General features: G+C 41.3%; 1 protein-coding gene and 1 long non-coding RNA gene across 2 annotated transcripts; one reads left to right on the top strand and one right to left on the bottom strand.

The window, feature by feature from the left end:
- The first annotated feature begins 16,032 nt into the window (after window positions 1-16,032).
- Window positions 16,033-32,250, top strand: LOC138851597 (uncharacterized). Its single transcript, XM_070080859.1, has 3 exons — window positions 16,033-16,332; window positions 26,063-26,167; window positions 30,359-32,250. The coding sequence occupies exons 1-3, from the start codon at window positions 16,216-16,218 to the stop codon at window positions 30,755-30,757; spliced, it is 621 nt and encodes a 206-aa protein (XP_069936960.1). The 5' UTR covers window positions 16,033-16,215; the 3' UTR covers window positions 30,758-32,250.
- Window positions 32,251-37,373: 5,123 nt separating this feature from the next.
- On the bottom strand, window positions 37,374-68,565 carry LOC138851598 (uncharacterized). The gene is made up of 3 exons (XR_011391293.1): window positions 68,457-68,565; window positions 56,780-57,012; window positions 37,374-39,485 (listed from the first exon to the last, which is right to left on the bottom strand). It is a non-coding gene; the product is annotated as an uncharacterized lncRNA (long non-coding RNA).
- Between the last annotated feature and the right edge of the window lie 3,524 nt (window positions 68,566-72,089).

Genomic DNA, 72,089 nt, shown 5'->3' with positions numbered 1-72,089 from the left:
TGGCCAAATTACCAACTTTTGTGTACTAAATTTATAGGGCAATTTCAATAGTTGAGTGGGCAGTTTCTTGTGCTCAGTCAATAGAATGGAAGGTATACAGTGGACCCCCGCCTTATGATATTAATCCATTCCTGAGAGCTCATCGTAAGGCGAATTAATTTTCCCCATAAGAAATAATGGAAATCAAATTAATCCATGCAAAACACCCAAAAGTATGAAAAAAAATTTTAACCACATGAAATATTAATTTTAATACACACAAACTTAAGAAGACATGCACAATTAATACTCTACTAAGAATAGAATACATGACACTTACCTTTATTGAAGATCTGGTGATGGGAGGAGGGGAGAATGTGGAAGTTGTTATTGTTTAGAAGGGGAATCCCCTCCCATTAGGACTTGAGGTATCAAGTCCTTTTCTAGGGTTACTTCCCTTCTTTTAATGCCACTAGGACCAGCTTGAGAGTCACTGGACCTCTGTAGCACAACAAATCTGTCCATAGAGGTCTGTACCTCCTGTTCCTTTAAGATTTGCCTAAAATGGGCCACAACATTGTCATTGTAATAGTCACCAGCACGGCTTGCAATAGCTGTGTTAGGGTGCTTTTCATCCATAAAGGTTTGCAGTTCAACCCACTTTGCACACATTTCCTTAATCTTTGAAGTAGGCACAATGGATTTCACAACTGGCATAGGCTTCTCAGGGTTAGCCCCAAACCCTTCAAAATCTTTCTTAATTTTCATAGTAATTTTCACCCTTTTTACCACAGGGTTGGCACCAGAAGCTTTCTTGGGGCCCATGGTGACTTATTTTGCAGTTACAAGCACAAATTCTTACGAGCCAGTGTTTTCAATGTATTAATACGCCAAAATTCTAGTGGCTTCAAATCAAGTGGGAGAAAGCTGGTAGGCCTACATGTGAGAAAATGGGACTGTGTGATGGGTGTATGCAGTATGAAAAAAATCGGGGACTCAGTGGTGCATTGTGGGAATGCCATTTTAGTAGTCTTTGTCCACCATGCCTTGCGGTAAGAAGTACTACCTTACTCCTTGCCGAATTGGAGGTCTTCTGTTCCCAAGTGATAGTTCTAACACCAATGGAAGTGCCAGTGAAAGTGAATTCCATGATTTTCAGGAGGGTGTGACCGAAAACAGTGCCCAGGATAATGTAATTAGTGGTGAAAACCCAGACGACCCACAACCTTCCACCTCTGGTGCTATGCCATATCATTCACGTTCACTTATACCAGGGCAAAAGAGGGAACTATTTCCCTGTGTACAGGACTCAGATGTGAGCAGTGAAAATGATAGTGATAGTGATTTCCAAGCTATTGAAAGCACTTTAAGTTGCAACAGTGAAGGGGAATATTCTCCACTATGCTGCACAACGCAGCATACGTTCTGGTAGTGTGCTATATGCCATTTCAAGGGGAAGTAGTAAATCTCGGAATACATCCTGTAACCCTACACATACTGATAGTGAAGATGACAATATTGTTACACTGAGGATGGATAATGTGCGTGGGGCAGCAGGTGGTGGTGTTGGCAGTGTCATGTGGCACCAGCAGCGGGCCATGCTGCTACCTATGCTAACTCAGCACAGCCACAACAAAGGCCGCCCTCAATCACCCCCACGATCCCTCAACCTGCACAACCACAACCACCTGTCAGTATCCAGTACCCACCAGCAGACTGCATCTGGGATTGGCAGCAAGGTGCCAGTTTTGTTCCCAGTCCCCATCACTTGGATGAAACATAAAGTGGAATACAGTTGTTGTGTACACTTGGGAACAATGCCACTGAACTGGAATACTTTCAGTTATTCTTCGATGAACCCTGCTGTCCATTATTGTCAAGCAAAGTAACACATACTTCAAATACACCATGGCAAACACAGTTGTTTCACAAAGATCACGCCTACACAAGTGGAAGGACACAACTTTGGCAGAGATGTATCTGTTCTTTGCCACAATAATGCTTATGCCACGTGTGTATAAGCACACTGTCACCACATACTGGTTGACAGACGCCTGATTTCAACCCCAGGTTTAAGTGATCGATTTCTGACCTCATAGGTCCAGCATTGAATTGGAGCTGATTTCTGCTATGTTCTGTACTGTTACGTATGCTACACTTCTCAGACAAAACAAGGCCTGACAGAAATGACAGGTTATATAAGATCAGGAATGTGTTTATGTACCTGAAACAAAAGTGCTGTATGTATTTTCATCCCTTCAGAAAGCTTGTTATTGATGAGTCTTTGATTTTGTTCAAAGGCAGACTGTCATTCAAGCAGTATATACCAAGCAAGAGGAAACGCTTTACTATAAAGTTATTTGTACTGTGTGATTGCAAAAGTGGTCTGGTTTTGGATATAATTGTGTATACTGGCAGTAATACATTGCAAGATACCAGGAAGTTATTGGGTATCTCTGGTGATGTTGTTAGAACAGTGATGGAATCATATCTTAGTAAGGGGCATATATTATATACTGATAACTGGTACACAAGCCCATTATTCAGTGATTTCTTGTGAGTGAACATGATCGACGTATGTGGCACAGTGCGTGGAAATTGTAAGCATATGCCTAGGTTTGGCACAGGCACTCACAGAGGTAAGGTGCAGGCATTTGCTGCCAATAACATCATAGCATTTCGGTGGTATGACAAACGTGATGTCACATTGTTGACATCAGTTCACTGAAACGAAATGGCAAACAATGGCAGGCAGAATAGAGAGACCAATGAACCCATTCTAAAACCTGCAGCTGTGATGGACTACAACCTCAATATGCGCTTAGTGGACAGTGCAGATTGGGTTTGCTGATTGTGTTTGCAAGACTTATAAGTGGTACATAGAACTCTTTTTCCATCTTAATGTTTCCATGCTGAATGCTTATAATATATATAAGTTGAAGACCAACAACAAACCGAAATATGGTGAATTTTGCTTGTCAGTCATCAGACAAATAATATTCAAGTACCTAGCAGCAAATAGGTACCTGGGTGTTAGTCGACTGGTGTGGGTCGCATCCTGGGGGACAAGATTAAGGACCCCAATGGAAATAAGTTAGACAGTCCTCGATGACGCACTGACTTTCTTGGGTTATCCTGGGTGGCTAACCCTCCGGGGTTAAAAATCCGAACGAAATCTTATCTTATCTCTCGTCTGAGGCCTGGTGATCACTGTCCCATACAACTGCCTCCTACTACTTCCACGAAAACTGCTCAGAAGAGGTGTTATGTCTGTGCACATACCACAAAATGCCCACAAAAACGCAGAGACACTCGTTTTATGTGAGGAGTGTAAAATACCACTGTGCGTATACCCATGTTTCAAAGAATTGCACAAGCTGCAGCAGCTCTAGGAAAGTGTCCAGTGACTGTATATTTGTATATATATTATAGAACAATAGTTACAGTGGACTCTCAGTTAACGACATTAATCCATTCCAGAGAGCTCGTCTTTAACCAATTCTATCGTTATCCGAATTAATTTTCCCCATAAGAAATAATGGAAATCCAATTAATCCATTACAGACACCCAAAAGTATTAAACAAAATAATTTTTTACATGAAATATACATTTCCCTACACAGAAAACAATGAGACATGCACAATAAACAATACTAAAATAACACTTACCTTTTTTGAAGACTTATTGATGAGTGATGAGATGGGAGGAGGGGAGAGGATGGAGGTATACTATTGTTTGGAAGGGGAATCCCCTTCCATAAAGACTTCAGGTACCAAGTCCTTTTCTGGGGTTACTTCCCTTCTTTGTTTTTTAATGCCACTAGGACCAGCTTGAGAGTCACTGCACACCTGTGGCACTAAATATCTGTCCAGAGAGCTCTGTTTCTGGCATCTCTTTAAAATTTCCCTAAAATGGGACACAACATTGTCATTGTAGATGTTGCCAGCACGGCCTGCAACAGCTGTGTCAGGGTGATGTTCATCCATAAATGTTTGCACATAAGAAAGCAGGAACACTGCAGCAGGCCTGTTGGCCCATACTAGGCAGGTCCTTCACAAACCATCCCACTAACAGAATCGTATTTGCCCAACCCAATTTTCAATGCTTCCCAAGCAATAAGCTTTGATAATTCTATTCACTCATGTGCAAGTCCCACTCAAATCAAATCATGTGTGTGGGGAAGTACCCTGGCTGGTATGTGGGGAAGTACCCTGGCTGGTATGTGGGGAAGTACCCTGGCTGGTGTGTGGGGAAGTACCCTGGCTGGTATGTGGGGAAGTACCCTGGCTGGTATGTGGGGAAGTACCCTGGCTGGTATGTGGGGAAGTACCCTGGCTGGTATGTGGGGAAGTACCCTGGCTGGTATGTGGGGAAGTACCCTGGCTGGTGTGTGGGGAAGTACCCTGGCTGGTATGTGGGGAAGTACCCTGGCTGGTGTGTGGGGAAGTACCCTGGCTGGTGTGTGGGGAAGTACCCTGGCTGGTATGTACCACCATGGGGACACCCTACCACCACCACTTTCGTATCTTTCTACCAACTTTTTCTTGAATTCTATAGTGTTTCTCACCATCTTTACCACAGGGTTGGCACTAGAAGCTTTCTTTGAGCCTATGGTGGCTTATTTAGCAGTTACAAGCACTAAAAACAATGGAATAATACAAAATGTATCGCATGTACACGTGGAATCGTCCTCACTGGCTTGTAAACAATGGCACACTGGCTGTACATGGAGTGGCCGGGCCGCTCAGGCCACACAGACACGTTCGGGACGAATGACTTTAACCGAGTTCTTTGTCATTAACTGAGCCAATATTTTGAAGCAAAAACGTGTCGTCAACCGATTTTTACTTTATCCGATGATGTCGTTAACTGAGGGCCCACTGTATTTCTGAGATACCTGCATTTCTTAAATGTTTCAAAGCAGCTGAGGGTGCACATTTTTCAGGTGGAGCTTTAATCTGATTCATATACCCAGAAAAATGAGCTATTTCTTCAACAAATGTGTCCTGAACATCTGCTGAAAGGTGTTGTTGCAACTTTAATGCAGCTTCTCTCAATTCTGCATCTGGCATAGTAGTAATTTTGAACAGAAATCCAAACTTGTCATTGAGATTCTGGTAGATTTCTTTTCTTTTCACCAATTCTGTAATCAGTGAATCCAGAATGACGAAGTATGTAGCTGTCTTACATTTCTGCCTTGGTAGCAACACAATTTCATTGTCTGGCTCTTCAAAATTGCGTTTCCTCTTCCTTGACTGCTGATGATCTGCCCGGTAACTATAGTCTTTCACCAGCAGTTTAGCTTTCTCTTCAAACATTTCAAAAGCTTCATCATTGCGAAGTGAGCTTACAAATTCCACTAAGCCTGCATAGAGGTTAGCACAAGTAGCCATTTCAATTTCAATTTTCTGAAGTGTCTTGTTCGTGGCATTTAACCGTTCCAGTATACAGTCCCAAAGCACAGAGAGTAAGGCCAATTCAGAATCTTCCAATTTTGATGCTAAGCTGGCTGCTTCGCTTCTTGTAGTTGCTGTCTGGTCTTCATCCTCTGCTATTTGGATCAAAGCAGAACGTATTTCAGTAAAGCTGTCTTTCAAAGCATGTGTTGCATCATGCTGCGTTGACCACCTTGCTGTTGATAATGATTTGATGACATCTCCATGAATGGTTGACTTGAGTATACTCCACCGATGCGTTGAAGCAGAGAAAGAATTAAAGAGAGCTTGTAAAAGTCCAAAAAATGAAACTGCAGCGACACAACACTCCACAGCACATGACCCAACAAGATTAAGAGAATGTGCTGAGCAGGGCACATATTCAGCAAGTGGGTTGATTTGCTTGATACGGGCTTGCAATCCATTATATTTACCCGACATGTTACTTGCATTGTCGTAGCTCTGGCCACGGCAATCCATAATAGAGAGATCATGTTCAAGCAGAGTATCCAGTACTACATTCATCATTGTTTCTCCATCATGGCTTGAAAGAGGAATGAATTTTATAAAGCGCTCTACAGGCTTACCACTGGCGTCGACAAAGCGAACAATGAATGTCAATTGATCTGTATGTGAAATATCTGGTGTTGAATCTACACTTATTGCAAAGTATTTTGCAGTTTTCACAGCTGCTATGATGTTATTGAGGACCTTCTTAGTCATCAGTTCAATAAATTCATTGCATATAGTAGATGACATGTAAGATACAGTGCCTCTTCCTGCATTCCCAAAGCGTGACACATGATTTGCTAAGAATGGATCGAATTGTGCTAACAGTTCTATGATCCCTAGGAAATTGCCATTGTTTTCCGAACCAAAAACCTCATTTTCTCCACGGAAAGCAAGTCCTCTTAGAGCTAAGAATTTTACAACAGCAACAACTCTTTCTAAATTATTATTATAATCAAAAAGAAGCGCTAAGCCACAAGGACTATACAGCGCTGCAGGGCAGGAAGGAAGCGAGGGCATCAGGTGGCAAAAGGGAGATGGATGAGCAACAGGTTACGGATAACAGCGGGGCAGTGGATGGTGAAAGGGTAAAGGGCAGCAAGAGACTGAACCAGAAAGGGCTGAGGGGAGTGCGAAAAGTATCATCAGAGTTTGTGGAGTAAATCAGTCGTTGTCAAGAAGTCAATGAGAGAGTCAGGATTAAAGGAGGGTCCATCAGCAAGAAGGGAAGGTAAAGAGAGAGTAGGAGAACGAAGACGACGTTGGAGGTAAATTCTGCGTGCTCGTTGATAGAGAGGGCAGTCTAACAGAATGTGGCTAATCGATACTGGAACTTGACACTGCTCACAGAGAGGAACAGGGTGCCTCTCCATGAGATACCCATGAGTAAGACGAGTGTGGCCAATGCGAAGGCGGGAGAGAGTGGTCTCCCAACCTCGGCACTGATGACAAGAAGACGGCCAGTAACCTATGCTCGGTTTAATAGAATGAAGTTTGTTACCGAGCAGAGTTGACCAACGTTGTTGCCAACGGGTGCGAAGGTGGGTAGCTATTGCAGCAAAATAGTCCAGAAATGGAACACCTCGATAGGAAATTGGTAGGTCATATACTGCTGACCGCGCAGCAGTGTCTGCCTGTTCATTGCCCTGTACGTCGACATGACCAGGGACCCAACAAAAAACAATATCTTTATGTTTGGTAGAGATACGGCGTAGCCAAAGTTGGATACGGAGAACTAGGGGATGAGATGTATCAAATTTTCGTATAGCCTGTAGAGCACTAAGGGAGTCTGAGACTACTACAAATGATGACACAGGCATAGATGCGATACGAATAAGTGCTGCAAGAATGGCATACAGTTCAGCAGTAAAAATGCTAGCTGAAGATAGTAAATGCCCTCGTACGACGCTGTCCGGAAACACTGCTGCGAATCCGACGCCGTCTGAAGACTTAGAGCCATCTGTGTACACAGCGGTGGCATGAGAATGAGAGTGGAAGTGATCAAGAAAAAGAGAGCGGGAAGCCACCGTAGGCAGTTGAGCTTTCGAGCAAGGGAGTGAGAAAGAACAGACCCGAACAGCTGGAACTTCCCAGGGGGGTAGGGAAAAGTGAGATGCTACATGAACATATAAAGGTGGTAACTGAAGGGAAGACAAGAGTGAAAGTAGGCGAAGAGAAAAGGGACGGAGCAAACAGGGGCGGCGAACGAATAAAGAATGTCTACTAATATCGGTGACCATTCTATAAATGGAAGGATTGTGTAGATCGTGAGAGCGTACATAGTAACGAAGGCAATGGGCATCACGGCGATCAGACAAGGATGGAACATTTGCTTCTGTATAGAGGCTCTCAACAGGGGAAGAGCGAAAAGCACCAAGGCACAAACGTAAGCCTTGGTGATGGATAGAGTTAAGGCTAGAGAGAGTAGCAGGAGAGGCCGCGGAATAAATCTGGTCACCATAATCGAGTTTCGATAAAACGAGGGCTGAATGTAGGCGAAGCAGAGTTCGACGATCAGCTCCCCAGGAAAGATGAGCAAGGGTTTTAAGAAGGTTTAGCCGGCTGTGACAAGTTGCCTTCAGAGAGGTAATGTGAGGTTTCCAGGTTAACCGACGGTCAAAGAGAAGGCCTAGAAACCTGACTGTATCACGTTCGGGGATACGGGAGCCATAGAGATACAAAGGATGATCGGAGATAACAGAGCGTCTAGTGAAAGTAATTTGGTGAGTTTTGGTACTTGAAAATTTAAACCCATGTGTGGTGGCCCAAGTGGAAACACGGTCGACCGCATGCTGGAGAGAAACTGCAATAAGGTGACAGTCAGCGCCTGCACAAGCAATAGCGAAGTCATCAACATAGAGTGATGACCAAATATTGGGTGGAAGAACAGAGGCCAAATCATTTATAGCAAGGAGAAAAAGTGTTGTGCTTAGAACACATCCCTGAGGGACACCTTCAGCTTGGACGAAGTCCGGGGAAAGAACATTATTGACTCGAACACGGAAATGTCTGTCAGTTAAAAAGTTCTTAAGGAAGGATGGTAGATTGCCTCGGAGGCCTAAGGAATGGGCCTGGGCCAAAATATTATACCTCCAAGTTGTGTCATATGCCTTCTCAAGGTCAAAAAATATGGCAATAACTGAGTGATTATTCGCAAAGGCATTACGAACATACGTATCCAAGCGTAGTAAGGGGTCTATGGTAGAACGACCCTTACGAAAGCCATATTGACTAGCGGAGAGACTGTTGTGAGTCTCTAAATACCACATTAAACGTCGATTTACGAGGCGTTCCATCACTTTGCAAACTGCACTTGTAAGAGCGATGGGGCGATAGTGGGAGGCATCATGTCCTGTAGTACCCGGTTTGCGGAAAGGGAGAACAATGGCAGATTTCCACAGCTGGGGAAGAACTCCTTGTGCCCAAATAAGATTGAAGAGGTGTAAGAGGACTACAAGGGCTGACCGATGTAAATGTTGTAACATACGAATATGAATGTCATCAGGCCCAGCTGCCGATGATCGGCAAGCTGAGAGCGTTGCCTCCAGTTCTTGAAGTGTAAAAGGCACATTATACTGTTCTTCTCCGAGAGAAGAAAAGTCCAAGGGTACTAACTCTCTGGCAGACTTTGAGGAAAGAAACGAGGGGCATAGATGGAGCCCTCGGGAAATACGGACCAGATGTGTGCCAAGTTCAATGGCAACGTCGAGAGGGTTTGCTATATCAACACCAGTGACCCGTAGAACAGGAGCCGGGTCAGGAGAGTATTTACCACTCAATTTCCTCACTTTTTTCCAGACTGCACTCATAGAAGAAGCAGAGGTGATGGTGGAAACATAGTCTCGCCAACAAGTGCGTTTAGCTTCACGGATGACACGGCGAGCGATCGCACGCTTCTGCTTAAAATCAACAAGTCTCTCAGCGGTTCTATTGTACCGGTACCTGCCCCATGCAGCACGTTTCAAACGTACTGCACGAGCACAAGCAGGAGACCACCAAGGCACGCACTTCTGAGAATGCCTGCCTGAGGTTTGGGGTATAGAATGAGAAGCTGCGGTATAAACTGATGTCGAGAAGATGTGTAGGAGCTCATCAATGGAGGATGAAGAAGGAACCTCACTAAAAGCAGTGAGGTGTGAGTAAAGATCCCAATTTGCCCGATCAAATTGCCAGCGAGGGCTACGGGAAGGTGGTGAATAGGAAGGAGAAGTAAGAATGATCGGAAAATGATCGCTGTCATGTAAGTCTGGTAGAACAGACCAGGTGAAGTCTAGTGCAGTGGAGGAAGAGCAGACTGATAGATCGATGCAAGAGAGAGTATGAGTACGAGGATCAAAATGGGTGGGAGTACCCGTATTTAAAACATGGAGGGGGTGAGAGGCAAGAAAAGCCTCCAACTGAATGCCACGTGAGTCACAATGAGACCCCCCCCAGAGGAAATGGTGGGCATTAAAATCACCAAGTAACAGAAGTGGTGGTGGTAAGGATGAAACAAGAAAGGCAAAGTCTGGGATAGAAAATGCTCGAGAAGGAGAGAGATATAAAGAACATATTGTAAACCACTTATTCAAGTGGATACGGGCTGCAGTGTAATGCAGCGAGGTATGGACAAATAGTTGACAGTACGGAATATCATTGCGTAGAAGAAGGGCACTTTCATTAAAGGTCCCATCTGAGAAAGGATCCGAAGAATACAATAAATTATAGCCTGAGATAGGTTGGAAAACAGCCGAGTGTAATTTTGGTTCTTGTAAGCAAGCACCAACAGGGGAAAACCTGGAAAGCAACATCTGAAGCTCACCCCGATTACCCCTGAGGCCGCGGATATTCCACTGTAAATAGGCCATGATTGGCGATGAAGAAAATATCAGGAATCTGTAGGTAAAGGCACCTACGGACTAGAGGGGTTAGAAAAGTCAACGTGTGGTGGCATTGGAAGATGTTCAAGTAGCGAAGGAACGGAGCGTTGCGAAGAATGGGGTTGTGAAGATGGAGGAGAGGGAAGAGAAGGAACAGGAAGTGAATCAGTGTCCATTGAAGGTTTAGTCTCTGCAATATATTCTGAAATGGCTTCAAGTGTTTCTGAATTCAAAGATGTATGGGAAACCATATTGGAGATAGGAGGAGGAGGGTGAGTAAAGATTGGGACAGTAATGGACTGTACCAAAGTAGAGGGGGAGGGAAAAGTGTAAGGGACTGGAGATGAAGTGTGGGGGGGGACAGAAGAGGTAGAAACCTGGGAGGTGACAGAAGAGGGAGAAACTTGGGAGGGGACGGGGGTGGAAGGCATAGTACGAGGAGGAGGGTGAATCTCCACACTTGTAATAGAGCCAGAGAGAGGGGAAGAACTAGGTACAGAGACTGGAAAGGTAAAGTGTGGAGGTGGAAGAAGGGAAGGAAGGGGCAAAGAAGATTTGAGCAATGTGGATTTTTTGGACTTCTGAGTAGAGGGGCGATTGGTATTAGGTGTCGTACGAGGTCTTGTCGATACTGGGGCTTGTGAGGAAGGACGCGAAGATGTGAGAACAGACTGAGTTGTAGTCGGGACGTCAGAGCCAAGGACAGCAAAAGGATTAGATGCCGTAGTGGCTATGGGAGGGGTAACAACAGAGGAGGCTGCAGAAGATGGGACCCCAGAAGTGGGGGGACGTTTGGAAACACGAGAATAAGAAACACGGGGTAGTCTCCCTTGGAGGCGGAGATGAGTAACTGCCATAGCATAAGGGAGACCTTCTGCCTCTTTGAGGCAACGGATTTCACGTTCATTTAAGTAGACCTGGCAACGGCGGGAGTACGAAGGGTGAGCTTCATTACAATTAAGGCAAGATGGAGGTTGACTGCAAGATGTATTAGAATGGTCGTCGGCACCACAGACTGGGCATTCGGCCATAGATCTGCAATATTTCGCTGGGTGACCAAAACGCCAGCAATTTCTACATTGTTGCGGTGTAGGTATCACCTTTCGAACTTGTAACCGATGTCCCGCGACATATACAGAGGACGGGAGTTCTCGGCTGTCAAAAGTTAAACGAGCCACATTGCAAGGGTAACGTCTCCGCCCCCGGGCAGGAAGGACATAAGTGTCTACTTTGAGGATTGGGAGATCCTGGAGTTCCAGCTGTTCAAAAATGTCATTGCCACATGACTGGAAATTCTGTTGGACTATGGTATGGGGCAGAATGACAGTACCACTACAAGAATTGAGAGAAAGATGTTTTTCAATAGTGATAGGAGTAGTATCGATATTCGAAAGGAGAGAAAGATCATGAGCTTGGGTAGCATTCTGGACAGTGACGATGCGCGTACCGCTCTTGAGAGCGTGAAATGAAATATCTCTGCCAACATGACGCAGGAGCGCTTTGGCAATACTATGGTCAGAAAGGTAGGCAGAAGAAGAAGTTGGTCTTAAAGTAAAGAATTTAGTCCATTGTGTGGTCCGAAACTGAGCGTGGAGAGGGAGTGCTTGACGTGTCGGTCGTTTCCGAGTAGAATGGGAAGGTAACGACGGAGCATCATCAGGAGATTGACGTTGGCGTTTAGGAGTAGGACCGGAGTTGGTCCGGCAGGAAATGGGTGGGCGATTCGAAAATTGCCGTACCGTAGAGGGAGAAGCCGGAAGCATAGTCAAAGGAGAGCGGAGTTCAGACAAATCGAAGGAGTCAGTCGAAGCCCCGGTACCTGAAGCGGGTGAGGAAACAGCACCAGCAAGAGGTACAGGGGCATCAGGAGTGTCCGAAGAGTGGTCTAAACACAAGGCAGGGTCAGAATGGGGTGCGGTATCAAGAAGGGGCCCGGGGGTAGTGGTTTCATGGACTAGGGCTGCCATGGTTAGGTTACTCCTTTGCTTTTTGTTTTTAAGAAAAAAAAAGAAAGAAGAAAAGAAAATAAAAATAAAAAAAAGAATAAAAAAAGGGGGGAGCGGGGAGGAATAGTTCCCAGGAGGAATGAAAGGGCCGGAAATCCCCCTCCGCGCCCAAGAGGACTCGACACCGCTAGTAGCGCAGATGCAGCATGGAACCCGTGCCATACCCTACCCTTCATGCCAGTAAACCAGCAATCTGGGATAGCAACCTCACATCTGCCGAGCTACCTCGGTAGACAAAAGAGAGGGCAATGTTCAGAGTTTGACTGAAGTTTTCTGCAATGAAAGCATTACGTAGAGAATCTGGGATTACATTTGGCCATGAGGCAGGATCTTTTAAGACAAATCCTGTGGATGAAATGTCCGTTGAGACATTGAGAAGAGACACAAAAGAAGTAGATGCTAGCTGAGAAATAATGGAGGGAGGGCTTCCTGTATGATCTGACGTATCTGCAGATTCAACTGTACTGGTAACATCAGAAACTGTTTTCGTGAGCATGTCTGTGATCTTTCTGCAGCTTCCTACATCTTTCTTTTTCTGTTCTTATTCTTGAATTTTCTTCTTTCTTTTCTGTGACCCACTCGCGTAAGAACGTCCAACATCACGTTCACGAGATGCCATAATAAGGATGTATCACTGTCTGTAATCATGCAAATACAAATTTTTCATTATCAATTATTATTAATTTTTTAATTATTATTAATTTTTTTTTTTTGTCAATTGGGGGGATATGGCCCTTGTAGCCCCCTTTCCTCTGGCTGTGCATCTAAAAATTCAAAACATTACCAGAAAGGAGTCATATACAGAACTTTTACCATAGATTAGGTTAGTGATTTGGGCTACGAATATTTTACTAATTCATCCTCCTTGATCTCCAATTTACTTAAACAGAAATCATACTGAGTCCAAGAACAATGCACAATGGTATTTATATTACCATTTTCATAACTAAACTAATCATTATGTTTTGCATGATATATGGCCTACCACCATAGATAAGGACATGAGAATTAAAGAATGCAGGGACAATTTTCAGTTTCACCCAACCAACGATTTTCTGATGTGGCTTATGTGTTTCTGGGGAAATATGTAGTAAATTAATTGATGTTCTACATCACTTCCGTCGCAACTTGAAAACTAAGCATTTGCGACGGAAGTGATGTAGAACATCAATCAATTGAGATCTGTTATTGAAATGATAAAGACTTGAAGACAGGACAAAGTGCTTTTAAAACCTACAAACGGAAGTCAGTTTGCATTTTTAGGTTTTTCTTTATAGTATTTTTACCAAAAATGCATCTTTACTGGTCCATGCGTCTTTACTGGTAAGTAACCCTATCAGGTACCTCCCTTAACATTTAGAGGCGAAAACAAACATTTATCCATACACATCAATGTCTATCAACAACACTTCAGTTAATTTGTCACAGTACAAGTCTAGATAACGTGTAATTACTACAGAAAATTGGAGAGGAATCTCCCATACTCACCCATTAGCGGGAAAACACAGCTGTTCTGATGTAAACAAAGGCGTGTTGAGTGTTGCCATCTATGGTTAGGTTTATTTATTTTTATTTTATTTTATTTCATTATTTATTTTTGTTTTGATTAATTTTTAAAAATCAATTTTACTCTCCAAACACTTGAACTTTTTAGGTAGGGACCCCTTTGCACTTGCACCATGTGTGCAGTCTTGGATGAGCCCCTGAACCCCTTGGACAGTGGGGCCCCCAAATGCGCGAGGCCCTAGGCAAATGCCTCGTTTGCCTATGCGGTAATCCGGCCCTGGATACAATGGTACCATATGGTACAATATGGCACAATGGTACATAATACAATGGTACCATATGATTGAATGGTACCATATGGTACAATGGCACCATTTGGTACAATGGTACCATATGATACAATGGTACCATATGGTGCAATGGTACCTTATGGTACCATATGGTGTAATGGTACCATATGGTGCAATGGTACCATATGGTACATTGTACCATACAGTACAATGATACAATATGGTTCATTGTACCATATGGTACTGTTGTATTCACAATAAACACACTAATATTTTCATTATTATTTTGTTTACAATAGTTGTTTACAACAAAAATATGCAAAAATGTTGTATATTAGTAATGTTCTATTATATATTTACAAGTGTACAGGAACCTGACGTGTTCCCTGAGGTGGATGACAAAGCACTTTGTCTCGGAAACTGGAGAGTCAGTAGCTAGCTTGTGTCACCACTCACTCAGTCTTGGCTGGTGTCTCATGCCACCAACACCTATTGACCATATGGTACACGGTATCATATGTTACAGGGTACCATATGGTACATTGTACTATATGGTATAGGGTACCATGCAGTACAGGATAGCATATGGTACAGGTTACCATATGGTACAGGTTACCATATGGTACAGGGTACCATATGGTACAGGTTACCATATGGTACAGGTTACCATATGGTACAGGGTACCATATGGTACAGAGTACCATATGGTACAGGGTACCATATGGTACAGAGTACCATATGGTACGGAGTACCATACAGTACAGGACACCATATGGTACAGATACAGGGATAACTATGGAAATAAGTCACCCTGACTTTTTTGGGTTATCCTAGGATTTTATACGTATGCTGCTATGTATAAGATAAGATAAGATAAGATAAGATTTCGTTCGGATTTTTAACCCCGGAGGGTTAGCCACCCAGGATAACCCAAGAAAGTCAGTGCGTCATCGAGGACTGTCTAACTTATTTCCATTGGGGTCCTTAATCTTGTCCCCCAGGATGCGACCCACACCAGTCGACTAACACCCAGGTACCTATTTTGCTGCTAGGTGAACAGGACAACAGGTGTAAGGAAACGTGTCGAATGTTTCCACCTGCCGGGAATCGAACCCGGGCCCTCCGTGTGTGAAGCGGGAGCTTTAGCCACCAGACCTGTACACCTGAATAAACTTACTCAAGTGCATGTGGCATCATAAGTAAGTTTATTTAGTTATACACAAATAAAGTTACATAGAATATCATACTTAGCAGCATATGTTTGGAGAACCTAGGATAACCCAAAAAAGTCAGACAGACTTATTTCTATTAGGGTCCCTGTACCCTGTACCATACGGTATAATGTACCATATGGTACAATGTACTATATGGTACATTGTACCATATAGTACCATATGATACCATTGTACCATGATACCATTGTACCATATACCACTGTATGACATGGTACCATTGTACCATATGGTACCATTGTACCATATGGTTCAAAACCATAGAATTCGTCTTCAGCTCCACTTCCATCAGTCTTAGAGCTGTAAGTTGTGAAGAGGAGAGTCAGAATTCGCCTGGAGAGTGAGTGGGGAGTGAGAGCTTCCTTGCCGCCAGGCACTATGAACAAAGCTACTTTGCAGGCATTCCCACAATGCCATGCAGGTGTCCAGATTTTTTCTATGGTGTGCACACTGACCACCCAGACTCATTCTCTTAGATGTAGTCCTACCAGCCTTCTCATGCTAAATTTGATGGCGCTAGAATTTTGGCGTAGATCTACGGTTTGTACCCTGAACGTAAAGCCGTAGATCTACGGGACGGACCCTGAAAGGGTTAATATGTAGGATACATCTAATATTTAACATTTAAAATTTCAGTTTCTGTATACAATACAGAGGTAATAAATTAATCATGTTTTGGCAAAGGCAGTTTGCACTATATTCATAATATTATTGTAACTACATTATTTTATTTTTTGTCTTTGCAGACTTCATCTGTGGCTCAGTGGCATTTGTATTCCTGTTGCTGATCATACTCTTTGTTATTTATCTGATCAAATTCCGTAACGTGCCGTCCCAACCACGGGTGTTATCATGTAATGGTAATGGTCATATAAATGGCAAGAGAAGTGCACATGGCATGAACATTGGGCAGTCAGATGGACAGTCTGACATTGAAGGTCAAGAAATGGAAGTATATATTCCAATGTTGACTCAGATACCTCCAGACTTTAAGTCTCCACCACTTGATACCAAGGTAAGCTTCATATTTAGCCTTTTAACATTTAAACTATACTAGTATGCAGCTGACTACTGTGTATCTGATGTACTAGCACGTGCAGTTCTTTTTGCCTTCAACTCTTCCACCTGCCAATATTTTTGACCTCGGCACAATTCTTTGAGTTTTCTTCGATCTGTTCATACATTTGATAAAAATAAAAATCCAGGAGAGTCCACACAGTGTGACATGATTAACTACTCAGGTGATGTATAATGTATGAAATATATGAATAGATTGAAGAAGACCCAAAGAGTTGTACTGAGGTCAAAATTATTGGCAGGTGGCAGATTGGAAGGTACAAAAAATTGTGTATTAGTACATCAGACACAGACAGCATTCGCATACTAGTACATTAGATACAATTTAAGGGTTAAGACAGGGAGGCCAGGGCAGACAGGCATTGCAGACAGGGCAGGACAGGCCAGAGCAGGCAGGGCAGGACAGGCCAGAGCAGGCAGGGCAGGACAGGCCAGAGCAGGCAGGGCAGGACAGGCCAGAGCAGGCAGGCACCTTTATGAGAGTCAATTATAACTCAAGAGACCACTGTAATTGGCTATATAGTATTTATATACAGATTTTAATGTTGAAGAATTGAGACACTTATGCAACATATGGGAATCTTTATTGAAGAAACGTTTCGCCACACAGTGGCTTCATCAGTCCAATACAAAGCAGGAAGGTATAAGGAGAGGAGGAGTTTGAGGTAATCAGTCCCTCAGCCTGGAATCGATGTGTTCAGTCCATCACTCTTGTAGGAAGTACAGCATAGGGCCAGAGAGGTGGCTTATATACTGCAGTCAGGCGAGTCGAAGCAGGAGGAGGCGGGATCACAGTGGGACCATCCACTAGTGTAAGTAGGTATAGAGAATCTTTTCCCGATGGTAATGACACCAAAAGTATGAAATTTGGTCGAAAACTCAAGGAATTATGCTCCCACGAAGTTAGCGGTCTCGGCGACATATACGCATCGGCGATTTCGCCGAATTTGAGCCCTGTTTTTGGCCAATTCCATTGTTCCAGTTGACCAAACTCATAGCTATTTCTTTAGAACTTCATTTTTTCTATAAGTTGAGTACAAGAAACCACCCATTTACCGATTTGAACTACCCAATAAAGTGGTCAGAAATTGGCAATTTGGCCAATTTCACGTAAATTAAAAAAGATGCCAATTTCAAAATAGGGTCCAGAATAAACAATGTAGACATTCTTGGCACTAAAATAACATATCCTCTGTTCATTAGTCACGTCTCTAGGCCCCTCTTATATTACTATTGCTTTCTATTTTGATTTTTTATTCATACAAAAAATACAAAATTTACTGTTATGCAGACTACTGCATTATTGTAAAAATGGTATAAATAATATCAGTGCACTAGTGAAAGAATATTAGACTCCCCAGTTGACATGTATTGGACGTGTGGTGTGATTTGCTTACTCCTGAACATTGGTAAAAATCGAACATTTCCACTACTTTGAGTTCAATTTCAAGGTCGTTTTCATTGTGAAACTAATCAAAATCATATCTATTTCAGTAATATGTTTTCCATTTTATCGCCTGAGACCATGAAAATGAGAATACAACGATAAATACTATACGAAAATATACCTCAAAGTCGGTGTTTTAATCCAAAAAAGCAGTCAGAGTTTTTCTTTTCTCATTACGCACTGCGTGCTGCAGGATTTTTTTTATGTGGTGCACAATGACCACACAGACGCATTCTCTCACATGTGGGCCTACCAGCTTCCTCCCGATTGATTTGAAGCCGCTAAAATTTATTGAGTATATATACGTCATGGCTCGTAAGACGTATAATACGTCCAGTCAAAGAAAAAGTTTAAAAAATTTTAATAGACCTTTTCAGACCATGTCAGAGGTGTTAAATGAATTCGGAAAAAGAATAGGTCCGTATATATACGTGCCCCCAAAAAATTTGATTTAGGTATTTCAGGACTGAATTATTTGACTGTTTCGGTCGTCTTACGAGCCACCGTTTTTGACGTATATATACTCATAAATTATAGCTGCTTCAAATCAACCAGGAGAAAACTGGTAGGCCCACATGTGAGAGAATGCGTCTGTGTGGTCAGTGTGCACCATATAAAAAAATCCTGCAGCATGCAGTGCATAATGAGAAAAAAAAAAAACTCCGACCGTTTTTTTTAATTAAAATGCTGGCTCTGTGGTCTATTTTCGTATGGTATTTATGGTTGTATTCTCATTTTCTTTGTCTCATTTGATAGAATGGAAAACATATTATAGAAATAGAGGTGATTTTGATTGGTTTTACTATGAAAAGAACCTTGAAATGGAGCTCAAAGTTGGGGAAATGTTTGATTTTTGCCGATGTTCAAAAGTAAACAAATGATGTCATTTTCCAATAAATGTCCAACTAGCCATTCTAATATGCAGTCATGAATGGGTTGACATTATTTATACAATTATTACAGTATTGCAGTAGTCTGCATAACAGTAAATCTTCTATTTTTTGTTTGAATAAAAATTCAAAATAGAAAGCAAGAGTAATATCAGAGGGGCCTGGAGACATGACTGATGAACAAAGAAAATGTTATTTTAGCGCCAGGAATGTCTGCATTGTTCATTCTGAACCTTATTTTGAAATTGTCATTTTTTAATTTGTGAAATTGGCCAAATTGCAAATTTCTGACCACGTTATTGGGTAGTTGAAATCGGTAAATGGGCAGTTTCTTGTACTCAATCGATAGAAAAAATGGAGTTCTAAAGAAAGAGCTATGAGTTTGGTCGACTGGAACAATGGAATTAGCCGAAAATAGGGCTCAAAGTGGGCGAAATCGCCGATTTGTAAATATCGCCAAGGTTGCTAACTTCGCGAGAGCGTAATTCCGTCAGTTTTCCATCAAATTTCATGTTTTTGGTGTCATTACAATCGGGAAAAGATTCTCTATCATTTCATAAGAAAAAACTCCTGTTTTATTGATTGAGCACAAGAAATCATGTAGTCAACTGTTTCAACTACCCAGTAAAGTGATAGGAAATTGGTGATTTGGCCAATTTAACACAAAGTTCAAAATATTTCAATTTCAAAATAGGGTCCAGGATAAATACTGCAGGCATTCCTGGCGTTAAACTAACATTTCCTCTCTTCATTAGTTACGTTTTGAGGCTTTACAAATGAATTCCATTTTTATTTTTTATTCACATAATGAATTTTTATTCACACCAAAAAATAGAAGATTTACTGTTATGCAATATTGTGAAAATTGTATAAATTTCAGCACATTCACGAGTATACATTAGACCCACCAGCTGACACGTACGTATTAGACGCATGATGTCATTTGTTTACTCTTGAACATTGGAAAAAATTAAACATTTCCACTACTTTGAGCTCAAGGTACTTTCTGTATTAAAACCAATCAAAATCATCTCAATTTCTGTAATATATCTTCCATTCTATCAAATGAGACCAAGAAATCGCGAATACAACTGAAAAAAACATACAATAAAACACCGCAAAGTCACTCTTTTAATCCAAAATTACAGTCACAGTTTTTTTTCTCATTATGCACTGCGTGCTTCAGGATTTGTTTCATGTGGTGTACCCTTACTACATAGATGTATTCTGTTATACAGTATCTAGGCCCAAATTTACCACTCAGTTTATCTGAGTGAGCTGAGCTCATGGTGTAGAACTACAGTTTGGACCCTGGCTTCAAAGCCGTAGAACTATGGGATGGACCCTCAGAGGGTTAAACTAAACACAAGGTCAGAGGTTTACTTTTCCCATAATGCACTGCATGGGTCAGGATTTTTTTTTTCTTACTACTCTTGCTCGCTGCACCAACCCTTTCACTTATGTCTTGGCCAAAATATACCACTCGCAGCATATTTGAGGGTATTGTGCTTAAAATGTAGATCTATGTGAGTGACACTGGTTAATTGTGTATATCTACATGGGAGATAGTGAAAGATTAAACAAAACTGTAAGGAACTTAAAAGAAATAATAACACAATACAGTGGACCCCCGGTTTACGATATTACAGTGGTCCCTCGCTTTTCGTAGTTCTCGGCAATCGTAAATTTCGCCAATCATAGGGGTATTTTCATATAAACATGGACTCGCTTTTCATAGGTTGACTCGCGAATAGTAGTTCGTCCAGGATGCTTACGCACGGTGTGAGCCGGGGAGGCCTCCCTACCCAGCCAGTCTGGCATTGTTTACCAGTGAGTGAAGGTCCCCTCAAGTGCTCCTACGAAATATTTCATAATATTCCACTCATTTTAGTGCTTGCAAGTACTAAATAAGCTACCATGGCTCCAAAGAAAGCTCCTAGTGCCAAGCCTGTGGTAAAGAAGGTGAGAAATATGTACAGTGACAAAGTTTTGGGCCATTTTAGGGAAGTGTTAAAGAGACGCCAGAAACAGAGCTCCCTCCACAGTTACTTTGTGAGACAGGACTAGAGTGACTCTCAAGGTGGTCCTAGTGGCATTAAGAAACAGAGAAGAGAAGCAATTGATACCTGAGGTGTTGCTGGAAGGGGATTCCCCTTCCAAACTGTAAACAATCCAATCTCTCTCCTCCTACAGTCTCCCATACACTAAGAAGAATCTCCAATAAAGGTAAGTGTTATGCTGTTAATGTTTCATTCATCATTTCCCATTGTATTGTTTATGTACTACATGTATATTTCATGTAAAAAATTTTTTTGTTTTAATACTTCTGAGTGTCAGAAACAGATTAATTGTATTTACATTATTTCTTATGGGGAAAATTGATTCGCAAATCGTAAATTTCGTTTATAGTAACAGCTCCAGGAACGGATTAATTACGAAAAACGAGGGACCACTGTATTTCATTCCAGAAGTATGTTCAGGTGCCAGTACTGACCGAATTTGTTCCCATAAGGAATATTGTGAATTAGATTAGTCCATTTCAGACCCCCAAACATACACATACAAATGCACTTACATAAATACACTTACATAATTGGTCGCATTGGGAGCTGATCGTAAACTGGGGGTCCACTGTACTTACATCACTATAGAATTCCATATTTAGTACATTAATACCTTAGAGGGCACAGGGATGTGCAGTTACAGCTTAATATATGATACACTACAGTGGTGAGTCCTAACATATTGCATAGTTTTTAAAGAATGAAAAGTCACAGTAAAGTACCATAGCTGGATCAATTAAAAAAAAGAATGCACTTAGGACAATGTTTTGGTCCATCCTAGACTGTTGTCAGGTCACAACTGGGGTGAGAAAAGTAGAGTAGACCTGAAGACAATACTGTAAGGAAGGAGCAGGGTAAAAAGGGGTGGTGGCAGTGGCATCATCGATAGTAGTAGTAATGGTGGTGCACATACTAGTACTAGTATTATTACTAGTACTAGTGCTGCTGCTACTACTACCACTACTACTACTACAAGTGCTAGTATTACTACTAGCATTAATGCTATACTACAGTCACTACTACTACTACATCATCTGTGTGGGTATACTATTACTACATCATCTGTGTGGGTATACTATTACATCATCATCTGTGTGGGTATACTGTTACCACTACTACATCATCATTGTGGGTATACTACTACTACATCATGTGTGGGTATAATACTACTACATCATGTGTGGGTATAATACTACTACATCTGTGTGGGTATACTACTACTACATCATCTGTGTGGGTATACTACTACTACATCATCTGTGTGGGTATACTATTACATCATCTGTGTGGGTATACTACTACTGCATCTATGTGGGTATACTATTACCACTACTACATCATGTGTGGGTATAATACTACATCTCTGTGGGTATACTACTACTCCATCATTTGTGTGGGTATACTATTACTGCATCATCTATATGGGTATACAATTACCACTACTACATCATCTGTGTGGGTATACTACTACTACATCATCTGTGTATAGGTATATGTAATGTGTGATATGTACTGTGCTGTATATTATGAAATAAAGTTTATTGATTGACCACTACTACCACCACCACCATCATCGTCATTGCCTTCATCATCCTCCCTTCATCTATCCCTTATAGTATTTGGGATGGGGGGGGGGGAGGTGTTAATAGAAGATCACTGACTGAAAGAATGCAAATTACAGTTGACAGTGCAAATCAGTTTCAGTTAGGTAAACCACAGGTGTCTTTAGTAAAGGTGGAACAGTCAGAGAAGAGAGCAGGCAAAAGCAAGCATGTCTTAATACAGTATTAAATAGTCACATGGGAAATGCTCCACTCTAAAGAGACTGACTACAGGTGGAGATCTGTTCTTTTATTAAACCATAGTCTTTGATTGTGAAACTGTATCTTAAGATTTTAAGGAAGGATCATGAGGCTTGGGATTGTATTAGTTTAGACAGCCATAATCTTATTTATATTTTGTTAGTAACGTACACATTTGCTATAGTAGATTGTTTCAAGACAGACTCTATTGTGAGCGTATGGGAGTATTTCAAGTCAAGAGCTTTTAGGCAGGCTTAATTATGGGCTTTTGTGTTGGGAACCTATGCAAGATTATTCATAAAGTTTAATCCATGAAACTTAATACTTAATAGAGATGGTAAAGAGTGAAGTTCTTTATGCATCCCTTAATGCTGTGTTGTGTCTTAGGCCTTTTCAAAATAAAGGAAAATGGTGATGGACAGCTCAAGGTATAGCATCTTCTGAATAGATTGAATGCTTAAGCTACTACTACACACCTTTGGGGGGTATCTCAAACACCTAATATGATTTCAGCATTGTGGCCCCAGGAAACATCACAGATGAATATTATCTCTGTTGCCCTGACAGTGAGGGAACAGGAGTTGAACATGGCAGTGGACCTGAATCATCTTTTTTTTTTTAAAGTCACAGAAAACCATATGTGGGCCAGGCAGATTTTGACAAATCTTGGCAATTCAAACAAGAGGCATGTTGTGATGTAAATGGTTTAGAAAACTGACAAGTTGAAAAATGAGACACTTGTGCAACATTTGAGAATCTTCATTGAGAAATGTTTTGCCAGGCAGTGGCTTCTTCAGTCCAATACAGAGAGGAACGGTGGAAGATGAGGAGAATGAGGTATGTTGTAGCTCTGTGGATGACTGGGTTAGGCATTTGTGTGATTGATTTGGGTCTCAACCCTTAACCTTTTCAGGGTTTTGGCCGTACTAGCACGGCTTACGCAACAGGGTTTTTGACATACTAGTACGCCTAAATTCTAGCGCTCTCAAATCTAATGAGAGAAAGCTGGTAGGCCTACATATGAAAGAATGGGTCTATGTGGTCAGTGTGCGCGGTATAAAAAAATCCTGCGGCACAGTGCGTAATGAGAAAAAAAGAAAAACTTTGACCGTGTTTTTGGATTAAAACAGCGACTTTGCACTGTATTTTCATATGGTATTTATTGTTGTATTCTAGTTTTCCTGGTCTCATTTTATAGAATGGAAGACATATTACAGAAATTGAGATGATTTTGACTGGTTTTACAATGAAAAGTACCTTGAAATTGAGCTCAAAGTAGCAGAAATGATTTTTACCAAAGTTCAAAAGTAAACAAATCATGCTATGCGCCCAATACACGTCAGCTGGTGAGTCATAAGAAAGGAGGAACACTGCAGGAGGCCTGCTGGCCCATACTAGGCAGGTCCTTTACAATTCATCCCACTAACAAAACATTTGCCCAACCCAATTTTCAATGCCACCCAAGAAATAAGCTCTGATGTGAAAGTCCCACTCAAATCCAACCCCTCCCACTCATGTACTTATCCAACCTAGATTTGAAACTACCCAAAGTCCCAGCCTCAATAACCCAACTAGGTAGACTGTTCCACTCATCAACTACCCTATTTCCAAACCAATACTTTCCTATGTCCTTTCTAAATCTAAACTTATCTAATTTAAATCCATTACTGCGGGTTCTCTCTTGGAGAGACATCCTCAAGACCTTATTAATATCCCCTTTATTAATACCTATCTTCCACTTATACACTTCGATCAGGTCTCCCCTCATTCTTCGTCTAACAAGTGAATGTAACTTAAGAGTCTTCAATCTTTCTTCATAAGGAAGATTTCTAATGCTATGTATTAATTTAGTCATCCTACGCTGAATGTTTTCTAACGAATTTATGTCCATAATATTCTAATATTCTTTCACAAGTGTGCTGATATTATTTATACCATTTCTACACTAATGCAGTAGTCTGCATAACAGTAAATCTTCTATTTTTTTGTGAGAATAAAAATTCAAAGTGGAAAGCAAAAGAATGTAAGAGGGGCATGGGGATGTGACTAATGAATAGAGGAAATGTTATTTTAGTGCCAGGAATGTCTTTCTTGTTTATTCTGGACCCTATTCGGAAATTGGCATCTTTTGAAATTTGTGTGAAATTGGCAAAATTGCTAAATTCTGACCACTGTATTGGATAGTTGAAATTGGTAAATGGGTGGTTTCTTGTACTCATTTGATAGAAAAAAAATGGAGTTCTAGCGAAATAGTTATGATTTTTGTCGACTAGTACACTGGAATTGGCCGAAAATAGGGCTCAAAGTGGGCAAAATCGCCGATGCGTAAACATCGTCGAGACTGCTAACTTTGTGAGAGTATAATTCCATAAGTTTTTCATCAAATTTCAAACTTTTGGTGTCATTACGATCGGGAAAAGATTCTCTATCTTTTCATAAGAAAAAATAATTTTTTTTTTTTTTGAAATTTGGGCGACCCTGAGAACAAGTCTCTGAGAGGGCCTGTCGACCCTGAAAGGGTTAAAAACCACCTGATTCAAATGGGGATGACAAGGTTGCTTATGTACATCTGACTCTTGGATGTTTAAGGGTTCCTCTCTGGCATTGCTCTTGTGGTATTCCTCTTTTGTATTTTCTTGCCATCTTAGGCTCTAATATTATGGGTTTCAGGTAAGTTCTTGGTAACATTTCTCAGTCAAGAAAAAAGTTAAATTACATTATTCCCTTTGAGGGGATAACGTAATGTCCTGATGATGGAAGCTGTCAGGGGATATGTCCCTCCTTGATGGGATAACAGGCATTTCTAAGTAGGTGAAGGTTTATCTGTGCATTGGTTGTTCACATTATGATTTAGTTTTATCAGATTATTCCTGCAATTAATTTGGTGGCTATTTGAGGGCTCAGGTCAAAATTTTGGTTTCCTAGGCAGACATATTATGTAGTTTTGCATCATTGGTATTGAGTGTTGGTGGTGCCTACTGTATACTGATGCAAGATAGCAGGTTCCTATATCTGCTTATGAAATTTCATTGCTGGAAGATACCTTGTTGATACTGCAGGGCTACCCTGGGTTCTTATGCTGGCATTCCTGTTATCCTGTGCCTTGCAGGCATTATTGTATCTGGCAAACTCTGGTATGTTTTCAACCTATTCACCGTACCAATGAACATGAGTGTAAGAGTACTCTGCATTACTAGCCAGGAATTATTAAAATGAGAAGATTATATACATATATATTGTACCTACCTATTTTTCCAAGGAAGGATCGCCTAGACAATCTCTTCTGCTCCCAGCCTACAGGCACTCTCGGATCAAAACTGTCATGCGCGACTGCTTGCCCTGCTGCTCTAGATGATAATCACAAAAGTATTCCTTAACCTTATCAGAATTATTGGCTGTCTATTGCTTTTAGGGATAAAGATAACTAGCAATACTGTTTGAGTATTGTACTTGATTTTACTTTCAGGGAGGCTACCCAGACAGTCGGGTGAATGGATTAAACAATCCACGGTGCAATGGATATATCAGAAGCCGAGATCAACTACAACCAGATCTCCGTGCTGAAGCTCAGGTATGAATTAGAGCAGTTATTTATAATTTTCTCATGGTACCTTCAGTATTCCAGCTATAGTGTTCTTCCTGCACTTACTTTCTTCAGTTTGAAATCAGTTGTGATTTCGTCAACATGTTGATAGTACCAAGAAATCTTCCTTATCTATTTTCCTATATCTTTTTATAATCTCATATGTGGGTATCATATCGCTGCTTCCTTCTGTTCATGCAAGACATATGCAGGGGCTTTTAATCTTACTTTATAATTCATACTTCTCATAATTCATACTACTCATTTTGTAGCTGTTTTTAAGCATGAAACTTTAGCTCCTAAGTTTATGTATGGCATTTTTCTTTATATCTCTTTGGTTCATTTTTTATTTGTGCCCCCTGGTCCTGGTCTTAACCCTATTTTTTTTTTTTTTTTAGCAAGTCTGATTTTAACTACATTGTCAATTTCTCTTGAATATCACATGTTGCCACAAGTCTGATTTTAACTACATTGTCAATTTCTCTTGAATATCACATGTTGCCACCTAGTATTCATTTCTTCAGTGTCGTAAGATTTACCACTTTCAACCTGTCCTCATAGCTCAGGTCTATTTTATCTTGTGGGCTAGTCTTTGGAACATCTCTGGAATTTTCCCAGGCTTTATTATGCATTTGACCTGCAAGTTGCAACTAGTGCTGCATATCCCAGTACAGGTAGATTTCTTTCATTTTATGCAGGTTTTACCTCTATTATGCAGGATTCTCTCATTTTATGCAGGTTTACTTTATGCAAATTCATCTTCATGAAACATCCAGTTTCTATTCATAACTCCATATGTATAATGTACCTTGACCGTATGCAATTAGTGAAGTTCACAAGATATATTGAAGACTCTTTTAATGCACAATTAAATGTTGATGGCCTGATTGAGCTTAGTGCAGCTGCCATGGGCCTAGAATGCATTTACTGCATAAAGCAAGAGACACCTGGCCTGATACTGTGCAAGTTATTCTAAAAAAAAAAAAAATCCTTGTTGTGATTCCTGGTGGTTCATCACTAGTGTCATCTTGTTTATGAGAGCTCATAGATTTGCTGTTGTATCCACCAATAGGTTCTCTTCTTTGTCACCTGTAGCAGCCTTCCTCTCAGTTGGTGTTGTACTATGGGTGTCCATTCTCTTTTTCCTGTCTTGGTCACAATGCAGTTTCACTGAATTAGCAATTAAAGTATTTGAACATTTTTTGTAGCTTACCCATGCCTTTCTACAGCTTATTTTGCAGTCCACTTCCCATGTGGGTTCTTTTCATGTAGGAATCCATATGAAAAAAATCCATCTCTCCAGGCATATCCTTGAAATGAATTTAAAACATTATGAACCAAAGAACTCATTTGTAAGGATCAATGTGTCACACCTCAGCCTAACATCTCTCACTATGACTCCTTTCTGTTTGGAATTTTTTTTTTATGGAGGGCAGTATCCTCCCTGTTATGCCAGTTTGCTGTTTAGTTTTGTAAATTCATCACTTGTAAGACACTATATTAGATCCTTCTGACAATCCAGGAATACTCATTCTACTTACCCTTTCCTTTCCTGCCTTACTTTCTTCATCCTGAAATAGAATTATTAGGTCTGTGAGGCAAGATTTCTCTTTTCTGAACCAGTGTTCTTGGTCTGTTATGATGCCTATGCTTCTCTAGGTGGTCTAGCATTTTTTTCCTTCTAATATTCTCCATTATTTTACATGGTATACAGTCAGATCTCTAAATTAGGAAGAAGAAAGGAGGTAGGTATATTCCTTAGAGGTCCCCACAAATCCAGTCTATCTTCCACTAAATTGTTGCTATGATAGATTGTTCAGATTTTTTTTTTTTTAAGGGGACAGATCTTCTTACTCATTGCTCTGTCATCATTTATATTGATATTCAAAATAGTGTCAGGAAAGAAGAATTTGGGCATGGGAAATCCAGTGAGCACATTCAAAATTTTAAACAAAATTCTGTCTGTTTTCAGTATTGGGATTGTGTACCAAGCCAAAACAAAATGAATAACACAAAATATTTGAATAAATCTAAATTATTTACCAGTTATTCTTTAGTCAAAATGTTGAAGAATTAAATTCTGAAAATTTGGGAGTCTGAAAGTACATTCCATGGATACTAGGACTGTAGTTCACAGCTTCCATCTCCTATCTCAAATGTGATACAGTAGTGGTTTGCTTAGGGCATTAACCCTGAGCAGAAGGCACATGCAAAGATGAAGTGAACGAGGATTTCTAGAGGACATTCCCTTGTTGAACACCTCTAGTGATACAACTTTACAAGTTGTGCTCTGCTTGCTCATTTCATATATAGGACTACAGTAACTGTTGGGACCTCTGCCACCCATTTAAAGGATCTGTGGGTTTACACTGGGTATAATCCATTCACAACAGTAGTGACTACTGTTTTGTCCATGTTGGTCTCCTGTATATATGGTTGGGCATTTGTCACCTATCTCGCCACTGTGAGGAAGAAGGTGATAACTTGCAGGCTAGACAGTAGAGAGAAACTAATTTCAAGGAAACTAGTCTGTCCTCAGTTTTAATTTTATGTCTCTACATATGCTTCATGAATTACAATATACTCCTTCCAAGGGAAGAGTATATTTTATTTCATGCTGGTCATCACAGTATAGTACCTCTGTGCTCTTTTCAATAGGTTGTTGCCATCTGTGTGTGCATATATATGAAAAATCTCTCTCACAGGATTGGGTCTTATATCACTGCTCTTGATGGTAATCCATGAACTCCCAGACTACTTCATCCTCCTGGGTGCTATCAGTGCCCACCACCCTTTGTGGGAGAAGAATTGCTATGTATTAAACAGGAGTGTTCTTTTAAGAGCCCTTTCTGAAAATTAGCATCTTTAGTGATGGGTCTCCAACCTATTATAATGTTTATACAGCACCTTAAGAGACAGACTTTCTCTTTAAGTCCCATTTCTATGTACAGTATTATGGGGTATCTATTTTTTATCTAAAGTGAATAAATTATTAGTTTACTTTTCTATTCTCTCTATATTCTATATGCAACAGAAACACTTGTCTTGTTTCTTGATAAACCTTACTTAACCTGGTGCATGAAGATGGTCCAGAAATGTTTAGCCTTTCAGTTACAAACAAGGTTTGGCAAGTTTCCCTGTAGAAAAAAAAAAAAACAAGCATAGTGAGCAACATTGGAGCCAAGCAAAGGAGGTAAACAGTGAGAAGTGACAGAGGAAGACAGATTATATGCTTGACTTGCATTTTCAAGTTATTTAGCCATGTTTTAGTAGTACAGTGGACCCCCGCTTTACGATCAGCTCCCAATGCGGCCAATTATGTAAATGTATTTATGTAGGTGCGTTTGTACGTGTATGTTTGGGGGTCTGAAATGGACTAATCTAATTCACAATATTCCTTATGGGACCAAATTCGTTCAGTAATGGCACCTGAACATGCTTCTGGAATGAAATAATATCGTAAGCCAGGGGTCCACTGTATGTCTTATTATTTGTTATATTTACCTAATATTTAATAAAAGTAATATATTAAGTACCCTGTACTATAATATAGTACTGGTTATTTAAATGATTAAAAGGGCTATACACATGCACAAATGAGTGGTACCAGCTGAGTAATGCAAACATTCAGGACTCTGGGAGAGAAATGAGAACACCAGCTAGACTATATAATTTCATCTCTTGGTCTAGATGTGGTACAGTATAGAATGTTCAAAAAGTTTTTTGCCAGTCAGAATAAAAGCATGAGTTCCATGCTCAAGAAGCACCTGTTATCACAGCCTATGCAGTTGAAGGGTTACCTTTAGTGTTTAGAAACCAATTGGGGGAGTTCTGATTTGTATCATTATTTATTATTCAGAACTTTATTGTATACTGGAAAAATGCTTACTATTTTAAATTAACAGATTTTTATGGTGTAAATGGTTCCTTCTTAGAGCATAGCAAATTTGTCAAATTTATGAAATATTTAAAGCTCACTCATTAAAAATGAAAATATTGTAAAGTATATTTTGTTTTAGGGCAGATTTAAAATTTTACCATCATGCTATAAGTAAAATTCGGGCCACTCTGCCTTGGTGGGAATCGGCCAATGTGTTAATAATAAAAAAATAATGTGCAATTAAAATTACTGTACATTTGCTAATGCTGCAGGTTATTTATTGTTAACTTTGTTCTCAGAGTGGGTCAGAAGAAGAAATTGAACGACTTGTAATTGGTGCTAGCAGCAGCAGTGGTTCCATGAGCAAGAGTATTGTTACCCAGGACCATCACCAAGAATCAGGAAATCCAATAGAAGTGGAAAATCAATCTACCCATTCCCTTGCAGGCACACCACCCCCATCCCCAGTACACCAACACAATCATAGTGGAACCTCTCAGGAAGGCATCACCAACCTTACCAGCCTCACAACTCTGAGCACCACTGACAGTGATGGAGGAGGTGAGCAGGACAGAACGATGGCAGGAGATGCAGGGCATCATCATATAAACACCTCACACCAGCATAACCACCACCATCACAGTAAAGGTGCAACAAGAGCATCATCCCCGCGACCCCCACTGACGACGGTGCAGTAGCTGCAATGGTTACTGGGCTTTATTCCCAGGTACCTTCCCTCGCAGGCCCCTATCACCGAGACACTCCTCTGGTCTGATGCGGGTATTCATACGTATACAAGGCCTGGCCCAGCTGCTGCGGTGGTATGTGGCATCTGTGCCCATCCAGCCCACTGGACTTGATGCGTGTGCCTTGACCCAAGTGTACAAATGTTGTCAGTGTGGGTACTCGAGACCATCAAATGAGCGGGGCTGGGTCAGGCACCCCACTGTAGCCACTAACAGCTAGTCGTTGTTTGGTGTTTACATTATAAGCATTGTGGATATGGCTCTCAGTCACACAGTTTTGGCTCAGTGTTCCCTGACAAATAAGTCACGGTACAGTATACTCACCGAGGCTGATTAAAAGGAGTACAAAATGAACATATTTCCTGTCATTTTTATCTGTAAATGTGACTTGAGAGCTGTGTCCAGGGTGCTCCCTCATTTCTCTGACAGCAAGGTATCAGGGATTATCCTGGCAAATAACGGCATGCCTGCCCCTCCAACCACCCCTCATCACCACAACCACCACTACAGCCCCAAAGATCCTTCTCACGTCTTCACAACCTCAGTGTTTCGCCATATTTGTATCAGGGATGGTAATCTCTTCTCACCTCTTTTGATAAGACTGTAATACAACCTTGATTCTGATATATTTAATTTGTCTGCTGTTTTATATAACATACAGTAGTACAAGAGTAATGGGTTATTAATACTTTATGTATAAATCAATTTTAGGCAGCAGTCATATTATATAATGTTTCTGTGTTTTTTTACTGTTGAATCATTACAGTCTGAAATCAGGGAGATTCATACCAAGAGCATCTACAAAGTGCAGGAAGAACACATGCAGCGCATACATCATTGCAGTAGCTACCTGAGCAACTTTACAGGTTATTTAGTCCTCTCATAGTGGGTGAAGGATCTGACTTACATTGTTCTGCAAACTTAACTGAAAACTATGTGTAGCTTACAACATACTCAGATGTAGAATGTTTCTCTAATGATACAATAATTCTCAGAGTACTGTACTCAGTTAATAAATTACTGTGATATATTTAATAAATATGTGGAAGTTAATTCCAATTTCTTACAAAAAAATGAAGCTCTAAAAATTGCATTAACCAAAGTTCATTCAGTGTTCCCTTAGTAATATTCAGAGACCCATATGCTCGATATACACTTTAATGAAACATCAATAATAACACTGACAGATATTTTTTAAATACATATTTATTACTTAAAATGCCTTTACTCATTATATATTAAGTAAACATTTTAGTAAGTAATGGGATTATCCATATATTTAGTGATTGTAAATTCAGTGAGAGACTGGCACAATCTATTTGATCCTTCACCCACATTTCACATTGCATTCCATACAGACTTCTGATTAGTGGTGCTGTGGTACTTTTCGAAATTGCCGCCAATTAGTAATTACAAATGTATAGGAGAAGGTTGGTAATAGGCACTAGCAGATGGTGAATAAATGCATTGCCTACTCCTACATGTGATGTGGCAGTTGTTGCAGTTCAGTGTTTGGGCACTAGGGATGAATTGAAATAATGAGGAGCATCATCTGTCCTTGTTTTATGTTAAATCATTGCTAATGCTGACTACCAATTATGTTTTTGACTAACTGGCAGCAATTTTGAGTAGTACATGTGTCATCCGCCTCTCAGTGAAGAGCCCGGGCTAACCTCTCCTCCCAGTGCATTGCCACTAGTCCACTCATGGCCATCTGTTTAAGCCCTGATTATCTGCTCTAATATTACTACTACAAAAGTGATAACACAACCATTTAAAAGCTCAGGCTGTTTTCAGACAAAACATTTACTTTCAACTTGTGAGTAGAATAAAAATAACTTGTTTGTGCTATTTACCACTGAAAGTTATCATACTTTTTGAACAGCCTTCAGAACTAATTTGCCTTATGAAATTGTTCAAACGTTCAGGGCAAAAAAGGTGTATGTTTGCTAGGGTAGGTCCTGGTATCGGTGTGGCACCAATGGTGAATGCTGGAGCCTTCCTGCAGAGTCAGGGTGGGGGTTCAGCCTGGTCGCTCTCCTGCGTGCGTGACGTAGCTGACTGTCTGAGATGGGAGTTTCATACACAAGACTTATTTTAATATTTAGTACAAATCATATTCCATTTACTAACTATATACACTGGTTAACTCAATCCCTAGTAGGACTACTGAAACAATCTCAGTGCTTTTCTCAATCTGCAGTTGTACAGATTGTAATAAGTCAACCATGCAACACTCTGTGCAGTCAGACCACTGCTCTCACTTACATTAAAAACCATCATGGCTTTGTATCAAAGCCTAGGACTAGGACTTGGATGTGGTTAATGAGTGGCTTTGATGAGCAGAAGATTGGCTATGCAGAGTGATGCAAACCCCCTTCCTCCCAAGTAAGAAACATAGCTCAGGCTTTTACCTCAGTTACTGTGTGGAGCTCCAGTTAATGACAGCGTGCGGAGATACCCAATATACGTATTTGTTGCCCACTGATGAATATTGTCTTTATTATTATGAACTTATGTTTATCTCGCTGCTAAGTTAGTTTTGTTAGCAGAAAGGGTGCCAACATTAGCGGCTCAGGTGAGGGATACTTTGCACTCTACTTCCAGCCACCCAGAAAATGATGGCCCACAACTGCTCACAGTACACAACTATGCTAAAAAAAAGTATGATTCAGAAGTTTTATTATATATGTATATATACCTCACCTTATCAAAATGTCTGATGTACATATGACTTTTTGCCAGAAATTTATATGTATGAGTTTAATGATTGTTCAGTATAGAATTATAATAGTGATTGAGTGGACCAGGGTGCAGCTGGATGGACTGTGCAGAGGAAGAGCCCTGCTTCATGCACATGTTTTCTACCTCATAGAGGGCGCAGGTCAGGCGGGGCAGGGACCTGCTCTTTACTCTCCAATGTTGAGAAGTCAAGTGGGCAGGCTCTTTGGGTTTGTTTCTCAGGGAGCTCAATGTACAAACACTACACTCCACAGTGTCTGCCCACTTGGCTCCTTATCCCAACCCTATACCTTCCCCTCTCCATCCCATTTTCCTTCCCTTTTCCTTTCTTCTTACCCAAGCCAAGCCTAACTTCCCTATCCCTTTCCCACCAATCATTGTACACAAACCCTACATGCCATAGTCTCAAAGCAGTTCCTGTCACTACCTGCAGACAGCGCACGTACATCCCACCCAGCTACCATGAATAAAATAATTTCTGTTATATCTCTCTGTCTCTGCTCTTTGTATTTTTGTATGCAAGCCCCTCATAGAATTCCTTTGTAAATGATAGATATGAATTATGTTATTGTTTCCATATTCTTTGTGTATCCATGAATTTTTATTTTCCTAATATCATGCTACCTCGTTCTTTTGTACGATGAGTGAACATTTAGCATCGCATCTCCCGTGCTGCATGTGTATGACAGCTCAAGTAATAGATGAAACTGCTCCTCTGCCACTCCCTCGTCCTCAGCCAAGAGCGCATTAACACAGCTACTTCATGATAACCAGTCATTATTTTCTCAGTAGGATGTATCTTGTATATCATGTTTTATTATGATCCCATTGCAACTGGTAGGCATTGCAGGCTGCCCTTTGCAGTCTCCAACGTTTCCCTCTGTAAAAGTATGCCACAGGTCATTCTAAGAAAAAAAATTAGTAGTTGTTTAACAGCTAGGGCAGCCTCCCATGCCTTAAATAGGGTAGTGTAACATAATTGGGGATTTTCAACAAGACTCATATTCTTTTAAAATGGAATGTAAGCCTTATTAAGAATTCAAAATATTTGTGAATTACTTTAGCCAGTTAGGGTTGGATCCCTTATCCTACATGCCCCTTCATTTATTGTAGCTTTTAAGGTATCGTACAAGTTAACATGTACACAGGGTTGGAATACATTTTGTACAATAATTTAATGTATTGAGAAATGTCTTGTGCTCATTTCTATTTGTAAATATTGTAGTGACACTACATTGGCTTAGGTAGAAGTGAGCTAAAATTAAGCCTGTTATTTGCATACTACTGGTTGATTACAGTATGGCTAAAGCACAACAAGGTGATAGTTTCCAGTACCATCTTGGTAAGGGAGAAGCCCACAGGAAATGTGCAGTGCTCGCCTTTAAGGAATTGAAGATGTTTCAATGTGATTCACTTTCTATAATGAAAATGTATCATATTGAAATTTGATGAGCAAGTTGCACATGTCAGGTTAAAATGATTAAATCAGCCTCTGAACCAGCAGACCCGGCAACTAAACACAGCTGAAAAACAAACCTGGAACAATACTCCTTTACCTAAGGTATCTCTCATAAGAGATGCTTTCTGCCAACGTCAATTTAATTATCACAATGTACAAATCTATTTGGAGGTGCTACAGTCAAGTGCTCAGTAGGTAGGCCAATTTCAGGTAGCCTAGTCTGTCCTCCACCTGGTCCTCCTCCATTGGTTATTTGGTCTACTCTTTATTGACTTGGTTTCCACATGGTTATTAATGAAAGAAATTTTTTGGCCCAGTGTTGGATATGTGGTCTGCTATTTAGTCAGATGGTCCTCCCTGTCATCTTTTGGGTCTCCACTTAGTTATGTGGTCCTCTATGTAATTACTTGGTCCCAATGTAGTAATTTTTTTCATGTAGACAATGGTTGAAGTGAATTTTAGGTCCTCTCATGTGGTCACTTGGCTTTCTAATTGACAGTTTTGCTAGATAGCTGAATCCTTGGACCTTCACTTTGCCATCAGGTCTTTTATAAGATCACTTATTTTGTAACTATTGGACCTCCACCTGGCCCTTGGGTCCAAGTATTTTATTTTATCATTATTATTATTATTATCATCAGGACATAGTTGGCTGTAGGATATATGTTAAGCCAAGTTTGCCATGGCCATAATTTAAATGTGGCATGTTATGATTAATGATCATATATTTGTTTTTAATGCAGTGAAAACCATTATGTCCCATTATTTTCCCTATTTTATTTTAGGTATAAAAAGCTAATATTTAAAGAATTTAAAATCTTGTATTGCCCAACACAACTTGGCCATTCTGTCCATCGACATATGAAATGAGCACACTGGGAAAAATAAGCTATTGTAACTTTTGTGTGGTATAGTAGCTTATGTATGTAAGCTATCCTGTGGTGTGAGAATCTATGAGCCTCATATGCAAGCTATTCAACGTGTTGTAATGGACAAAGATGGTCTTGAAACTCGTTATTAGCCCTTTATATCATTGCCGATGCTAAGCATAAGTAAAATAGTTCAGTTATTACAGAGAGCTTACCATGTTTCTTCTTCAAAACTGGAAGAATTGATATTTTATAAAATCTTTTTAATAGCTGAAACTACACTTACATATGCCAGGCCCAATCCTGAAACTTAGATTCAAACACCAAAGGTAAATATTTTAAGAGATCTGATGTTGTGTGTATGGCACTTACATGTTTTTGACAAGATCGGTGATGACAAGCTTTGTAATACACTCATTTAGGCAGTGAAGCCTTAATTAGAGATTATTAACTGATTAGACTATGACTAAAAAGCTAGAAATCTGTGATCTTGTGATAAACTTGTCAGTCTGAAACTATTGTATAATATTTATCCGCATAGCTCAGGTTGTCAGTGTTGTGGTTTTTCATCAAGTTTTGCCAAATGGTACCAACAATCACTACTTTAAATAAGGAATATGAGAGATTTCATCAAGAACAACAACTGACTAGGATTTTAATTGCTCATGTAGAAAAGCTCGTCAGTAGTGACTAGGGTAATGAAAGACGGGTGGGGCAGGACAACGTGCTAGTCACCAAACTCGTGTAAGTCGGAAGTTTGAGTCTCCAGATGTCAAGGCAAGTGGAATGAACCTAATTAAGTTTGTCCGTTGGCACTTCCTGTCCCTACAAAGTTCAGTTTACCATTTTGGGGGAGGGGGAGGGAGGGGATTATATGATAAGGCTTGTATCTCAGTTGCTGACCTACATGATGAGCCTAATTTGACTTCCACAAAACTGTTGAATAACCTTAGATTTAACAGACCAGTTTTCCATAGAAAGCAGGGGACAAATTGCAGCAGATAATTTTAATTGTATACCTTACCCTACCTCGTAGGTGATGTCTTGACATGCGACCTCAGTAAACACAACAGTTTTTGTAATTTATTAACTTTATTTGTCATTTGTGTGAGTTTTGGTATGAAAATTACTATATGTAGTGATGGCAATAATGAAAGGTATAATGGTGAATGAAGCAGCATTTGTAGCCGCGGATATTTTATTAATGTATCCCATGTGCATGCAAGCATGATTAAAGGTCTTAAGCTGATCACCCCTGTATGATTGTTACTGACTTTGCTGGTGAGGACATCACTATTTGATATTTTTTTTTCATAGCTATACAAGTCAAATAAATTAGTCTTTTAGTAAAATTGGAGTACACTAGATACAAGGCAGTGTTGGAGTAACAATGGCGTTCATTAGCACCTTCCAACACCACCTCAGCATCTAACTTCATTATAGAGTACATATATCAGGTTATTTTTGTACCAGAAAACTATGGCCTCCTCACTCATTCTATTTTGATTTGCTTGTTTTTTTTTTTTTTTTTTTTTTTTTTTTTTTATTATTACCGAGTGTTTGAAATTTTTTAGTAGAACACTTTCAATAGTTCCTGCCCCTCCTTTGAATGTGTAGTGAGGCGCAGCAAAGCAGTACCTGCAACCAAACAGGTATATATATATACATATATAAATATATTTATTTATATATATATACCTACAAACCAGTGAAACTCCATTCCGGTGATACTTTATTTGTTCCTAATGATGGTCGTCCCAGTAAATGCTCATTCTTGGAAAGTGTGAGGAGGCTGAGGCATCTTGCACATGGAGATACAGCTAAACTACGTTAGTCCCAAATTTATCACTGGTCACCTGTGTTATAACCAACAAATTCTGTTAACACAGGCAGTCAGATGGTCAGAATAGGTGATATGAATGTTGGGACTAATGAGTTTAGACTGTTAAAAAAAAAATACAAGTCCTTGGTTATGATGCAGACCTTGGCTATGGCTTCCAGGCAACAACAGCAATGGTGACTCCTTAGTACGTGGCCTCAGTATAGCATCGTTTCCATCAGAACACAAATTTGTACTGTGTTATATAATGAATCATTGCATAGACCTCTTTCAGACTGTTCCCAAAAAAGATGATGAAAATAAAATACTATTACATACAAAAAAGTGATTTGTTATCCTAAAAAATTAATATTGGGTATGGAGTATGGCAAGTGGAAAGTAGCAAAAAGGCACAATACCGTGATACCCCGAGCTCCCAACTCAAACAATTATGTACTTAAGTGTATTATTTTAGGTGCATTTTTGGGGGTCTGAAATGGACTAATCTAAACTTGGGGTACCACTGTACACAACCCACACATAGGAGAGGAGCTTACGACAATGTTTTGGTCCAACTTGGACCATTTCCCGTCTTGGTTATCCTACCCATTTCCTAGACTGCCTTCTCACATTCTAAACGGACTTCCTTCTCTCCCAAGCACTCTACTCCTGTCCTCCCTATATTTCTAGTCTCTAATCCCAACAACTCTCTCTGTTCCTTAGACATCAAACTTACTTTTCACCAGACTAACACTCTTCACACCAATCTAGTTCATACCTCTCCTCCCTCTATAGTCTCTCTGTGTCTACTCTATTTCTTGTTCCTCTTCAGTACTTTGGAGAAACTGGCCATTCTCTTTCTGACAGATTCAGGGAGCACAAAAGTAGTGTTAGGCTTGCTGACACCAACAATGCTCTTTTCTGTCATATCAGAGATCACAGTCATCTCACTGACTGGTCTTCTGCTAAAACTGTCTACCCTAGTCTAACTTTCACAGTCGCTGTCTGGTTGAATCCTCCCTTACACGTCCACAACTTTCCTTGTATGAATCTTAGTCCTGGCTTTGTCTCTGTAGATGCCTTCCTTTCCCATTATTATCAAAAGTGCTAAACCACAAGGGCTTCCTTTCCCATTACATTGTAAAATGCTCCAAACTTCAAAACACCCATGACTGGTGTGATTCTTTTTTCCCCCTTCTCCTTTGGGTTTTCTTTCTTCTGTCTTGGGTATTTGGTACATTGTTGTTTTTCCCCTTGTGTGTTCTTGTTCCTACCCTTTGTGGGCCCCTAGCTCCCTTGCAGTGTTCCTCTTTATTAGTCTTTGACTGACTCCACTTCTACTACCTCTATCACTACGTCACTTCTTCCTTTCATACTACCTTTCTTGTCCCGTCCCTGTCTGCTGACCTATATATACTCCCTCTTCTCTCCTTTTTGTTAGTGTGACTTTGTATATGGTTCAAGTCGGACCAAAATGTTGTCGTAAGCTCTTCTACCCTATGTGCAGGTTATTTGTGTAAGTGGAAAGTGTTTAATGACAAATACACTGTACATACATACCGTATATACAGTATTATAATCAAGGGGAAGTGCTAAACCCGTAGGATTATGCAGCGCCTGTGGGAGGTGGATGTGGAAGGTATTCAGGCAACTGGAGCACAGATCCAATTCCCTAGATTAAGAGCCCCTTACCAATGTCAAGGAACCTTCCTAGAGGGGTGTATATACAGTAGATAATACAGTGGACCCTCGGTCATCGGCCATAATCCGTTCCAGAAGGTCGGCCTAAAACTGAAATATTTCCAATAAGTATTAATGTAAATACAATTAATCCATTCCAGACACCCAAAAATATTAACAAAAATAATTTTTGTAAAGATAAATTAGTTTTACATACACAAAACAATGAGAACTAAACAAAATAAATACATGAACAATTAAGTCACTATTACATACCTTTATTGAAGACTCTTGTTGGCTTATGGAAAATAGGGAGGAGAGAGGGAGTTGGGGTTATTTGTTTTGATGGGGAATCCCCCTCCATAATGACTTCAGGTTACAAGTCCCTCTCTGGGTTTGCTTCCCTTCTTTGTCTTTTAATGCCACTAGGATCAGCCTGAGAGTCACTGGATCCCTGTCGCCCAAAAATACGTCCAGAGGTCTGTTTCTGGTGTCTCTAAGATTTCCCTGAAGTGGGACAAGGTTTTGTCACTGAACATGTGGCAGATATGGCTTGTTTCAGCTTGGTCAGGGTGATATTTCTCCACAAAAGCTTGCACCCTCCTCCACATTGCACAAATCTCCTTAATCTCTGAAGAAGGCACCTCCTTCCCTCAGTCTTACTCCTCCTCTGAAGCAAGTTCCAGATGAAGTTCTTGCAGCTCTTCAGTGGTTAGCTCTTCACACCTCCAATCCCATGGACTTCCCCAAAGACACAATAGATTCCACAACAGGCGTCGGGTCCTCAGGGTCAGCCCCAAACCCTTCAAAATCCCTCTTGTGGACATAATCTGGCTACAATTTTCTCGAGCGAGTTCAAAGTCCTGGAAGTCACTCCCTCCCAAGCCTTACTTACCTATAAGGCTCATGCAATGGAGGATACTGATTCCTCCAGAGCTCTTAGGGTCAATTCAGTGTCCGAGGTCACTTCAAAGCACCTTTGAAACTGCTTTGGTGTAGGGTTTTTTTGAAGTTAGAAATGACCTGCTGGTGCATGGGCTGGATGAGAGGAGTGGTGTGAGGAAGCAAAAACTTCACTGTTATAAAACGGAAGTCCCTAAACAATTGGCCTTCCAAGTCTGGAGGATGAGCAGGAGCACTGTTCAGTACCATGAGGCACTTAAGTGCCATGTTCCAAAAGGCATTTTTTCATACTGGGGCCAAAGACATCACTGACCCACTCTTTGAAAATGTGCCTTGTGACCCATGCTTTATTATTAGCTTTCCACAATCTATTCTTGACAACATTGTTTTTCTTGAAAACACTGGGATTTTCAGTGATACACTAGTAAAGACTTCACTTTGAAATCCCCATTAGCATTAGCACAGAACAAAAGAGTAAGCCTGACTTTCATAGGCTTGTGTCCTTCAGTGCCTTTTCCTCCCACGTAATGTAGGTCCTCTTTGGCATTTTCTTCCAAAAGAGGCCTGTTTTGTCACAGCTGAACACTTGTTGGGGGAGGAATCCTTCAGTCTCTACTTACCCCTTGAATTCCTGCACAAATTTTTCAGAACTTGCAACCTCCCCATGCCTTACCATACTGTGTATGCCACTACGTTTCTTAAATCTCTCAAACCAGCCTTTGCTGGCCCTAAATTCTGTAACAGCAGCACTTGTTCCAGGCATTTTCTTTACAAGATCCGCATGCAACTGCCTTGCCTTTTCACAAATAATCGACTCCACAACACTATCTCCCACTAATAGTTTTTTGGTGATCCACGACAACAGTTTCTCCATATCTTCCATTATTGGTGACCTTTGTTTCGTTAGCACATTTACTCCTTTCGCAACATTAGCTTCCTTGACTTCTACTTTCTTTGCCAGGATGGAAATGACTGTTGATTTGTTTTTCCCATACATCCTGGCAAGTTCTGGCACTCAAACACCACTCTCACACTTTTCAACAATTTCTTTCTTAAATTCCATCATGTTTCTCACTTTCTTTACCAGAGGAATTTTACTAGGAACTTTCTTTGGCGCAATGGTTACTTATTTCACAGTTGCACTTAATCAATAACCATGTTTAGATGAATGAGCAGAAGCTTCCTCACTCACCCAGAGACAAAGCCAGACTGACACGTGAGCGGATGGTGGCGGCGGATTGACGGCTGATAAGCGGAACGGCTGATAACCGAGGGTCCACTGTACAACTTATGGTGTTAATGCGTTCCTAACGATAGTTCGCAAGTCGATGACTTGGAACCCATTTTCAAACAGACACCCAAGTTAACACTACAGATACATTCCCAAGCCATGTTATCTCATATCTAATTTCATTATTGCTTTAAACTTAAGACATTTAACCAATATTTTAGATTCAGTAATGTTTCTTTTAACTTGAAAACAGTATTTAACATCATTCAATAAATGTGTATGTGTTAAACAGAACAGAGCTACAATACAGTACAGAGCAGATATGTAGAGGAATGCAGCAGTGGAACTCCCTCTCTTTCTCAATGTCCTACTCACTCCCACCCTCTCTCATGTATCTAACAATACTTTTTACATATGCTCACCACTGTGGTTGTCTGGAATGAGAAGCAGATAAGATATACTGTCACTTCTCCTCTTTCATCCCTTCCCCCATCACGACTTTACATAGGTTCATCACTCCTTCACTGTTAGGGCTCTGGTGGCCTGGTGGTTAACGCTCTCGCTTCACATGGCGAGGGCCTGGGTTCAATTCCCAGCCAGAGTAGAAACATTGGACGTGTTTCTTTCCACCTGTTGTCTATGTTCCCCATCAGTAAAATGGGTACCTGGGTGTTAGTCGACTGGTGTGGGTCGCATCCTGGGACACTGACCTAAGGAGGCCTGGTCACAGACCGGGCCGCGGGGGAGTTGACCCCCGGAACTCTCTCCAGGTAAACTCCAGGTAGGGTGAGGGTTTTATGTTAACCCTTTGAGGGTCGACAGGCCCTCTCCGAAACTCGTTCTCAGGGTCGGCCAAATTTAAAAAAAAAAAAAAATTATTTTCTCTTATGAAAAGATAGAGAATCTTTTCCCGATCATAAAGACACCAAAAGTTTGAAATTTGATAGAAAACTTACGGAATTATGCTCTCGCAAAGTTAGCGGTCTCGGCGATGTTTACGCATCGGCGATTTTGCCCACTTTGAGCCCCATTTTCGGCCAATTTCACTGTACTAGTCGACAAAAAACATGAATATTTCGCTAGAACTCCATTTTTTCTATCGAATGGGTGCAAGAAACCACTCATTTATGAAATTCAACTATCCAGTACAGTGGTCAGAATTTAGCAATTTTGCCAATTTCACACAAATTTCAAAAGATGCCAATTTCCGAATAGGGTCCAGAATAAACAAGAAAGACATTCCTGGCACTAAAATGACATTTCCTCTAGTCATTAGTCACGTCTCAAGGCCCCTCTTATATTCTTTTGCTTTCCACTTTGAATTTTTATTTTCACAAAAAATATAAGATTTACTGTTATGCAGACTACTGCATTAGTGTAAAAAATGGTATAAATATTATTGGTGCACTTGTGAAAGAATATTAGACTCACCAGTTGACGTGTATTGCACGCTTGGCACGATTTGTTTACTTTTGAAGTTTGGTAAAAATCGAACATTTCTGCTACTTTGAGCTCAATTTCAAGGCACCTTTCTTTGTAAAACCAGTCAAAATCATCTCAATTTCTGTAATATGTCTTCCATTCTATAAAATGAGACCAAGAAAACTAGAATACAACAATAAATACCATACGAAAATACACTGCAAAGTCGCTGATTTATTCAAAAAAAATGGTCAAAGTTTTTTTTTTCTCATTATGCACTGTGTGCTGCAGGATTTTTTTTAGACTGTGCACACTGACCACATAGACCCATTCTTTCATATGAAGGCCTACCAGCTTTCTCCCACTAGATTTGAGGCCGCTAGAATTTATGAGTACTAGTACGTCAAAAACCCCTACGCGTAAGACGTACTAGTACGACGAAAACCCTCAAAGGGTTAATAGTAATAGTAGGTATGCTCAAAGGGTAATAAATTTGCTACTCCATAATTCTGTAAGAATATACAGCAATGCAGTGTTAGGAGTGAGGTATGGAAAAGAAAATTTTGTAAACAAATGACATATAAAAGAATAATCTGTGACAAAATGTTATTACAAGGGTACAAGTACCTACTTCTTATTTAAGTTTTTCATATTCAATACTGTATTAATGGAAAATCAATAGCCCCTTAATAGCATTCCAAAAGATCAACACTATTTTTCCTGCTCAGAATTTGGGACAATTGGACGGAAATGCCTGGTTAGTATAGAATGGGTATAACCCTTTCAGGGTTTCTGACGTACTAGTACTAGTACAGCTTACGTGCCAGGGTTTTTGACGTACTAGTACACAAATTCTAGCGACCTCAAATCTAGCAAGAGAAAGCTGATACCTACATATGAAAGAATGGGTCTATGTGGTCAGTGTGCGCAGTATAAAAAAATCCTGCAGCGCACAGTGCGTAATGAGAAAATAAAAAACTTTTTGGTTTAAAACAGCGAATTTGCACTGTATTTTCGTATGGTATTTATTGTTGTATTCTAGTTTTCCTGGTCTCATTTTATAGAATGGAAGACATATTACAGAAATTGAGATGATTTTGACTGGTTTTACAATGAAAAGTACCTTGAAATTGAGCTCAAAGTAGCAGAAATGTTCGATTTTTACCAAAGTTCAAAAGTAAACAAATCATGCCAAGCGTCCAATACACGTCAACTGGTGAGTCTAATATTCTTTCACAAGTGTGCTGATATTATTTATACCATTTCTACACTAATGCAGTAGTCTGCATAACAGTAAATCTTCTATTTTTTGTGAGAATAAAAATTCAAAGTGGAAAGCAAAAGAAATGTAAGAGGGGCCTGGGGACATGACTAATGAACAGAGGAAATGTTATTTTAGTGCCAGGAATGTCTTTCTTGTTTATTCTGGACCCTATTTGGAAATTGGCATCTTTTGAAATTTGTGTGAAATTGGCAAAATTGCTAAATTCTGACCACTTTATTGGATAGTTGAAATCGGTAAATGGGTGGTTTCTTGTACTCATTCGATAGAAAAAATGGAGTTCTAGTGAAATAGTTATGATTTTTGTTGACTAGTACACTGGAATTGGCCGAAAATAGGGCTCAAAGTGGGCAAAATCGCCGATGCGTAAACATCGTCAAGACCGCTAACTTCGCGAGAGCATAATTCCGTAAGTTTTCCATCAAATTTCATACTTTTGGTGTCATTATGATCGGGAAAAGATTCTCTGCTGTGTTCCAGGTCTGGAACATCCTGTCTCTGTCCACCTTGTCAATTCCTTGCAGTATTTTGTACGTTGTTATCATGTCTCCCCTGACTCTCCTGTTCTCCAGTGTCATTAGGCCGATTTCCCTTAACCTTTCTTCGTAGGACATTACCTTTAGTTCTAGAACTAGTCTTGTTGCAAACCTTTGCACTTTCTCTAATTTCTTGACGTGCTTGACCAGGTGTGGATTCCAAACTGGTGCTGCATACTCCAGTATGGGCCTGATGTACATGGTGTACAGTGTATTGAACGATTCCTTACTGAGGTATCGGAATGCTATTCTCAGGTTTGCCAGGCGCCCATATGCTGCAGCAGTTATCTGGTTGATGTGCGCCTCAGGAGATGTGCTCGGTATTATACTCACCCCAAGATCCTTTTCCTTGAGTGAGGTTTGCAGTCTTTGGCCACCTAGCCTGTACTCTGTCTGCGGTCTTCTTTGCCCTTCCCCGATCTTCATCACTACATTTGGTGGGGTTAAATTCGAGGAGCCAGTTGGACCAGGCTTGCAGTCTGTCCAGGTCTCTTTGTAGTCTTGCCTGATCCTCATCCGATCTAATTCTCCTCATTAGCTTCACATCATCTACAAACAGGGACACTTCTGAGTCTATTCCTTCTGTCGTGTCATTCACATATACCAAAAATAGCACTGGTCCTAGGACTGACCCCTGTGGAACCCTGCTCGTCACAGGCACCTACTCTGACACCTCATCACATACCATGACTCATTGTTGCCTCCCTATCAGGCATTCTCTGATCCACTGCAGTGCTCTTTCTGTTATGCATGCCTGATCCTCTAGCTTTTGCACTAATCTCTTGTGAGGAACTGTCGAAGGCCTTCTTGCAGTCCAAGAAAATGCAGTCTACCCACCCCTCTCTCTCATGTCTTACTGTAGTTATCTTCTCATAAAACTCCAGTAGGTGTGTGACACAGGATTTTCCTTTCCTGAATCCATGCTGGTTGTCGTTTATATAAGCTTATTCCATTCTAGGTGCTCCACCACTCTCCTGATAATCTTCTCCATGACTGCATACTATATATGCCAGTGACACTGGCCATAGTTTAGTGCCTCGTGTCCATCTCCTTTCTTAAAAATGGGGACTACATTTCCCGTCTTCCATACCTCAGGTATTTGCCCAGTTGCAATGGACGTGTTGAAAATTGTTGTTAGTGGCACACACAGCGTCTCTGCTCCCTCTGTAAGGATCCAGAGAGAGATGTTGTCCAGTCCCACTGCCTTTGAGGTAATGGAAGGTTCACTCTTTCTGAGAGAGGGAAGAAATGGTATATAAAGTAGTTAAATACACACTAACACATGAACAAGAAGGCTGTTTACCAACCATTTCACGTTCTTTCATAACTCGCCTTTCTCACCTTAATGTGATGCCCTCCACTCTTATCCCAGTGCACAATAGCTTTCAAGTGCTCTCTGCTTATACTTCACTAACTTCCCTTTTTTTCTTGCTCATTACAGGGAAAGAGGGTGGCCAGTGTTCTTTTTAAGACTCAGCAGGCACCCTTAGGTAGGAATAGTGGCTTGGACATTCTCTGCCACTTTGATTGTTGACAAGAGTAAGACTAACTACTGATACCAGTATAGGACTTCCAAATGTTGGCTCCACCCACAAAGTGTTGGATGGTTGGGCATCCAATCTGAAGTACAATGGAAGTCTGCACTGGCATAAGCCTTCACACCACAGGGTCTCCAGTGCAAGAGTACCCTGGCAATACAGGAATCTTACTCATGTTGGTCATTGTTCCATCCTTGTTCCTAGAAAGGTGGCAACCCTAAGCTATGGGATACAACTATGGTTAATGCAACACTGTAATATGCTATTTACAGGGATTTATAGACTACTCCCAGGGGTTGAAGGTGTGTGACTGAACTTGTGAGATTCCCACTGTCCTGATTTTCTATAAGATCCTGCCACCTCCATTTATTCACCTTTCTCCTCACAGTCACTTGCAAACTTTCTATCTATGGATCATGCTACCATTAGTCTCAATAACTAAGACTCACGAAATCGTAATAACACGATTGCAAACAAACCATACCACAGGCGGGATTTGAACCCGCGGTCAGAGAGTCTCAAAACTCCAGACCGTTGCATTAGCCACTGGACCAGCTAGCCACAAGATTCGTCCAACTAGGTATATTTCTACACCATAGGAAGGTTAGCATAGGCACCACTGTGACCACAAATGCAAGTTTTTACAGACGAATCTCCAGCTAGCGTGGCCGTGACAAACTCTAGCTCAAGTCCCCTCACTGCCATCAACATGACTCACGAAATCGTAATAACACGATTGCAAACAAACCATACCACAGGCGGGATTTGAACCCGCGGTCAGAGAGTCTTAAAACTCCAGACCGTCGCATTAGCCACTGGACCAGCTAGCCACAACAAGATTCATCCAACTAGGTATATTTCTACACCATAGGAAGGTTAGCATAGGCACCACTGTAGTCACAGTGGTGCCTATGCTAACCTTTCTATGGTATGGTTTGTTTGCAATCGTGTTATTACGATTTCGTGAGTCATGTTGACGGCAGTGAGGGGACTTGAGCTAGAGTTCGTCACGGCCATGCTAGCTGGAGATTCATCTGTAAAAACTTGCATTTGTGGTCACAGTGGTGCCTATGCTAACCTTCCTATGGTGTAGAAATATACCTAGTTGGACGAATCTTAGCCACTGGACCAGCTAGCCACAATAAGATTCGTCCAACTAGGTATATTTCTACACCATAGGAAGGTTAGCATAGGCACCACTGTGACCACAAATGCAAGTTTTTACAGACGAATCTCTAGCTAGCGTGGCCGTGACGAACTCTAGCTCAAGTCCCCTCACTGCCGTCAACATAACTCACGAAATCGTAATAACACGATTGCAAACAAACCATACCATAGAAAGGTTAGCATAGGCACCACTGTGTCTACAGTGGTGCCTATGCTAACCTTCCTATGGTGTAGAAATATACCTAGTTGGACGAATCTTGTTGTGGCTAGCTGGTCCAGTGGCTAATGCGACGGTCTGGAGTTTTAAGACTCTCTGACCGCGGGTTCAAATCCCGCCTGTGGTATGGTTTCAATAACTAAGAGTCATGTTGACAATAACTGGAGAAAAGTTTGATAATAAATTTGCTTTCACAGTAATGTAATCAACTGGCCATGGAGATCGCTTTCCAGAAATTATATGCCCAAATTTGTGTGGGTATTAGATGCCTCTCAAGCTGGTGTTATCCAAACTATAGTTAGTGGCTGCCATGTACAACAATCAGTGAATATGCATAACAGAATCTGCACTACAGAATGGTTATCCTTCCTTGAATAGTTTTACTCTTGGAAGCCTTTGATGATTATGCAGGTGCCCACAGTCAACTAAAACTACAAGGCCTGCTTCTCTCCAAAGTAGAGACCTTTGCCTCACCCTTTGATGGTCACCTTCACTATTTCAGCAAAGTGGCCAAAATCATGCATGACTTCTGCTCCTTCCTTTTGAATGTTTAACTGGTGAGTTGGCTATAGAACTGCAACCGACTCTGTGGTTTTTGATACTGCTGGCAGTTTGGCCACTTAGCAGAATGCTTTAGATTGACAGTTGAATCTGTTGCTTTACTACTCACAATGACTCCTGTCAGTACTTTCCATCTTGTTGCCTCAAATGAGCAGGGAACTGTATTCCAATCAAAGTCTTGGAACATGAGGTTTAATATTTGTGAGTGGAAAAAACATATAATATGGTTAAATGTCATGAATAATTTTTGACGTACATATACCATCACACAATGTGCAAACATGATGATGTTGAAATGCTGGTAACCAGTATGGTTATCCCAAGCATTTACATAGCAGCTGGCCATGTTGCTAGCTCTCTTTCAAGTGAGATATGGCAGTGGTCTAGAATTCAAGTCACTACTAAGTCACACTGTCAGTCCACCATATCCTAACAGATTGTTCTGTCTACCAGTGGGCACGCAAGATTCACTTCTGCCATCTACACTACCCCAACACATTTGTTTTAACTGATCTCCTCAATTAAAGTCCCACCATAGATGTAGACACTGATTTTTTTAATGTAGATTAACTTATTGCATCAACTTTGATTTAAATTTTACTCTTGCACTGACCCCCCCCCCTATCCTTCACTCATTCCTACCTTCACACATTCCTCCCAGCAGTGCTGTATGACCCTCGTAGGATGTTACAAAATGCGACATCCATAAAGTATAGACATCTCCAGAGAATACTAGAAGGTCAACTTATTGATCACCCTCTTAGCATTGCCTGTTTCTGGTTTTGTAAGTTTGTCAGAGAATATTCTAGTCCAGTTATCCTTTAAAATTGAGACATTTCAATAGTGCTTTGGGATTGCAACTGGATGAATATAAATCAACTAAATAAATTTTGAGATCTTCAATAGTAAAGTTGTCTAGGTGGTTATAAAGTTAATATAGCCTCTCCTCACTTAGTGACATACTTGTTTACTGACGACTTGGACTTACGACGGGTTCTCTGACCAGTATGCTGATTTCCTCTATTTATTGCAACAGACAGTACACTACTGTATAAATATTTAAAAATATACTAAAAATGTTATAAATGGATACAGTGGACCCCCGCATAACGATGGCATCACATAGCGATTAATCCGCATACCGCTTGTTTTAATCGCAAAAATTTTGCCTCACATACCGCTTAAAAACCCGCTCACCGATTTTCGTCCAAGACGCGTCCAATGTGCGGCCTGAGCCACGCTCACATGTTCCGCCGGTGGCATTGTTTACCAGCCAGCCTCCGCGGTAACATCCAAGCATACAATCGGAATATTTCGTATTATTACAGTGTTTTCGGTGCTTTTTCTGGAAAATAAGTGACCATGGGCCCCAAGAAAGCTTCTAGTGCCAACCCTACAGCAATAAGGGTGAGAATTACAATAGAGATGAAGAAAAAGATCATTGATAAGTATGAAAGTGGAGTGCATGTCTCCGAGCTGGCCAGGTTGTATAATAAACCCCAATCAACCATCGCTACTATTGGTGGTACAGCTGCTGCTGCTGCTGCACTGTCAGCTGCTGCTGCTGCACTGTCAGCTGCTGCTGCTGCTGTAGCACCGTTGTTGGTGTGGCTTATTGAGAATACCAAGAAACAATTAACCCCAGAGGATTTGCCACCCAGGATAACCCAAAAAAGTCAGTGTCATCGAAGACTGTCTAACTTATTTCCATTGGGGTCCTTAATCTTGTCTCCCAGGATGCAACCCACACAAGTCGACTAACACCCAGGTGAACAGGGAAAAATGCCTGGAACTAGTGCTCATATTGGTGAATTTAAAGCCAGCAAAGGTTGGTTTGAGAGATTTAAGAATCGTAGTGGCATACACAGTGTGATAAGGCCTGTTCTGGAAGAAAATGCCAAACAGGACCTACAGTACTCAGGAGGAAAAGGCACTCCCAGGACACAGTGTCTCATCAGTCATTGCTGCATCTTCAATAAAGGTAAGTGTCATTTATTCTTCATTTAGTAGACTAGTACATGCACAATATATACTGTGCATGTACTACTCTACTATTGTGCATGTATCCTTCTCTTTGTGTGTGGGAAAATGTATATTTCATGTGGTAAAATTTTTTTTTTCATACTTTTGGGTGTCTTGCACGGATTAATTTGATTTCCATTATTTCTTATGGGGAAAATTCATTCGCATACCGATTATTTCGCATAACAATTACCCCTCTTGCACGGATTAAAATCGTTATGCGGGGGTCCACTGTATGAGGAGAGGCTGTATATTTGGCATAATTAAATAGATAAGCTCCTACACTTCTCTTGGAGTAGTATAACTTGGTACACATTTATGTCAGTTTTTTTTTATTATTATTATCACACTGGCCGATTCCCACCAAGGCAGGGTGGCCCGAAAAAGAAAAACTTTCACCATCATTCACTCCATCACTGTTTTGTCAGAAGGATGCTTTACACTATAGTTTTTAAACTGCAACATTAACACCCCTCCATCAGAGTGCAGGCACTGTACTTCCCATCTCCAGGACTCAAGTCCGGCCTGCCAGTTTCCCTGAATCCCTTCATAAATGTTACTTTGCTCACACTCCAACAGCACGTCAAGTATTAAAAACCATTTGTCTCCATTCACTCCTATCAAACATGCTCACGCATGCCCACTGGAAGTCCAAGCCCCTCACACACAAAACCTCCTTTACCCCTTCCCTCCAACCTTTCCTAGGCCGACCTCTACCCCACCTTCCTTCCACTATGTCAGTTATCTTGTACATATAATCGTATAGTACTGAGGGCACATTTAATAACTGTATGATTCTTAAGTACTGTCTGGTACGTTGCTATGATGAGATATGCTCAAGTAAATGAATAAGTATATACATGTGTGTGTGTTCAATAATGCTTGTTATGTCTCAGCAAGACTCGAGTTGACTTAGATTTAAGCAGTGACAGACAACAAATCCCTAAATAATTTAACATTTCAACCAAAAAGGCAATCAAACAGCTTGCTTGAACAATTTGTCTAATTATTCGCAAAACAGCAATAATGTACGAAGCAGCAGTGAACGGCAGTGTCAGGTAAGGAACGAGACCAAAAGCAAATGACTTGTGGACCTGCAAGAGATCCTACATAAAAGCCATAAAACTCCCTTAATACTGAAACTGAGTTCAGCATAAGCAAATCCCTGACTACAGCAGTGCATAGATGCCACAACGAATGTAGGATGAATGATTAACTTGGGACCAGGGTTGCAGAGAGTGTCTCTAAGACACACAACCTCTGAAAAATGTCAAATATCACTTAGTTTAAATAATGCTCTGTGAACAGAATCGCATAGAGTTACGAGAAGTATGTCTTGGCTGACTCAAGGAGACATGCTCTACCAAAAACAGAGTCTAAATCACATGAGATGACAATAGACTAAGCATGCTGTCACCATGAATAACAGCCAGAGAGAGAGAGAGAGAGAGATTATTGATTGAGATTATTGTCTCAAGGAGCTTGCCAGTGATTGACAGGAGTGACACTGGTCTGTAGTTGCTGATTTCTGCTCTGCTCTTCTTTTTATGAACAGGGACTACATTTGCCTCTTTCCACAGAGAAGGCCATTTATACTGTACTAGACAGTGCTGAAAGATGCGAGTTAGAGGTGCTGCTAGCTGGTCTGCACATTTTCTCAGCAATCTTGGGCTCAACTTGTCTGGGCTCACAGCTTTTTCTTGGTCAAGCGATTTAAAAAGGAAATGCACCTCTTCCTGCCTTATTGTCACCACTGACAGTTTTGACACAGTTCTTGCAGCTAGCCAAGGAGGGTCCCTTGCTGGATCAGGAACTTGCATTTTGGTAGCAAAGTGTTCAGCAAAGAGGTCCGCTTTCTCTCGACTACTAGTAGAGGTGGTCCCATCCTGTCGATTTACAGGTGGAACGAGTTCACCAGGCAGATAACCTTGTCTGTCCTTGACCAGGGACCACCAGGTTTTGGAGCCTACCCTACCTGGTGCTAGCTTTCTTTGTGTGACCATCTGCCATTTAGCGATAGCCCACTTTTGAATGTTGCCCATATGCCTACAGGCTTGCCTGTGCAAGTTCCTGTCATAGGTGGTAGGATGTCTCTTATACCTTCACCATGCCTCTCTGGACATTGCTGGTGCTTTCGACTGGATGTGGCACCAGGGCCTCTTAGCAAAACTGCAAGCTCTGGAAATTGCAGACTCTACGCTATGTCTCCTCAGTGATTACCTTCATGGTAGATCTCTACGGGTAGTTCTCAATGGAACAGAATCAGCAAGACATCCTATTGGGGCAAGTGTTCCACAAGGAAGCATTCTGGGACCATTGTTATGGAATGTCTACTTCAATGACCTTCATCTCATCCCAGAATCCCATGCATATGCAGACGACTGTACACTGACATTCACTTATCCAAGCGAAGAAATGCCAGCTGTTCTAAGCTACATCAATCACCAGCTAAGAGCTATATCAGCTTGGGGAAATAGATGGCAAGTAACATTTTCACCTGAGAAAACAAATGATGATGATCTCTAGGCACCATGATGCTAATGCCGGTGCAGTAGTAAGGATAAATGGGAGGGTGCTGGCACCTGGGGAAGAAGTTGATATCCTTGTGGTGAAATCTGACTCCAAACTGACCATGAAAAACCACATTGTAAATCTTGCAAACAAGGCAGCCAGGAATCTTACAGCACTTCGCCGTATCTCGCATCTGCTTGACAGCAGGGGTTGCAAGATTTTATACGAGGCACAAATACACTCACACCTTGAGTATGCTCCACTTTCTTGCTTCGCCTGCCCCTCTTCTCATCTGTGACTGCTTGACAGAGTAGAGAACAGAGCAAGATGTCTCATCTCTCGCCTGGACCAATCCTGGATAGATCTGTCATTTCAACAGAGCCTTCAACACAGGAGGGATGTGGGTGGCCTCACTGCTATGTACAAGGCCAATATTGTCAAAGTACCACACTTAGATCCACTTCGAGGACAGTGTGAAGCAAGCTTCTATACCACAAGACGGGCAGAAAGCACCAACTTCACTCTGGCTGTACCCTTCTCCAGAACATCACTTCATCTGAGATCATTTATCCCCAGGATGACTCGAGTATGGAACACATTCGTACAGCATTGTGATGTCAACAAGATAAAGTCAGTTGATCAAATGAAAATGCTGGCTCACAGATGGCTCCAACTTCATCCTGTTCCTTACTTGTATGTCTCATAACAATACAAATATTTTCAAATGAGCTGATGTAGATAACAGCTCTTAGCTTGTCAATAAAGTTAGGAATCCTTAACCTATAAATAGCTTGTCAATAAAGCTAGGGATCCTTAACCTAACCTTGTCAAACCCTGTGTGTGTACTCACCTAGTTGTACTCACCTAGTTGAGGTTGCGGGGGTCGAGTCCGAGCTCCTGGCCCCGCCTCTTCACTGATCGCTACTAGGTCACTCTCCCTGAGCCGTGAGCTGTATCGTACCTCTGCTTAAAGCTATGTATGGATCCTGCCTCCACTACATCGCTTCCCAAACTATTCCACTTACTGACTACTCTGTGGCTGAAGAAATACTTCCTAACATCCCTGTGATTCATCTGTGTCTTTAGCTTCCAACTGTGTCCCCTTGTTACTGTGTCCAATCTCTGGAACATCCTGTTTTTGTCCACCTTGTCAATTCCTCTCAGTATTTTGTATGTCGTTATCATGTCCCCCCTATCTCTCCTGTCCTCCAGTGTCGTCAGGTTGATTTCCCTTAACCTCTCCTCGTAGGACATACCTCTTAGCTCTGGGACTAGTCTTGTTGCAAACCTTTGCACTTTCTCTAGTTTCTTTACGTGCTTGGCTAGGTGTGGGTTCCAAACTGGTGCCGCATACTCCAATATGGGCCTAACGTATACGGTGTACAGGGTCCTGAACGATTCCTTATTAAGATGTCGGAATGCTGTTCTGAGGTTTGCTAGGCGCCCATATGCTGCAGCAGTTATTTGGTTGATGTGCGCTTCAGGAGATGTGCCTGGTGTTATACTCACCCCAAGATCTTTTTCCTTGAGTGAGGTTTGTAGTCTCTGACCCCCTAGACTGTACTCCGTCTGCGGCCTTCTTTGCCCTTCCCCAATCTTCATGACTTTGCACTTGGTGGGATTGAACTCCAGGAGCCAATTGCTGGACCAGTTCTGCAGCCTGTCCAGATCCCTTTGTAGTTCTGCCTGGTCTTCGATCGAGTGTATTCTTCTCATCAACTTCACGTCATCTGCAAACAGGGACACCTCAGAGTCTATTCCTTCCGTCATGTCGTTCACAAATACCAGAAACAGCACTGGTCCTAGGACTGACCCCTGCGGGACCCCGCTGGTCACAGGTGCCCACTCTGACACCTCGCCACGTACCATGACTCGCTGCTGTCTTCCTGACAAGTATTCCCTGATCCATTGTAGTGCCTTCCCTGTTATCCCTGCTTGGTCCTCCAGTTTTTGCACCAATCTCTTGTGTGGAACTGTGTCAAACGCCTTCTTGCAGTCCAAGAAAATGCAATCCACCCACCCCTCTCTCTCTTGTCTTACTGCTGTCACCATGTCATAGAACTCCAGTAGGTTTGTGACACAGGATTTCCCGTCCCTGAAACCATGCTGGCTGCTGTTGATGAGATCATTCCTTTCTAGGTGTTCCACCACTCTTCTCCTGATAATCTTCTCCATGATTTTGCATACTATACATGTCAGTGACACTGGTCTGTAGTTTAATGCTTCATGTCTGTCTCCTTTTTTAAAGATTGGGACTACATTTGCTGTCTTCCATGCCTCAGGCAATCTCCCTGTTTCGATAGATGTATTGAATATTGTTGTTAGGGGTACACATAGCGCCTCTGCTCCCTCTCTCAATACCCATGGGGAGATGTTATCTGGCCCCATTGCCTTTGAGGTATCTAGCTCACTCAGAAGCCTCTTCACTTCTTCCTCGGTTGTGTGCACTGTGTCCAGCACTTGGTGGTGTGCCCCACCTCTCCGTCTTTCTGGAGTCCCTTCTGTCTCCTCTGTGAACACTTCTTTGAATCTCTTGTTGAGTTCTTCACATACTTCCCGGTCATTTCCTGTTGTCTCTCCTCCTTCCTTCCTTAGCCTGATTACCTGGTCCTTGACTGTTGTTTTCCTCCTGGTGTGGCTGTACAACAGTTTCGGGTCAGATTTGGCTTTCGCTGCTATGTCATTTTCATATTGTCTTTGGGCCTCCCTTCTTATCTGTGCATATTCATTTCTGGCTCTACGACTGTTCTCCTTATTCTCCTGGGTCCTTTGCCTTCTATATTTCTTCCATTCCCTAGCACACTTGGTTTTTGCCTCCCTGCACCTTTGGGTAAACCATGGGCTCATCCTGGCTTTTTCATTACTCCTGTTACCCTTGTGTGTGTGTGTGTGTGTGTGTGTGTGTGTGTGTGTGTGTGTGTGTGTGTGTGTGTGTGTGTGTGTGTGTGTGTGTGTGTGTGTGTTAGTTACCATTTTGTCCTAGGCACATGTCGATTAGACACTAGGCCTGTTGTGTGTGTGTGTTAGTTACCATTTTGTCCTAGTGTGTGTGTGTGTGTGTGTGTGTGTGTGTGTGTGTGTGTGTGTGTGTGTGTGTGCATGTGTGTGTGTGTGTGTGTGTGCATGTGTGTGTGTGTGTGTGTGTGCATGTGTGTGTGTGTGTGTGTGTGTGTGTGTGTGTGCATGTGTGTGTGTGTGCATGTGTGTGTGTGTGCATGTGTGTGTGTGTGCATGTGTGTGTGTGTGCATGTGTGTGTGTGTGCATGTGTGTGTGTGTGCATGTGTGTGTGTGTGCATGTGTGTGTGCGTGCATGTGTGTGCGTGCATGTGTGTGTGAGTGCATGTGTGTGTGTGTGCATGTGTGTGTGTGTGCATGTGTGTGTGTGTGCATGTGTGTGTGTGTGCATGTGTGTGTGTGTACTCACCTATTTGTGGTTGCAGGGGTCGAGTCCTAGCTCCTGGCATGTGTGCATGTGTGTGTGTGTGTGTGTGTGTGTGTGTGTGTGTGTGTGTGTGTGTGTGTGTGTGTGTGTGTGTGTGTGTGTGTGTGTGTGAGAGCAAGAGAGAGAGCAAGAGAGAGAGCAAGAGAGAGAGCAAGAGAGCAAGAGAGAGAGAGAAGAGAGAGAGAGAGAGGGGGAGGGGAAGCCCAGCAGCCCCAACATCAGATGTGATCATGTGACTTGTAACAGCTACTACTGCGTCACCACTAGGTTGCGCCTGACCCCAGCGATTGAAACAAGTGGGCAGGTAGTTAGCAAGTGCTGGCAGCCAATCAAAACTCTCCATCAGCGAATACAATGAGAGGTGTAGTTGTTACATCCTACCTACATACATAAGATAATATATTAAGTCAAATAATAATATAAAGCAAGATATTTTATTTTAGCTATTAATGAAAACATCGGTAATATAAAATTACAAATATGAAAATTCAATACAGCCTCTCCTCACTTAGCAACCTACTCATTTACCGATGCCTCAGAATTACGATGGGCCCTCTGACCAGTATGCATACCTGTATATCGCAGTCACTTATTTGCACAGAACTGCTAAACCTCAAATGATGTAGTTGAAGTTTTAGCAGTAAAGATCGAGAACCAAAATCAGGCCAGTGTGGTAGTTTACAAGCCTCTGGATGCAATGTCCCAACAATTCCAGGAACAGCTGTTGAAAATTGACCACTGTCTGGTAAATCTTCCAGCTCCTGCCTCCAACATCTTACTTCTGGGGGATTTCAGCTTCAGGCACCTAAAATGGAGGAATATAGCAAATAATGTTGTTGCAGGGATAACACCAGGAGGCAGCTCAGATGAAAACTCACACACACACGAGCTTTTAAATCTCTGCACAAAATTCACCTTAAACCAGCAAATAATAGAACCTACTAGATTGGAAAATACACTGAACCTCATCTTCACAAACAATGATGATCTGATACAAAATGTCACCATATCAAAAACAATATACTCAGATCACAACATAATCAAGGTTCAGACATGTATGCGCGGAGCCCCAGACCGACAAAATGTGATCAGTCACGAGGGAGCCTTCACCAAATTCAACTTCAGTAACAAGAACATAAAGCGGGACCAAGTAAACCAAGTCCTAAATGATATAAGCTGGGAAGATAGCCTAAGCAACACAGACCCCAACTTATGCTTAGAACAGATTAACTCTGTGGCACTCAATGTATGCTCAAGGCATATTCCTTTAAGAAAAAGGAGGAGTAGATGTAAAATAGAAAGAGACAGGCGCTTCCTTTACAGGCAATGGAAAACAATAACAGAGTGGCTAAAAGAAGCCAATATACCTGCAATGCATAGGGAGAGACTGGTCAGAGAAATAGCAAACATCGAACTAAAGCCAAAAGAATCTTATAGGAGTCAGGAATCGCGGGAAGAACTAAAAGCCATATCTTGCTGTCAATTTTGTCAAGGTTGGGAACCAAAGCAATCATAGTACTAGGAGGAGAGAGCACAACTTTGTAGTACCCACAGTCAGTGGCCAGGCTTCAAACACCTTTTATTGTACAGCAATAAAGGAATGGAACAGACTGCCTGCACATGTCAAAGCCAGTCATAGCATGAACCAGTTCAAGAAGAGTGCCAAAATGTGTCTGATTAATGTAGCTACAGAAAAGAAGGGGAATGATTTTCTATTTTTTAGCTAACATACATGTAAATTTTACCTTATTCCTAGTAATGACCCTTGTATTGTAGATAGTCTTAACCCTTTGACTGTTTACGGCGTATAAATACGTCTTACACACCACTGTTTCTGACGTATTTATACGCACAAATTCTAGCAGCTTCAAATCAAGCGGGAAAGGCCTGGTAGGCCTACATGAGAGAGAATGGGTCTCAGTGGTCGGTGTGCACCCTGTGAAAAAAATCTGGGACCCAGCGGTGCATTTTGGGAACGCCATCTTGTTAGTCCATTTTCACCATGCCTCTCGGTAAGAAGTTTCCCACTCGTCGGCGGATTGGAGGTCTTTTGTTCACAAGTGATAGCTCTAACAGCGATGAAAATGTCAGTGACAGTGAATTCCAGGGTTTTGAAGTGAGTGTGACTGGAAAAAGTGCCCAGGATAACGTAATTAGTGATGAAAGCCCAGATGACCCACAACCTTCCACCTCTGGTGCTGGGCCGGCTTGTTCACGTTCGCCTGTACCAGGACGAAAGAGGAAACTATTTGGTCGTGTACAACACCCAGATGTTAGCAGTGAATGTGATAGTGATAGTGATTTCAAGGTCATTGAAAGCAGTTCTAGTGACAGTGAGGGTGAATATTCCCCAGTGAAGCGGCAGTATGTACGACATAGCATGCGATCTGGTAGCATATTTTTCTGGGAGCACATCCCGTGGCCCTATTAGTGAAGATTTAGTAATTTGAGCATACATACAGAGGTACAAAAAAATACAGGTAAGAGCAGCATGCCAAAGCCACTTATATGCATAGCATTATGGGCTGGCTTAAAATTAACTTAAGATTAACTAAGCAATGATGAAATCAGGGATAAGACATTATTGTAAACAGATAACTATAAAGCACAAATGAGTATTACAAAGACAGGTCATATGGTTGCATGCATTGCTGTACATTCAGTCGAATGGAGTATTCTGTTAGATTGGGTTTTAGGTTTAACATTTATGTGATATAATTGTGAGAAACATTTAAGATATACAATTTATAAGGTTCAGTTATTCAGTATTTATTTGGTTTTGGGTGAGTAAGTGATCTTTGAGAAGAGACTTGAATTTATAAACAGGTAGTGTTTCTTTTATATTTACAGGTAATGAATTCCAGATTTTAGGGCCTTTTATGTGCATTGAGTTTTTGCATAGCGTGAGATGGACACGAGGAACATCAAAGAGTGATCTGTGCCTTGTGTTATGGTCATGTGTTCTGTTGAGGTTGGCAAGGAGATGTTTGAGGGGAGGGTTAATATCAGAGTTAAGTGTTCTATGTATGTAATAGGTGCAATAATAAGTATGGATGTTTTGTATGGTGAGTAGGTTGAGTGTTTTGAATATTGGTGGAGTGTGCTGCCTGTAGTGAGAATTTGTTATCATTCTAACTGCAGCCTTTTGTTGGGTAATTAGTGGTCTGAGATGGTTAATTGTTGTTGAGCCCCATGCACAAATTCCATAGGTGAGATAGGGGTAAATAAGAGAGTGATATAGGGCCAGGAGGGCTGACTGTGGAGCATAGTACCGTATCTTCGATAGTATGCCTACAGTCTTGGAAATTTTCTTAGAAATTTGTTGTATATGTGTATGAAATTTGAGTCTATTATCAAGGTGGATTCCTAAGAATTTTCCCTCTGTTAGCTTTGTGATAGGTGATCCGTTTATCATTATGTTAAGAGGGACATCTGTAGCTCTGTTACCAAACTGAATGAAGTAGGTTTTGTCAATGTTTAGTGTAAGTTTGTTAGTCCTCATCCAGGTAGATATTTTCTGTAATTCGGTATTTACAGTATTGGCTAGCGTGACTGGGCTCGGGTGAGAGAAGACGTATGTAGTGTCATCTGCAAATAGTGTGGGTTTGAGTAATTGCGAAGCATTTGGTAGGTCATTTATGTATAGGAGAAAGAGAAGAGGGCCAAGGACACTTCCCTGTGGGACACCAACTGTAATTGGTTGTGCGGAAGAGCTTGCCCCATTTGCGTACACATATTGGCTTCTGTTGCTGAGGTATGACTTGAGGTAGTTGAGGGAGTGCCCTCTTATACCATAGTGTGACAATTTTACGTGGAGCAAGTCATGGTCAACTGTATCAAAAGCTTTACGTAAGTCAATGAAGATCCCCAGTGGGACTTCTTTTTTCTCTATTGCAGTGTATATATGTTCTAGCATGTGTATAATAGCATCATTAGTATTTTTATTAGGCCTGAATCCAAATTGGCAGGGGTTGAGAATGTTTTGGGAGATGAGGTAGGAGTAGATTCATTTATGAATTAATTTTTCGAAGATTTTTGAGAGAGGGTGTAAATTGGATATTGGCCTACAGTTATTCAACTCTGTTTGGTCTCCTCCTTTATGGATCGGGGTGACCCTTGCTATTTTGAGAACTGTAGGGAAGGTGGAGGATTCAATGGATTTGTTAAAGAGTGTTGCAATGATTGGTGATAGCACTTGTGACACTTTTTTGTATATAAAGGGTGGTAAGGTATTTAAATCTCCTGCCTTGTTTTTTAGTGCGTTGATAATAAGGGAGACTTCGTATGGGTTAGTCGGAGCTAGGAACAGTGTGTTCGGGTAGTTGCCAGTGAGGTAGTCATTTGGTGGGGTATCTGAGCTTGGGATTTTATTGGCAAGGTTTTGTCCTATAGTGGAGAAGAAATCATTGAGTCTGTTTGCTGTTTCTGTTGGTGGGAGTTGGGGTTCACCTGATTTTGCTAATTTTATTTCGCTATGTCGTGATATCTTTTTTGTTCCCAGAATTTCTGATAGGGTTTTCCAGGTCTTTTTTATATCACCTCATAAGTTGGATAATCTGTTCTCATAATACAATTTTTTTGCCCTTCTTATCAGGCTGGTTAGGATTGATGAGTAACGTTTTGTTTGGTCTCTGGTTATGTGACCCATTCTGTACTGTTTTTCATATCAGTGTTTTGTATTTATGGATTTGAGAATGCTGGGTGTTAGCCAGGGACTGTTCAGTCTCTTAGCTGTCATCTGTTTAGTTTTTTTAGGGCAGTGCTTGTTATAGAGGTATTGGGTCTTTTTTAGAAAATTATTAAAACATTCGTCAATATCTGTATAGATTTCTAGCTCAGTGTGCCAGTCAATGTTTGTTACTGCTGTTGTGAAGTTATTAATGGCTGCCTCATTGTGAAGTCTGAAGGTGACTTTAGTAGTGTCTTGGGGTAATTTACCAAGAGTTGTTATGGGGAAAGTAGGGTAGTGGTCTGTGGTATTATCTGTAATTATGCCTGATTTTAAAGGGGATATGGTGTTGGTCCAGATGTGGTCAAGTAGGGAAACACTAGTCTCCGTAACTCTTGTAGGTTTTGTTACTGTTGGTAGCAACATGCAGTTACTCATTGTGTTTGTGAATTCAGCATGACAATATTGTTACGATGGGTATGAATGATGTGAATGAGGGAGCAGGCAGTGGTGGTGATAGTGATGGTGGCACGGCCCATGTGGCACCAGCAGCGGGCCACGCTACTACCCACGCTGCTGACTCTGCACAACAACCAGCCTCACCCGACCCCACACTCCCACAACCTGAACAACCACAACCACGGTACAATATCTAGAACCCACCAGCAGACCGCATCTGGGATTGGCAGGACGGTGACGAGTTTGTTCCCAGTCCCCATGACTTTGATGAAACACAAAGTGGAATAAAGCCATCATGTCCACTTGGGAACAATGCTAGTGAACTGGACTGCTTCGAGTTATTCTTCGATGAACCCCTGATGGACATCAATGTCAGGGAAACAAACACATACTATGATTACACCATGGCAAATACCAAAATCACAGCTACACCAGTGGATGGAGACAACTGTGGCAGAGATGTACCTGTTTTTTGCCACAATAATGCTTATGCCACATGTGTATAAGCACACTGTCACCACATACTGGGCAACAGAACGCCTGATTTCAACTCCAGGTTTTAGTGACATTATAGGTGTCAATCGTTTCCTGATACTGTTACGTATGTTACACTTTTCAGACAAAACCAGGCCTGACAGAAGCTGTAAGTGAAATGCTGTAAAGTGGGGCCTGCCTGTATATGACTTTGTAGTGAAGCCTGGCAATTCAAAACAAAGGTACCGACTAAGGTAATGCTTCTGAAAAAGTATAATTCAGTTGATTTTAAATACTATAACAAACATGAGAAACATGCATATATCACACAATATCAGGTGGCAGTATTTAACATATCAAGAATATACAGCTAGCACTTATTTCCTGGAAATAGCCTAACAGTAATACTGTAATAATAATAATATTTTTTTTTGACATGATACATGTTTATACAAAGGAATATAATAATTGGGTGTACATGTCAAAAGCCCCTATATATGCAGAGCATTTTGGGCAAACTTAAAATTAACTTAAGATTAATAAAGCAATAACAGTACATATGGTCATTAGACGAGTTACAGTGAATACAAGAGAACTGAGTATTCTATTAGGTCATGCTATATGGCTTTAATAAGTCTTGTAGACAAGACGTACAATTTTGATTATTAACCTTAGGAGGCCACAATGGAGTGATTAACATTTGGGATGAATAGAGATATTGAGAGTAAGTATATAGTGATGAGAGAGCTTTACCTATGTTCATGATATTGAGCAAATGCATGTATAGTCTTTACATATGTACAGTGGTCCCTCAATAATCGTCGGGCTCGATAGTTGTCCTTTTCGGAAATTGTCGTGTTATTTTCGTCCAAACACTGGCTCGCAAATGGCCGGTTGACTCGCTAATTGTCGTTCATCCTGGACGCATACTCACGGCTCTGAGCCGCCCCGGCCTCCCTTCCCAGCCAGTGTGCCATTGTTTACCAGTGAGCGACGGTCCCCTCACTTGTTCATACGAAATATTTCATAATATTCCATTCATTTTAGTGCTTGCAAGTGCTAAATAAGCTACCATGGCTCCAAAGAAAGCTCCTAGTGCCAAGCCTTTGGTAAAGGTGAGAAATACGAATGAATTTAAGAAAAACATCATTGAACAATATGAAAGCAGCGTACGCGTGGCCAAACTGGCCAGGACGTATAACAAACCCCATACAACCATAATTTCCATCGTGGCAAAGAAAAAGGAAATCAAGGAAGCTGTTGTTGCTTGGAGAAAACTGTGGCCAGATTGTGTCCACAAGAGGGATTTTGAAGGGTTTGTGGCTGACCCTGATGAGCCTATGTCAGTTGTGAAATCTATTGTGGCATTGGGGAGTTCCATGGGGTTGGATGTGAGTTTGGAGGATGTGGAAGAGTTGGTGGAGGACCACAACGAAGAGCTAACCACTGAGGAGCTGCAAGAGCTTCAGCAGGAACAGCAATAGATCGCAGCTCATAATCTTGCTGCAGAGGAGGAAGAGAGATGGAAGAAGGTGCCTTCTTCAGAAATTAAGGAGATTTTTGAAATGTGGGGTAGGATGGAAAGATTTATGGAGAAACATCACACCCTGAGAAGGATGTTGCAAGCCATATCGGCAACTTGTACAGTGACAGAGTCTTGGCCCATTTTAGGGAAGTTTTAAAGAGATGCCAGAAACAGAGCTCTCTGGACACAACATAATCGAGGTTCAGACATGTATGCGTGGAGCCCCAGACTGACAAAATGGGATCAGTCATGAGGGAGCCTTCACCAAATTCAACTTCAATAACAAGAACATAAAGTGGGACCAAGTAAACCAAGTTGTAAATGATATAAGCTGAGAAGATAGACTAAGCAACACAGACCCCAACTTATGCCTAGAACAGATTAACTCTGTGGCACTCAATGTATGCTCAAGGCATACTCCTTTAAGAAAAAGGAGGAGTAGATGTAAAATAGACAGGCGCTCCCTTTACAGGCGTCGGAAAAGAATAACAGAGCGGCTAAAAGAGGCCAATATAGGAATCTTATAGGAGTCAGGAATCGCGGGAAGAACTAAAAGCCATAAATGAAATTGAAAGAAACCTAAAGTATTTCTTTTCTTATGCCAAATCAAAGTTGAGAACAACATCCAGTATTGGGCCCCTACTTAAACAAGATGGATCTTACACAGATGACAGCAAGGAAATGAGTGAGCTACTCAAGTCCCAATATGACTCAGTTTTTAGCAAGCCACTAACCAGACTGAGAGTCGAAGATCTAAATAAATTTTTTATGAGAGAGCCACAGAATTTGGTAAACACAAGCCTATCTGATGTTATCCTGACACCAAATGACTTCGAACAGGCGATAAATGACATGCCCATGCACTCTGCCCCAGGGCCAGACTCATGGAACTCCATGTTCATCAAGAACTGCAAGAAGCCCCTATCGCGTGCTTTTAACATCCTATGGAGAAGGAGCATAGACACTGGGTCGCCCCACAGTTACTAAAAACAACAGACATAGCCCCACTCCACAAAGGGGGCAGTAAAGCAATAGCAAAGAACTACAGACCGATAACGTTAACATCCCATATCATAAAAATCTTTGAAAGGGTCCTAAGAAGCAAGATCGCCACCCATCTAGATACCTATCAATTACACAACCCAAGGCAACATGGGTTTAGAGCAGGTTGCTCCTGTCTGTCACAACTACTGGACCACTACGACAAGGTCCTAGATGCACTAGAAGACAAAAAGAATGCAGATGTTACATACACAGACTTTGCAAAAGCCTTCGACAAGTGTGACCATGGCGTAATAGCGCACAAAATGCGTGCTAAAGGAATAACAGGAAAAGTTGGCAGGTGGATCTATAACTTCCTCAGAAATAGAACACAAAGAGTAGTAGCAGAGAGTCAAGTCTGAGGTGGCTACGGTGAAAAGCTCTGTTCCGCAAGGCGCAGTACTCGCTCCCATCTTGTTCCTCATCCTCATATCTGACATAGACAAGGATGTAAGCCACAGCACTGTGTCTTCCTTTGCAGATGACCCCGAATCTGCATGACAGTGTCTTCCATTGCAGACACTGCAACGCTCCAGGTGGACATCAACCAAATCTTTCAATGGGCTGCAGAAAACAATATGAAGTTCAACGATGAGAAATTTCAATTACTCCGATATGGTAAACATGAGGAAACTAAAACTTCATCAGAGTTTAAAACAAATTCCAGCCACACAATAGAGCGAAAAACTAACATCAAAGACCTGGGAGTGATCCTGCCAGAGGATCTCACCTTCAAGGACCATAACATTGTATCAATCGCATCTGCTAGAAAAATAACAGGATGGATGATGAGAACCTTCAAAACTAGGGATGCCAAGTCCATGATGACATTCTTCAGGTCGCTTGTTCTATCTAGGCTGGAATATTGCTGCACACTAACAGCACCTTTCAAGGCAGGTGAAATTGCTGACCTAAAAAATGTAAAGAGAACTTCCATGGCACACATAACGGAGATAAAACACCTCAATTACTGGAAGCTCTAAAGTTCCTGAACCTGTACTCCCTGGAATGCAGGTGGGAGAGATACATGATTATATACACCTGAAAAATCCTAGAGGGACTGGTACCAAACTTGCACACGAAATCACTCTCTCCGAAAGCAAAAGACTCAGTAGATGATGCAACATCCCCCCAATGAAAAGCAGGGGTGTCACTAGCACGCTAAGAGACAACACAATAAGTGTCAGGGGCCCAAGACTGTTCAACTGCCTCCCAGCATACATAAGGGGGATTACCAATAGACCCCTGGCTGTCTTCAAGCAGGCACTGGACAGGCACCTAAAGTCGGTACCTGACCAGCTGGGCTGTGGCTCGTACATTGGATTGCGTGCAGCCAGCAGTAACAGCCTGGTTGATCAGGCCCTGTTCCACCATGAGGCCTGGTCACAGACCAGGCCGTGGGGGCGTTGACCCCTGGAACTCTCTCTCTCCAGGTAAACAGGACTCCAGTGACTCTCAAGCTGGTCCTAGTGGCATTAAGAAATGGAAGAGAGAAGTATGTAACCCCAGAAAAGGACTTGGTACCTGAGGTGTTGATGGAAGGGGATTCCCCTTCCAAACAGTAACTAATCCAATCTCTCTTCTTCTCCAGTCTTCCATACACTAAGAAGAATCGCCAATAAAGGTAAGTGTTATGCTGTTAAATGTTTCATTCATCATGTAACACTGTATTGTTTATGTACTACATACATCTATATTTCACGTAAATTTTTTTTTTTATGTGAATGGGTGTCAGGAACGTATTAATTGTATTTACATTATTTCTTATGGGGAAAATTGATTCGATAATCGTCTATTTCGATATCATCGCACTTCCAGGAACTGATCAACGACGATAAACGAGGGACCACTGTATTTATGATGGGCTGGAATAGGTTAAAATAAGGCATTTTTTAACTGTAGTTTTAATAATGCTATCTGAGCCAGTGGTTCTGGAGATTTCTGGCAGGGTGTTCCTGATTTTGGGCCCTTTTATGTACAATGAGATTTTGAAAAGATTTAGCCTGACACGGGGAATGTCGTAGAGGTTTCTGTGCCTAATGTTGTGTCTATGAGTCCTATTGCAACTGTCAAGAAAGCGTTTCAGGTCGGGATTTACATTACAATTGATTTTTCTGTAAATGTAGGTTGCACAATAGTACAGTGAATGTTTTGTATAGTGAGTAGGGTTAGGTCTTTGAAGTGTGGGGGGGAGGGGTGTTGTCTAGCAGTAGACTGTGTGATCCTTCACACTACTGCTTTTTGTTGTGTTATTATTGATTTGGGAGAGTTGCTTCCAAATGATTTGAAGTTGTTTTGGTTGGTAAGATATGATAAGATTTCGTTCAGATTTTTAACCCCGGAGGGTTAGCCACCCAGGATAACCCAAGAAAGTCAGTGCGTCATCGAGGACTGTCTAACTTATTTCCATTGGGGTCCTCAATCTTGTCCCCCAGGATGCAACCCACACCAGTTGACTAACACTCAGGTACCTATTTGCTGCTAGGTGAACAGGACAATAGGTGTAAGGAAACGTGTCGAAATGTTTCCACCCGCCGGGAATCGAACCCGGGCCCTCCATGTGTGAAGCGGGAGCTTTAGCCACCGGTTTGGTTAGTGCTGAGAGATGAGATGATTTTTAAGCAGTCCTTAAATTATAAGTAGTTAGCGCTTCCTTTATCAGTTCAGGTAGTGAATTCCAAATCTTTGGGCCCTTTATGTGCATTGCATTTTTGCATAGTGAGAGACTGACACGAGGGATGTCAAAGAGTGCCTTATGTCTTGTATTGTGACTATGCATTCTGTTGTAGTTATGAAGGTTTTTAGGTGGAGGGTTTACATTGGAGTTTAATGTTTTGTTTATGTAGTAGGCACATTAATATGAGTGTATGTCTCGTGTATTCAGTAAGTTCAGGCGTGCAGTCTAGCACAGGAGCTGGTAATCATCCTCACAGCAGTTTTTTTTTTTGACCATATGTGGATTAATATACTAGCTCCCCTTAAATCAGGGATAAGATAAGATAAGATAAGATTTCGTTCGGATTTTTAACCCCGGAGGGTTAGCCACCCAGGATAACCCAAGAAAGTCAGTGCGTCATCGAGGACTGTCTAACTTATTTCCATTGGGGTCCTTAATCTTGTCCCCCAGGATGCGACCCACACCAGTCGACTAACACCCAGGTACCTATTTGCTGCTAGGTGAACAGGACAACAGGTGTAAGGAAACATGTCGAAATGTTTCCACCCACCGGGAATCGAACCCGGGCCCTCCGTGTGTGAAGCGGGAGCTTTAGCCACCAGGCCACCGGGCCACCACCACCAGGCCACCGGGCCACCCGGGATAATCACAGACAGCACTACTGACCACTACCCCACCTTCCTCTTAACAAACATTAGTAATCAACCACTGGAATACAACAAAGTCTCTTTTTTAGACTCCATGACAAGGCTTCAATAAGTAACTTCACAACAAAGTTAGGCATGATTGACTGGCCTACAGAATTCTCCGAGGCTAATGGTTCGATGATTGGATAGACATATTTCTTAACAAACTACTTAGACAAACATTGTCCTATAAAAACGAAATAGATTACAAATAAACGGCTAGGTTGCCCGTGGATAACTAACAGCATTGATAAGAAACATCAATGTGAAAAGCAATATAAACAGGGCTAAATAAACAAAGATATTATTAAACAATACGCATCAGTTCTCACCAACCTAATAAGAAAGGCCAAGCAATTGTACTACTACAAATAGATTCGCCGAAACAAGAGGATATAAAAAGACCTGGAAGACACTCAAATTCTAGGAACCCACAAACTGAAAAAACTAGCGATATTGTACTTAACTAAGCCAAATGAAGCCCGACTACAGCCTACTGATACAGTTAACAAGATAAATGACTTTTTCTCAACCATAGGATCAAATCTCGCCAGCAAAATCCCAGGTACCAACGCCCAAGCAAGCAATTACTTAGATGAGAATTTCCCAACCGAGCCCACAGAAGTCACTACAATTATTAAGTCACTTAAAAATAAATCAGGAAATCTGGCTCAAGTTCCTCCATTAATGTACAAACGAGCGTCTCATGTTCTCTCACCTGCTGTGGAAATTATTTTGGGCTACCAAAATATTCCATGAAACGTTTCATAGTGTATAAGCTTTATGAGCCCTTAATATACCCACTTACATATTATTATTATTATAATAAAAAAGAACCCACTTACATAACACTTTTAAATATTACTAATATTTATCCTTCCAGCAAGTTACCTAGATACACAAAGTAATAAAATAACGTAGGAATTATTAATACAGTTTTAGGACCTAAAATAGGTAGGATTAGGTTTACTCTAGTAGAATTGGTATGAGATTATTATTATTATAATCAGATAGAAGCGCTAAACCACAAGGGTTATACAGTGCAATTAGTTAGAGAGCTGGCGGTTTCAATTCGAGCGAAATTAGAACACGCTAGATAGAGTCAGTTGAAGCTCTAGGCAGTGGCGTCGAAAGGAAGGGGGGCGCCCCAGGTAACACCATAGACTAGAGCCTCTAAAGAAGGTGACACTAATGCCAGGCGCGGATCTAGGAACAAAGTTTGGGGGGGCCCGACGGCAGAATTTTCGGTTGTTTAAAGAGCATTAGCATTACCGTTTCTCCACTAACGGGATTCTTATTTGTTAATTACTGGCGGACTGACCTAAATGAATGGGCATAACCATCTGCTCTAGGTGCCAGTGTTTCTCTTCGGATCCAAATGAGAGGGCCGATTTTTCTGAGAAAAAAAAAAAAAAACACTGACCTTACAATGTGAGGAATTTTGTATCTTATTAAAACTTTATTGAAAGTAAGAATTTAATAGCTAGAGACTTTTACATTAGACATTAACTTAAATGTAGAATATATATATATATATATATATATATATATATATATATATATATATATATATATATATATATATATATATATATATATATATATATATATATATATATATATATATATATATATATATATATATACCTGCTTAAGACAGTAAGCATTATACTTTATCACTTTTGTCTTGAAGAATGAGGTGATCTTCCTCTCACTCCCGGCTCGCTTCATGTTACACTCCTTGTGAGAATGAGAAGGAATTAACTCAACAAAGCTTTACCTATTTTCACTGAAACAATAAAATTGAAACTGGCATCCTTCAGAGTGATGAAAAAACAAAAGATAGTCCTTTACTGATAGCTGTCGTTGTAAGTTGTTACCGTTTTGTGGCTGCTGCCGTTAAGTAACTAAGTAACAGTCAAGTCAAACTATATAACGAAAAAAATATGAAAAGGGTAAAAATGGAAATACAGTACCAACGATAATAAATAAGTTAGTACAAACTTTCACTGCCAGTTTGATTCGAATACTATATCTCACAGAATTTTCTGTTGTTTTCAATAGTGGTCTCAACACTTTTGTAGCTTGAATAGTGAGATAATATCTCACTATTCAAGCTACACATACTGACTCACTGCGAGCCGGGCACGAACCAGGACGAGAGGGTAAGGGTTCATGAACCATTCAGTGACCTTACTGCACCAGGTAAAGGGGCCAGGGCAAGATTAATACATTAGGCTATTGTGTTTATGTCTGTTTTGGGGCCTTGTGGGACAGTGCCAGAGTGGAGTGGGTTGGAGCCTTGGAGCTATGCCTACGGTAGCCTACCGTGAAAGAGTATAATAATAATAATAATAATGATTGTTATTTTTATTAGGCTAAGTTTCAACATATTTACCCATATCTCTGAGTTATGGGTAAATATGTTGAAACTTAGCCTAATAAAAATAACAACTATTATTATTATTATTATTATACTTTTTCACGGTAGGCTACCGTAGGCATAGCTCCAAGGCTCCAACCCACTCCACTCTGGCACTGTCCCACAAGGCCCCAAAACAGACAAACACAATAGCCTAATGTATTAATCTTGCCCTGGCCCCTTTACCTGGTGCAGTAAGGTCACTGAATGGTTCATGAACCCTTACCCTCTCGTCCTGGTTCGTGCCCGGCTCGCAGTGAGTCAGTATGTGTGTTGGAGCCTTGAAATACCGGGGGACGGTGACTCACCGTCACGGGGTCACGCCGCATCAGCCGTCTGATGTTACCACGTGCTCTCAACATGCAACACTGCTTGACGCTCGCTGAGGCTGAGCCTCGCTCTCTCACAGCCTGCCTGCCTCTCTGGCTGTTATGCCAAATTTCTTTCAAGTTAGGACATTTCCACGATTTTTTTTGCCACATCTCATTATTCTCAGCATCAATACAGCTCCAAAATGTTTATTATAAGTATCCAACCTTAAAAAGCATTTTTGTATTGTTATGGAGCTAGAGGTATTAGTGGTCTGTAAACTTGCAAAGTTGCAAAACAAATTTAAATGCATCCCAAAGCAGTGGCGTAACTACGGGGAGCCTGGGGGGTCCGCCCCCTCTCCCTCACTAGAGCTGTGGGCCCCCCCCCACTTGAAAAGGAGTATCTGCATAGTTTTGTGTCTAGAAAAGTAAATATATATATATATATATATATATATATATATATATATATATATATATATATATATATATATATATGTGGTGCCGAATATGTAAAACTGGTCAATTAGCAAGAACTCATTTAAAATTAAGTCCTTTCTAAAATTTTCTCTTATACGTTTAAAGATATATCTTTTTCATTAATGTTGATGTAAAAATTTATAATTTTGCACCAAAAGGAACTTAGAAAACTTACCTAACCTTATTATAACAAGCGCAATTTATTTTAGCCTAACCCAACTATATATATTTTAGATTTGTTTACAATAATTTAATACTAAACAAGCACAGTGAAATATAGTTTTTTCGTTAGGTTCAGAATGATTTTGGCGAAATTATTGCATACACAAGTTTTCACTTGTCCTATATGGCAAGATGAGCGTTGCTATTTAAGCCAAGATCGCAAGTTCTGCCTATTCGGCACGACATATATATATATATATATATATATATATATATATATATATATGGTGACACCAAAGATGCTGCCCTGGGTGACACCAAAGATGCTGCCCCGGGTGACACCAAAGATGCTGCCCTGGGTGACACCAAAGATGCTGCCCCGGGTGACAACAAAGATGCTGCCCCGGGGGACACCAAAGATGCTGCCCTGGGTGACACCAAAGATGCCCCCGGGTGACACCACACATGCCGCCCCGGGTGACACCAAAGATGCTGCCCCGGGTGACACCAAAGATGCTGCCCCGGGTGACACCAAAGATGCTGCCCTGGGTGACACCAAAGATGCTGCCCCGGGTGACACCAAAGATGCTGCCCCGGGTGACACCAAAGATGCTGCCCCGGGTGACACCAAAGATGCTGCCCCGGGTGACACCAAAGATGCTGCCCCGGGTGACACCAAAGATGCTGCCCCGGGTGACACCAAAGATGCTGCCCCGGGTGACACCAAAGATGCTGCCCCGGGTGACACCAAAGATGCTGCCCCGGGTGACACCAAAGATGCTGCCCCGGGTGACACCAAAGATGCTGCCCCGGGTGACACCAAAGATGCTGCCCCGGGTGACACCAAAGATGCTGCCCCGGGTGACACCAAAGATGCTGCCCCGGGTGACACCAAAGATGATGCTGCCCCGGGTGACACCAAAGATGCTGCCCCGGGTGACACCAAAGATGCTGCCCCGGGTGACACCAAAGATGC

Source organism: Cherax quadricarinatus, unplaced genomic scaffold, assembly GCF_038502225.1.
Source record: "Cherax quadricarinatus isolate ZL_2023a unplaced genomic scaffold, ASM3850222v1 Contig1120, whole genome shotgun sequence".
NCBI lineage: Eukaryota > Metazoa > Arthropoda > Malacostraca > Decapoda > Parastacidae > Cherax > Cherax quadricarinatus.
Note: the sequence above shows the minus strand (reverse complement) of the source record. Positions and strands in the feature narration are given on the sequence as shown.

What these genes read in the sequence shown, in the direction of transcription:
- LOC138851597 (XM_070080859.1), top strand. Translation starts at nt 16,216, where the DNA reads ATGAACATTGGGCAGTCAGATGGACAGTCTGACATTGAAGGTCAAGAA. An exon ending in CTCCACCACTTGATACCAAG is followed by an intron (nt 16,333 to 26,062) that starts GTAAGCTTCATA and finishes TTTTACTTTCAG; the next exon opens with GGAGGCTACCCAGACAGTCG. An exon ending in ATCTCCGTGCTGAAGCTCAG is followed by an intron (nt 26,168 to 30,358) that starts GTATGAATTAGA and finishes CTTTGTTCTCAG; the next exon opens with AGTGGGTCAGAAGAAGAAAT.